General features: G+C 38.4%; 3 protein-coding genes across 3 annotated transcripts in view; all 3 read left to right on the top strand.

Moving 5' to 3' along the window:
• The window catches only part of LOC146135601 (uncharacterized), a 12,290-nt gene extending 2,125 nt beyond the window's left edge, over nt 1–10,165 (top strand). Inside the window, exons 2-8 of the mRNA XM_083395516.1 lie at nt 289–466; nt 1,726–2,053; nt 2,700–2,839; nt 4,790–4,922; nt 5,931–6,107; nt 7,389–7,494; nt 9,505–10,165. Coding sequence (XP_083251642.1) covers nt 289–466; nt 1,726–2,053; nt 2,700–2,839; nt 4,790–4,922; nt 5,931–6,107; nt 7,389–7,494; nt 9,505–9,678 — 1,236 coding nt within the window. The 3' untranslated portion in view covers nt 9,679–10,165. The remainder of the gene's footprint in view (nt 1–288; nt 467–1,725; nt 2,054–2,699; nt 2,840–4,789; nt 4,923–5,930; nt 6,108–7,388; nt 7,495–9,504) is intronic.
• A 31,461-nt stretch (nt 10,166–41,626) lies between these two features.
• Nucleotides 41,627–58,051, top strand: LOC146135600 (uncharacterized). The gene is made up of 6 exons (XM_083395793.1): nt 41,627–41,756; nt 44,640–44,837; nt 47,226–47,438; nt 50,959–51,068; nt 54,028–54,126; nt 57,584–58,051. The coding sequence occupies exons 1-6, from the start codon at nt 41,745–41,747 to the stop codon at nt 57,750–57,752; spliced, it is 801 nt and encodes a 266-aa protein (XP_083251919.1). The 5' UTR covers nt 41,627–41,744; the 3' UTR covers nt 57,753–58,051.
• Nucleotides 58,052–60,673: 2,622 nt separating this feature from the next.
• On the top strand, nt 60,674–69,296 carry LOC146135599 (dolichyl-diphosphooligosaccharide--protein glycosyltransferase subunit 2-like). Its single transcript, XM_083395280.1, has 15 exons — nt 60,674–60,770; nt 61,560–61,660; nt 61,786–61,878; nt 62,404–62,499; nt 62,671–62,782; nt 63,029–63,171; nt 63,426–63,560; nt 64,178–64,357; nt 64,754–64,944; nt 65,442–65,576; nt 65,993–66,104; nt 66,633–66,830; nt 67,842–68,024; nt 68,294–68,369; nt 68,946–69,296. Exons 1-15 carry the CDS (start codon nt 60,758–60,760, stop codon nt 69,077–69,079), a joined length of 1,902 nt encoding a protein of 633 aa, XP_083251406.1. The 5' UTR covers nt 60,674–60,757; the 3' UTR covers nt 69,080–69,296.
• Nucleotides 69,297–72,089: the final 2,793 nt, after the last annotated feature.

Here is a 72,089-nt window from a genome sequence, read left to right as displayed (position 1 = left end):
AACCTATATGCAACAATTACGCGAATCCAACTAGTTTGCAAACACCTTAAGGTTCCATTAAGGTTTAGCTTTAGCGATTTCTAAGAAATATTCCTAATGAATTGTTATAAAATTTATAAAAAAAGTTATGACAAGACTCGGGGAAGATTGATGAGATTTTTCAAAACGTAAAGTTTTTATTCGTGCAGATGTATTCGGCGTAAAAAAATTAAAAAATCCAACTTGCCGTAAACTTTGCCGTTGACGTTTTGTTAACTTTACTCGCCTAAAAATTAAAAATCTTTCCAGACGGTTCCGAATATCGGCGACGTGGACCTGGCAGTGGGACTTTTCAACCGGAGCACCAACGCCATTTCCTTGCTACGAGTCACCGATGTTCGAAACTGGATACACGGCAGAGGCGGGGGAAGAAACGAGAGCATTGCGGAAGGCTTCGGTTGGCCGAATTCCGTCGGCAAAGTCGAAGGTTCGAGAAGTCTTTACCAGTGTTGCGAACAAGTCATTTTGAAATGACTCAAGTTCCAGTCAAGTCATTTAAACAATAACTTAAGTCCAAGTCAAGTCTTTTGCCAAAATAACAAGTCAAGTCCTGTCAAGTCATTATGAAAGCAAGTCAACTTTAAATTATGTCATTGGCCTTAAAGTAAACTATTTACCTATTAAAATTGGGAAACTCGTCCGATTATAAGCAACAATTTAACTAAAAAAAGACACAATATACAGTAATAAAAGTGCTTAATGTACAAAACTTGAGATAAATTTTAATAAAAAAACACCTAATTTAATCCCAAGTTATACGACAATGACTGAAGTCCAAGTCAAGTCATTTTTCCAAAAGACTTCAGTCAAGTCATTTTGGTCAAAGGACTTAAGTCAAGTCAAGTCATTTGAAAACAGTGACTTAAGTGCACTTAAGTCGAGTCGGTGACTTAAGTCATTACAACACTGGTTTTTACACCTTATAAGTTCGTTCAAGTTTTAAAGGAGTTGATCCAGAGCAGAGGTCGCCAAACGTATTTCATAAAGGCCATGTTAATAATAGGACCGGTTATGACGGACAGGATAACTGTAAGGATTAAAGGTCGCGCGCGTAATATAAAATTTTGTGAAGTTATTGGTGTTAAAGACCAGGATGCGTGTTTTGTCATGGAAAGGTGTTCATGTCCATATAAGTCATTTGCGAAAAAAACCAAGCCAAGTCCCAGCAAAAAGTCATTGTCATAGCAAGTGAAGTCCAAGTCAAGTCATTTGCATCAAAATTAAATATTAACTAGAAATACAATATTAAAAAAATGGTTACTCATCCGACCTGAGCGTTAATTTTATCACCAAACAACCCCGAAATATTTTAAAGTCCTGGGTATGTTATCCTATTTCGAACAGTCCCAAGTTCTGCTATGCCGTTGGACATTGCACAGCGCTTAATAACTTTCTCTGCTATTGAACGCACAAAGCTAAAGGAACTTTTTTACGCTGTATACATATTACTTGTAATCAGTGAAATGGTTCCTTATAGTTTTTGCTTGGTCGGTTTGTTTTCCCTTGCGTTTTTTGGTTCTCGTTCAAAAAAGTGGAATTTTTTTCCCTAAATAGTGACACAAAGAAAATGGTGGTAAGACTTACAGAACAACGTTTTTCGCAGGGGATCTTCCAATGGAATGAATTTACTGTTTTATCAGTGTTGCGATAACTTAACTTAAGTGCACTTAACTTACTCCTCTGCAGAGGACCTTCTGGTGGACAGCGAGCAGAAGTACTGGTGGATGACCACGACTTACTACAAGTCGCAGCGCGCCGGCGGTGACATCCTCTTTCTCCCGGTTCGCTCCAACTCCTCCTCACCCGCGTTGCCCCCCGTTACGGTGACGTCACGCAACGCTGACCGACGTCAGAACTGGTACTACTCGATGATCGACTGGGTGGACATGAACCAGGACGGTTGGCCGGACATAGTGACCACTCGATCGCATGTACGCTCCGGCTCGGTCAAGATGTCCGAACTCATCTGGCTGCAGAATCCTGGCTACGGATCGCTGTGGACCAATACGCGCAGGTCGGTGATGAGTCTTTTACATTTGGCGCGGTCAAAGAGTTGGTTTCCGGCTAAGGTGTAAATAAAAGTTGCTCGAAATGGAGATATTTTGGATATATTGATAGCAGGTTGGAAAACCACGACCGTTGACCAATCTCTCACACTGAGCGCGGTCGAAGAGTTCGCATTCCACTGAAGTTTAAGTTAGGGTTTGCTTTTTCGTAAAAATGGCAAAAATCCCTGACACATTGATGGCAGGTTGAAAAACCATCAGCTGTAGAGGCACTACGATAATGCACTATCTTCTTAATAAGAATATCAAAGCCCATACAGAAGTAGGTATTATTTTTAACGGTTACGAATAAAAGAGTTACTCGAAAGGTTTAAAATGCTACTTACTTCTGTATAGGCTTTGATATTCTTATTACGTCTTACTGCAACCTCAAAGCATAATGCTCCAAAATTCCCTAACTGATTAAATTTTTATTCAATTTGGAAAAACACCATAAATGTCTGTTTCAAATATTACACTAAACTGGATTCTTTGAGATAAAATTCACGCACGGGCACAAAGTTTATCACTTAATTTCCGAATGTCTCAAGTCATTAGAGCACTATAATTACCACAGCAACAAAGCAAAGCATTAAACCGCAAAATTTACGCCAGGTGGCGCTCGCACCGCATCACACACGGACCGGATGTGTCGTTTCGCGTACTCCGTATTCCGCTTTCTTCCGGCGAAAGCAGGCTGGTTGTGATCGGAGCAGGTTACTGGGATAACAAGCTTTACGCGGTCTGGACCGACGGTAAGATTTTTCTGGTTAAAGCAGGGTTTTTTAAACTTTTTTTTACCGCGGACTCCTAAAAATTTGTACTGCTTCGCGCGGACAACGTTAGGCAAGAATTTTTTTTAAATGACGTCATAAATTGACTTCAGATGTATGGTTATATTTTCATAAATTCACGTCGCAATCAATAGTATTTAAGATATATGCTGAAATTTTCATAAATTTACGTCACAATACAAAAAGACTTAAAGAAAAATGCTTATGTTTGAAGTAAAATGGAGTCTAAACATATCAGTGCTCAATCGATTTGTTTTTATATAAACTGTTTTCTTTGAAACATTGATTGCTACTTGAATATACACTAATTATTTTAACTTGGCCTTCACGGAACCCCTAAAATTAGTTTACGAAGCCCCAAAGAGGTCCATGGACCCCAGTGTAAGAACCCCTGGGTTAGAGCAAGATGTGTAGCAGGGGTCTAGGCGGCGGACTTGTTTACTTAAAATGTCACTTGCCAAAATTTGCCAACACAAGCCACCAGAAAAATTAGTAGTGTCATTAGAAACTTTGGTGAAATTTCTATTAACATTTAGCTGCAGTAACCGTATTTTGCCCACCTCTGATATATTTTCTTTACTTTTTCTCGCTTCTAACTTTGTAAACAAAAGCGGTTTCAGGGAAAGTTCTTCCAATTTGGGTTATCAATTTCTCTAAAAGAATACCAGAAATTCAAAGAACATTGTGCCCTTATTTCACATTAAATCACTACTGTCCTTATAGTGGCTGTTTTGATCATATCATTCCGCTACCTTTTTCATAAGTCATAATTTGCGGTCTGTGACGTCACTATTGTAGTTAAATCAACAAAGAATCTTTCAAGATAATCGATTGTCTTGGTTAAACTGGATTCTTCAATGTCGCCTGGCATTACTAGTATTAACAAGAACCTGTTCGCATCGCTTATCAAATGACAAGCGCCTACCGGTAAGGGCGACGTGTCCTGATTGTATCTGGCCTCTTTGGGATTCAAAAACTCCACTCGCGAAAAATAGCCGGTATCCAATGACGTCGAATCGATTGTTGCGGCTATTTCGGGAAATTGATTGAACCACAAATCGCGGACACAAGCTATGAAGGCTGTTTGGCAAGGCACTCAGTAAACAACTTGGTCTCAATTCGTATACTCCCTGTAATAGCTGCAGTCAAGCAGAATTAGGCGCAAGAGTCCCACCCAATATTCGACTTTTTAAATGCAAAAGTCATTACTATAATAAAAGTCAAACCCAAACTGAGTTAAACACCCCTTCAATCAAATTCGAGGCAGACAACTAAAAGTATTCGCGGCTAACGCGTTTAAAGGCAAGAAGATGTAAAAAATATTACAAACTTGAAAGGCAACGCGTCTGGGTTTCTCACAAACAAGTCAGTTTGGGTAAACTGCATTCTCCGGCCGCACAGAGGTGACGTAATTCAAAGCCGTTAACAAATTCGTTCATAGGTATTCAAAGGCAATTGGGGCCAAACGTGATCGTGCGAATCAGGGCTTCTAAAACATTTCACCTTGCAACCCCTTTTAATTTTGCAATACTTTACGTTTAAATGTGTTAAATGCAAATACTTTTAGTCTGCTTCTGAATTTGTTTGAAGGGTATCCAACTCAGTTTGGGATTAACTTTTATTAAGTATGACTTTTATTAGTACTCTTGCATTTAGAAAGTCAGGTGGAATTAGATTGTAGACCTTGCGTGGAATTGACGCGACCGCTTACACTAATAGCTCGATCCCCGATTTAGGAAGCCCGGTGTACTTAAAGCAAGGGAAAAATTTCAGCTAATTTAAATAGTCGTTAACTCAACTAAAGTGGCCGACCGTAATTATTTTAATCCAACGCCGAAACAAACTCTCGGGTCAGCAAAATCGCGATGACGTCAATTGAGGCTGTTCTTGTTTTGTTTCGTCACAATGCAGACCCGGAAGAAAACTGGCTGAACGTGGACGCGATCAACGAGCGAGTGATCGACAACCACGGCTGGTTTTACGACCTGCAAATTGCTGACGTGAATGCCGACGGTCGAGATGACGTCATAGTCTCCACATGGGTGTAAGCGTCGTGAACTTTTCTTTAATTTTTTTTTTTTTTTTTTTTTTTTTTTTTTTTTTTTTAAATCCTGCGGTTTTGTATTGCCCCAAACCACCTGCACTGACCATTGGCCATCTGCGACCGGCGCAATTACATCGGTCAGTCCGGTGACTGTGGTGTTTAATGCGTCATTCAGTCTGGTCAAACGGGGCTTATTGCTGCCAAAACCGGGTTTTATTGACTTGTTAGCGATGGGATAGATTAACAGAAGTGCATGTGCGCTGCCAACAACCAAACATCTGTTTTTTGAAATGTCACCAACCGGTGTTTTTATCACCCGTTTGTTTGACTTATTCCAAGCCCGTTCGTTTACGCCTTTACGGCATATTCTTATTTTTTGTATAAGTTAAACGTATAGACTAATCTTCTTTTAGAGGCCAGATGGTAGTGAAACTTTCAAGCGCAACAGCTCCAATTTATTTTACTTAAAATAGCGTAGTAGGTTGGAAAGCGAGAATTTACTTAACAAAAACGACTATAACTGTTTTACGAAGAGAAAACAAAGTGTTTCACCTAATTTTTCGACCTCGGTGCTTAATAAAAAGCGCAACTCAATCTGTTTAGGCCTTCTTATTTTAAATGTTTTTTCTTGATGATGTACATGGCCATTGCTTTATCACCATTAAACACAATTGAACTTAACCAAACTATTTTTCAGCCCCTATATTCGCGTCTGTGAGATTAATTAAAACATGTTTGTCCAATGTAGCATAACGTCTTTAGGGAGATCTTTTGAAATAAAATGTAACAACAGCAGCCGTTTTTTGAGCGATTAGCCTAAATAAACTCAGTAGCTTAACAAGAAGCTGAAACCTGCAGGCATAATGGTTTGAGTTTATAGTAAGACGTAATAAGAATATCAAAGTCCATACAGAAGCAGGTATCATTTTGAACGTTTCGCACAACTCTCAATTTATTTTCAACATAGTAAGAAGGTCTAAGTTGAAACCTATTCGTATTTTTTGTCAGGCATGGGCTGCAGCAAGGCTCAGTGATCGTTTACGAGATCCCGTGCGACTTTATTCGCGACAAGTGGCGGCGTCACACGCTAATAGACGGCGCCGTCGACATGCCGCTGCCCGATCTCGGCTCTGGAGGCAAAATTCGAGTCTTTCATCCAGTGGCGCTCAACAGCGCCGTCTCGAGGTGGGTAAATATTTGATTTTTTGTACGCCAGTTGTCGCTCGAAACTAGGCTGTGAACCTCCGATACGCGTGGACAGTTGCGCAAGCGTAGTATCTTTTTAAATACAAAACCACCTATAGTAGGGCTACTCAATTTGAGCAAAGGACTAGTTGCAAAAATATCCTTTGCTTCAACTGAGAATTATGTAATGTTCGTTAACAAAATGGGTTTTCAATGAACAGCAACAATTGTTTGCCGAAAAAAAACCTCATCAAATCGCTTTGCTAAGTAAATACTGAGACAGATAAGGTCCGGATTGAACACTGAAAAGGTCCGCATTCGAACCGCAGTCGCCAGTTGCGTAGCCCTGAATTATAACTTGCGAAGCTATTTGCGTCAAACTTCTGCTATTGTTTAACATCTTTTACAGCAAAACAAAACGAGATCAGTGACCTTCGTTGCTTAGCATTTGTCATACAAGTGTTTTGTTTTCTGGAGGATTTGTTTTTGCAATAGTAAGTTAATGTCGCGTTTTACGTTACCGCCGGCGCATAGGAGCACGAAAACTAGAATCAATTTTTAATGAGGTCCTGAGTTCTGTTAAAGGGCTGTCAAAAACAGCTGCAACGAATCGGTCATCATTACCGCGCACCCTTTTATCACCTACAAAGGCAAAAATAACATTCAGCGTAATACAAATGCAGAAAGAACAAGTAACTCCCTTGGGCCAGCCTACTCACGTTAAGTTTTCCCATCAAGGTGACAATCTCTGAATCGATACACACTTTGCCATTTTGCGATCCTTAGGGACCAAAGCCTAAAACAACACCTATTAAAGATATAGGCTAACTATTGGTATGTCGTTACACACTAAAAGGCAAAACAGAAACATATCGCGTCAATTGCACCAGCCAACCGTGTCCGGCATGAAGGTTTTACTTGGGTACACTATGCGCGGATCTGTTATGTAGCTTGACAATAAATTTCAAAGCCAAAAAGGTCGAGTAGATCGACATCACCTTGATTATTAAAGCGTTTCGATACGAGCTTTTATCATCTTCAGTTAATGTCACTGAGAAGTTTTCAAGCATCACTTCCAACTTTCGAAACTCAGACTGATAACAGTTGCGTCCCATCTCTTAAAGTGATGCTTGAATTGCTTCTTAGTCACATTAACTTAAGATGATACAAGCTCGTATCGAAACGTCCTAATAATCAAGATGCTGTCGATCTACTCGACCTTTTTGGCTTTGCAATTTATTATCAAGGTATCACTTTGTCGTTAATTTCTAATCGCTTTAGGAAGAAGAAGCCCTTTATTCTGGTCTCGGGAGACAACGACGGTCGAGTGTACGTGCTCATTCCAAACTCGCGCAAGACAAACGACTGGGTCTACATTAGTCACAACGTGAGTATGTCTATTTACGGCAGGGGTTTCCAACCGGGGTACTCGCACCCCTTGGTGGTGCGAGATTGGACATCAAGGGGTACGAAGATCCTTGGGACACAGAGCAGCTTTTCAAACAGACTTTACAGTACAGTTTTATTTTGGAATTGTTAATGATATTATGACATTTACAGTCTTTGCTTTAAGAACAAAACATGTATCTTGAAATACGAGCAGCAAAAAAGGTTGGGAACCCTTGATTTATGGAGTTTACAGAACCAAGTAGTGGATTAAAGAAGTCGGTCAGTTTTTAAATATCTGCATTAAAGTTTTTTCAATAACATATGGGAGTTTAAAGTTTACTGGTTGACTTAGAGTCTTTACATGTTCAAAGAAACAACTTATTCGCAGCGTTGGTAGGCTACATTTTCCAACACGTCAAACACGTTTTAACGCCCACGTTTTTTAGCAGCGTTAACTTAGTTCGTTAAACCCTGGTGCCGTCTGATGTCACTTAGATTTCTGTCACGTGTATTTACGCTCTATTGCTTCTTTAAAGGGAGGATTTTCGCTTTTCCATCAAATTTATCGACGCGCAAGTATTGACTAAGGAGTAGTGCGGATCGATTTAAAAGCAAACGTGGTTATGACATTAAAGTTGACCTTTTTAGGGACACAGTATGCGTTTGAGATTTGAATACACTAACGCGCACGGCAACGTCGTACAAATAAATGTAAACAAATATAGTACCTTTCCTTATACCTGTTTGTATTACGAACTATGTATAAACATATGCCATTGGAACTCAACACGGGTATGAGAAAAAATACAGTTTTGGAAACAAGTCGTTTTTAAATAACCTTAAGTCCCAGTTAAGTAAATTATAAAAGAATAAGTAAGGTGCCAATCAGGTCGTTTGCGAATAATAGCAAGTCAAGTCACAGTTTAAGTCATTGAAATATTAAGTCAAATTCAAGTTAAGTCATTGGCGTGCAAAATAAATGTTGAATATTACAATTAGTAAAGTCGAACTTATCCTAAACGATATTGTGGTGCGTAAACGACAAAACTGTACCATTTACTGAGTTACTGACGAAAATTGCTTAACAAGCGGAAATTGGGGTGGAAGACTAACCAAGTTCCACCAAAAATATCTATTGATAATACTTAGCACTCAGTCAAGTCAAGTAATTTTTTATTTTTTTATTTTTATTTTTTTAGTTAATATTCTTGGGCAGCCCAGCGATTTCAAATCATTTAAAAACAGTCAGTCAGTTCAGTGCACGTGCTAGTTATTGCTTGAACCCATTACAACACTGAGTAGCGTTTCCCTTTCACTACTTTTGAATATTTTCATCGTTCTAATAACGTTATGTTTGAGTTAAAATTATATACACCTAACCCTGGGCGCAAAAATCAATTAGCCTACCAAGGACACCAAAATTTGGACTTTTGCTGCCATGCAACGACATTCAAACGCGTTGAAAGGCTTTTAGAAACAAAAATCTTAGCTACTGGTTTAGCTTAACCCCTTAGCTTTAGCGCATCGATCAACTGCAATCACGGACCGAGGAATCTATAGCCTTCACTAAATGGTTTTGTACGCGATTGAAAACTATATAGTTTTGTTATGTGTTTTCCAGTGTGGTAATGACTTAAATTGACTTCAGTGCGCTTAAGTCACTAATTTTAAAGGTCTTGATTGTCTTAAGTCTTTTCGACAAAATGACGTGACATGACTTTAGTCTTTTAGACATATGGCCTGTGTGAAATAAAATGTTTTCTTTGAGCAATTTTTTTATTAATTTTGGTTATTTATCTTAATGTTTGCACATAAAACAATTTGATTGCTGATACTGCGTTTTTGGTATTTTTAGTTCGGGTATTGCTCATAAATAATCGGACTGAAACGTAACTTGACTTTTTCTAATTATGATTTGACTGGGACTTGACTTGTTATTTTACAAATGACTTGACTGGAACGTAAGTCATTTCAAAATTACTTGTTTACAACACTGGTGTTATCACAGATCTACAGAACACGCGGTCCGGTTGGTCCAGTGGCGATCGACGACCTGAACCACGACGGATACATGGAGATTGTGATTCCGGTGATGGACAGCAACAAGTTGGTGGTGTTCAGCTACGAACCGGGTCAGATCGGTCCGGAGTACTTTGTGGACGAAACGAGGCTTGACTTTTAAACTGACTCACTCCAAAACTCTGACGTTTTCGCCAGCCGTTGCGGGTGCGAAACTATACGCACTGTTGTTTTTTTGGTAATATAACGGGTTCAAAGCCTTTGCGCTTTATTTGACGTTACGTTTTAATATGGTCTGCAAACGATTTTAAGAAACGGCTGCTTGTAGCTTTGGCCACTTTGTTGTACAGAATGGCAAGAGCTAACTAAAACTGTCCTAAATCGTTTGCGACTTACTCAAAATATTTTTAAATATGGCCAAAGCCTAAACTTAAATGAACAAACTGCTATGGATATATTGAAACGAAACCAGTGAAAAACTAACCAACGTAGAAATATAATTTTTGTGTTTTTAACTTCTTTTTTGTGTGTTTCATTATATTTTAACGCTTTTTATCAGTATTTAAATTCTTTAACGTCGGCTGACAGTATTTTCTTTACTTTTCTAATTGCCGCCACCCAGTGTAGAATATTGACAACAAGGTTACTTTCGCTCATTATATTGTGGTTTGATAAAAGTTTAGTTTGGCTGTCAGAATTATATTTTACTTTAGACAGGTTTTTTGCCACTGTACAAACCTAGGCCTATCATATGTCCTCTTTTAGGAGGATTTGTCCTCTTTTCTTGAGAAAAGTGAATGTTCCTCGGAGGACGCTCAAAAATGCCTAAATGTCCTCTCTTTTGCATTTCGAGTTAGTTGCTATACTTTTAACAAAACTTTTCGGCCAGACGTTGTATTTATTTTCAAAAAATTACTGTAGCCATGAAACATGCTGCTGGTTTAAAAAAGGTTTTCTAACAAATTGGCCTACCACCTTCTTGATTGTTATTGCAAACATCCTACGCCAAAAAAATTGCAACCGACCTTCACATGTAAAACGGCCCATTAATAAAGCAAAGGTGTGTGATCATTCACTTTATAACGTAGGATTTTTAATCGTCACTTATAACTTACTTCGTAGCCGCCAACAGCAAAACCATCGCGCTCGCAACAAATATAACAATATTTGCGTTCGAATCGGCCAGCAACACCGAATTTCCTATCGAAAAATTAATCCGAGAATCCCAAAACAACCAAACATATTAAATTCATTACTCGAACGTAACAATTCTACTTTCGTTTTACTTGCCGGCAAAAAATGTCATCTTTCTGGGTGCTGAAAATATTCTAGCCCCATATAACACCCTTGGTGTTAATTTCAGCGAAGAGCGCCAGGGGGCAAAAGGCCCGGGAAAGGGGGTGGCGGAATATTACCCACTGACCCAGGGGGCGCCTGGCCGAGGTGGGTGGCCGAAAGGGGTGGTGGGGGTGGCGGAAAATTGGGAAAAATATGCTAGCCCCAGCATATAAACCCTAAATACAATTTTAATGTTTGTAGTGCAATCTTTAACAAGTATAGTTTCACTTTGTAAAAAGTTAAAACAAACCAATTTTAACACACATTTCAAGACTCTACACAACCTTCTTTAAACCAAATCCTTAATTTTTCTCATATTTTTGCTTTGTAACCAAACTCAAACGTCAAAAACACATTCACAAAATTTAATAGGACTGTTCTTGCTATGGTATTCATTGCGCAGCCACCAAGCGCAAATGCGGATTTAGGACTTTTGTTTGAATAGCAGGAAAAATTTCAAAGAAGACGCCACAAAGTTACGTCATAAGATGACATCATGATACAAGCAGCCCCAAGAAACTTTCTGTAGAACTTGTGTGTATACGTGCACCAGGAAAATTGAAACGCTAGTTAGCAAAAATTATATTGTGCGACTGTGTGCGACATTCGTGGTTTTATTTTTGTATTGGCGCTTTGGGCGGGCCAATTCAGATAAACAAATGCCAATTAGATTAATACAGGACCTGACGGCAAGAAATCTGTATTGCACTGCGCAATCGCTTTGGGTATTTCGTTCCCAAGCAGGACTTAATCTGTCTCAAGTACCTTCGTGCGTCAGAAACTTAAAGGTTCTGCGACAGGCGCGGTCGCAAAGACGCTGCAAGTGGTTTTGTGACATTTCACGGCAAATTCAAACTACCGTGTAAATTGCTGCGCTAGCGCATTAAAACAGTAACGGAGATTTTTGTGGCAGTGTTCTGCAGGTACATTACTTTGTTTCTGTGGACCACGATTTAGAACAGGTTGGTCCAATCCAGGAAATTCCCGGGTTGACGTCACAAATTTCGTCACAACGTGACGTCATAACACAACTAAAACTTAAAAATCACCTGTTGTTATGGAACTCGTGCGCAAATATACAGCTGAAATCCAGTCTTACAGAAAAAATAATGAAAAAAGTGCATTATTTTGGGTTTAAATTTGTAAAAATAGGGCACGTAAAATAGATTCGCATATATCTCAAAATAACGCCATTTATATCTTAATTTACCTATAGACTTCTCCTATATGTTTTTGTGGATGTTGAAGTTTTTTTTTTGGGGACTGTTGTCTAAACTTGACAGAGCTGCTGATATGTGATATCGTATTCGAAATAATAGTGTTTTCTTCTTAGCCCAGTTTACCCGCGCCGTGATTAAACATGATAGTTTGACTGCATAAACTAACCAAACCATATTAATGCTTGGCTGTTACAATGGTTTTAAAGGGCACCATATGTTAAAATATTATAATACCCCAAATTTGCGACCACGTTCATTAAAAAAACTCTTTGTTGTGGCCCTTACAACAGATTACTCGCGCGTACTCGGTGCAAAAATTTTCTCGACGTTTATCCACTCTGTGCAGGCTCACACTCATCGTGCTTTTGTAACGAAATTATACAAGGATCTTAAATTATTACATGAACGAGCTTACACTCTGCGAAACACTTGTTTTGGGCTTATATATTTATAAGGCATAATTCATATCCTAGGCTTACTCGTGCGGTACTCGACATAAGTTATTTTCCATTTGCGGTCAAAATTATCTTTAAGTGCGTCTTATTCTTTGTCTATTAAAAGAGCACATTGCTGTAATATTTCTCAACATGCGGGATACCAATACCTAGCATTTGTCGAAACAGAACAGCTTGTCAGTTGCGATACTAAATGGAATCATATATGGTCAAACAAGCAATTTAATAATTTTTAAACTAAAAACCTAACAAAATTAGATTTGTTTAATCCCATTTTTTCTAACAAAATATATTTTAAAGTGAAAAACGCTGAGTTATAGTTTGCAAAGCATGACGAAAATGTACAAATTAATTTGGATAGATACTTATCGTTGGTTAACTATTTAAAACTTTGCTGTCATCGGTAAAAAAGTTTTTACCAAAACCAAATTGGCTAATAAAATTTTTTAGCACATGACCTACAAAAGGACTCCAAGATTAGAACAATATCAACCTAAATTAGAACAATATCATCGTGATAATGAAACACAGTTCGGAATAGAACAAAAATAGGACTAATACATAAAAGTCGCACAACCGTCTAAATCGGAGTAAGTCCTAAAACCGACAGAATAAGACCTAAATGGTCAAAATCAGGCCTAAACAACACGTTACCTAACACCAAACCTCCCTCCAAAGTACACTAATAACTCCCCTAATAATTTCAACCCTAACCCACTTTCCAACCCCATCCTTTACCCACCAATAACCCCAAACAGGGCCAAAAACCCGGTGCCAAAACAGCGGCGCCCTAACGACGCCGGTCAAACTAGGGCATCTCAATGTCGACAACAAAACGGCCAATTCCAGACCGACGGCACACGATCGTTCCATACCGTCTACCTTCAGGTACCCGGCGTTTTTTTGGCCATTTAGGCCTTTTTCAGATGAATTTAGGCCTTATTCCGACGAATTTAAGACTTATTCCGATAAATTTAGGCCTTATTACGACAGATTTCGGTCTTATTCAGACGATTTAGATCTTATTCTGTACTGGATGTTTCTGCGTATTTGGCTTTAATATGTCGTTGGTCTTAATACTAATTTTTTAATAGATTTTTAGGTATTATTACTTTTTAGTTCTTATTGTGTGTTTCCCTAGAAAACACTGACTAGCGCATTTTTTAAATGGGCGTTTGTGTAAACCTGTGCGAAAACATAAACCCGCGAGATGGTTAATGTAAAGCGTGACATCGTGGTATATATAATAAATAATGTATAGCAAGGCTGATACTGTGAATCGGCTTATGAGCCATTTGTTTTAACTGAGCCTATATCGCGTCTAGAATTCAGTCCAGTGTGTATCATTTGCTTAAGATTAAATCCGTTTACGCTAAGCGTAACTTTTCGAGGGCAAACTAAATATTTGGGTAAACCTTCGTGTTTTAAGTGTGTTATACTTGGCGGGCGGGCTTTTAAACCTAAGTGCAACATTTACAATATTTTAAAAGGCGGGTGTAAAAAATCAAAAAATTGTAACGTATAAATTGATTATTTTCCACTATAAGTTTTATGCATCGATAGGCCTATAATTCAATAGTCTTGGCCAGGCACTCTTATTCCTTTGTCTGTGTGACTACTATAGGTACCTATAGCCTATACATTGCAAGTAATAAAACTTTATTAACGGATTTAAAATGGAGACTGTCAGATTGCAGATGGCGACCAGTATATGTTTCGATCGCTGCCCTAAATATATTTATATAAGTGCAGTTTAGCATGAAAGTAATCACTTGTTGGTCATTAAGGATTAAGCAGGCCTAATAACTACATTTCTTCATTATAGAAAACGTTCTTCACTTAACTTTTAGTCTCACCAAACCATCAACTATTCTGCGCAGGTTGGACAAGACTTTTTAGTTTTCACTAAAAAGTCGAATTACCGTAGTTATTGTGTTGTTGTCAGGAGTCGATGACACAAAAACGAGAAAATGCCCTCAAAAATGTTAGCCTTTCGATAATCAGCCATTCTTTTGTTGTACCTGGACTGGTATTATGCGTCACACAAAGAGACGAAAGACTTTGAATTCATCCCGATTTCGACATAGCAGTGGGCTTCTTGTTACGTAACAAGAGCGCTTTCACCAATAGAAGGTTTTTCCGCCAATAGAAAATGCGAGATTAGGCATCTACCAGTCGTGTGCAAGCTGCTCCAATTGGTTTGCCTGGACTGTTTGTACTGAAGGCTAAAACTGACCGCCTAGTGCACGTCGTAACAGAATCTTTTGCGTTACAGGATTACCAGATTTAGTTGAAATAAAATCAGCAATGTATCTGATCGTTAAGCTGAGTTATGTAGTTGATTATTTTAGTGTCTGTCCATCGGGTAAATATAGCATAAACATGACATTGTAGTTCAATATTAAAGATGGCGGCGCTGGTCTAGAAGTTTCTTACCTTTACCAGCGGACAGCAACCTCCGTTCTGACAGGCTAATCCTTTTCATGTGCGTGATTGATAGATTTACTGAGGGATCACGATAGGCTTTAATCGGAAGTGTATGGAAAAGCGTGTATGGGTAACTGCTTACATTGGTAGCCCAAACTATATAGGTCGTCAATATTAATAAGGCGTATTTTAAGGGATGTGAAATCTTGAGTGTATTTACGTTTCACAATTAGTTTTCTCTGTAATGTTTTGACAACAAAACATTAGTATATATTTGAAATAGGTTCGTCTGGCATATATTTCTTTCTTTTTTCTTTGTGTCATTTTATTTTGCGTCTTGTTGGCTATGTGTGTCAGTCCCTGACGAAGGCTTGCCGTATAGTAAGCCGAAACGTTGGTTGACGAAATACATGACGAACCTATTTGAAATATACTATGCCTGGTAGCAACAGCATATTTATTAAAACATTTGTATCTAGCATAAACTCGATCGTTATTTAGGATAGTTGTGAGGTTGTTTAAAACTAAAGCTAAGCCAATTGAATCAAATGTTAGCTGTAACCAGGGGTGGAATTAAAATAATTTTACCATCAGAACGCTAGAATTTTTTTATGGATGACGTCACAAAGTTACGTCGTACCGGGACGTTTAAAACAAGTAACCTTTGGAAACCTGAAGTTTTCGTTCGATTTCGTGCAGATATGCAACTGGAAATAGGCTAAATACATTTAATGAGGTGTTGAGGTGGACAGGTGAAAATAACCTTTTTCTTACGGGTACCGGGCCGCTGCAAAATTATTTTACCGAAACGCTATACTAGGGCTTATATTTTGACACTAATTACACAACATATACATTACTTTTATGGTTCCCAGATTGTAATTACTAATTACACAACCTACATTATTTTTATGGTCCCCAGCTTGTAAAGTAAACTCACATTTTTTTTGTATAACTCTCAGTTCTGAGTTCTGACCCCAAAACTTGTAATGTGTCCAAACAAAGACACCGAATTTAGGCAACTCACGTTGTAAAGCAGCATTAAGTCAGCTATAATGTTTGCAGGCTTTCAACACAGGTGCTCTTGGCGCGATTTCAAAAGACCGGATTGCGATATGTGTTGCGCGATAACTTGCCATTTTCAGTTAGCAACGCCTTCCATCAGTTCCAGGCAAATTGGCACGATAAAAAATGCATAAGCGAGCAAGTGTAACGGCGTATAGCAGCCAGATTGCGCGCGCTAGACTCCTGCAAGGGGCGAAGTTAATTAGCCGTCGTGAGAGTTTCCCACAGAAACCGCGGCGTAATTGAACTGCACAGCGCTGTACGGGATTGTGCCTGTGTGGTCTTACTTCGCCTCACGAGCATTATAATTACGACGACTTGCTTGCCAGAAAGCTTAGAGTAAATAAACCAGACGGTGCAAATCCTGAGCAAGCGATGACTTTGCAGAAAAATAGTTGATGCAAGGCACTGATTTTAGTAAGAAGTAGGAAAAGCACTGATTTAAAAAAAAGAAAAGCACTGATTGATAAAAGAGGAAAGCACTTATTTATAAAAATGGTAGGGGCGCTGGTTTAGAATCCTACCACATTTATTTTAACAGTAACTAAACGAGTTGTCCAAGTTGAAATAGCAAGGAAGGCATAAATATGTAAGAATAAATGTAATAATAATACTTTACCCACCCAAACCCAAACGCTAACTCTCACCCGAACCCCAATATTGTTAGAAATACAAACCCCGCGCGAAAATGTGGTAGGATTCTAGACCATCGCCGGAAATCTTTGGCTTTCAATGACTTTTTGACCCTTTTGTTGTTAAACAGATTTTTTTAATGGGTGCGCAAATTTTAAACTTTCGCACAATATAAATGCTAAGGTTAACTTAAAGTTTGCATTCGATCAATGGGAGGGATCTCTCTGTCGGATATTGATCATTCCTCAGCTTCACTATTGTATACTTCCCATTCGCCTGAGACAATCGGCGATGAATAGTCGGAAAAAAAAACTCTCTATAGTGACGCGAGGGCCAATATTGGAGGAGTGTTGCTTCTGCAATTCAAACAGCCGCACCGCCTTCCATCATAAGTGGTAAGGCTTAAGGGCGAATCATAAACTTGAGAGGGGGAGGTGTTGTTTGAGTCGAGTGGGGCTTGAGCCACGATTAGACTGAGGCTTTGGTCAGGTCGAGAGGCCGTAAAGATATCACGCGCAAGGAAATATTTATTGACGGGCGCTTCTGTGGCCAGGCTTTGGAATGGCAGTCGAGTTGAGGCTCTTAGATGGTGAACGCAGTCGTTTTCTGCGGAATTCCGACGTTCTTCGATTGTCAAGTGCTTAGCGCTATATCGCACCGGTGGCTTCCGTTACGAGAGCAGTATGATTATGTTGGGAGGCCGCTATTTGTACTGCCTTAACTGTGACCTTGCTTAGATACCTTTTCTTGCAGTAATTTTGGAACACTGCAAAAAACGAAAATGTAGTATGTTGAGCGGTCGCTTTTTATACTGGTTCAACTGTAACTGCCGTTTCCTTAGATACCTTTTCTTACAGTAATTTTGGAAAGTAGCAAATTAACATAATGCAGCACATTTTGTTATTAATTGGCGTTTTGCAGGTGGTTAAGGCAGCTTGTTAACTATAACAAGATAGTGGATCACTTCGCGCTGCTCACCTCAGGTATAAAGATTGACCGATATATATTTTACCGTCACCGACAATCGATTTTTTATGATTTTGCCAACCAATCAATAACCGATGTTTTATACCTAAGATACAGCAATAAGCCTAATGAATTGAAAATTATTTTGTAGATTACATACAGTTTATTTACCTATTTAATTAGACAACTTTTGTTTTGCATATAAACTTTGACAGAAAGTTCTCGTACCGATATGTGCATTTTTTTTTACCGTGAATTAGTTTATTATTACGTTTATTTGAGTGTTTGTTCCTGATTTTTTAATTACGCGAAAAATTGATCTCATTGGGTAAAGTTATAAGACAGCTTGAAAATAAGAAACGTATAACGATTGTAGTGAATGATCAGAACCCCAATCGGTTACCATACACTAAAAAACGAAATGGATTTGCTGAATCTTTTTATGGCAAACTCGCGTATGTATTAGAATGCGCTTTGGACGCGTGTTTTTAACGATTCATTTTTGGTTGCAAATCGATTTTATCGACCGGCGTGGATATGATTTTGTTGTTCGTCCGCGTCTATTAGCCGGAATGAAAAAGCATAAATGGAGATATATGGCGGCAAATCGAAAATCGAAGGCAATCGAGTTAAATAAGGGCGCATGTCGAATAGTGCGATAACCGCTAAAGCGACAAGCAGCCTTGATTGCCTTTCAAATGCGTGTCTTTTCTCCATTCAGTTTGACTCACGATGTCCGGAATGTCTTTTTCAATTTCAACGGACGCGCTAAAGGGCCATGGCTATATGACCGTGTTATATGTATACCATCAATTGGCCAGGCGCTCGTATATACGCCTCGTTTGTCTCGGTTCCGGGGACGCGCAACACGAATGAATAAAACATGACAACGTCGTGTCCGACGACCGGCCGTGAAACCGGTCCAAAACGCAACAAAGAAAAAAGAGAAGGCCGTCTCGCTTTTTTCACCCCTCTTATGACAGGCCGTCGATCATTTTCGCCCCGTTCGCCTTTCCCCGCGCCCCTATTTTCTATCGTCAATTATTAAGAGCGGCAGGACCGATCCGGTGTGAAAAACTGTCGACAGGAACTCGCAATTTTCGCGAGAAGCGGCAACCGAATGGCACGCTTCCGCGATGACAAATCGATTCGGAGCGAATTCGCGGCAGACCGAAGCATAGGAATTATTTTGTCGTTTTGCCGGTGTTTCTCTTAGCGGTTAAGCCCAAGATTTTGTCAGGCGTGGTGGCCCATTGATTTCGACACGCTCGAGTACTCAAAAGTGGCGTTTTGCAGGTATACATACGAGAGCGATATACTATGGGCGATGTGTTGCTCTTATGCCGATTTTGCGTTAAAAGTTTTGCGTTTAAAAATATACGTTTTATTAAATAACGTATTAAATTTATGGTGGAAATTTATGTGTGTGCGTCCGATCAAATCTAAGGGAAGCAAGCAGCTCGAAAGTTCATCTTTTAATATCTCCAAAGTATTGAATGTAAGATCAGAAATTGAATGATAACGAGAGTAAACCTTAAAATGCTTTCGTAGCGGCATCTGTAGGTTTACTATGAAAGAGAACACAGGTTTTGTTTTGCCAGGCGAAATCCTGCTTAGGTGATAAGGAAGCTGAAAGACCAATACGAGTACAAGTATACTAAAAACTGGTATTAGCTTTTTTTCTGTATGCGTCGATCACTCTCAAGAGTTTCTAGTTTACAATTTTTAGAAAGGTTGTTTCGTCGAAAGTGTGCTAATTCGCAACAAACTCTTTTTGACTACAAAAAAGTTGGACATACAATTGAAAAAAATTAGTTAGTAAAAGTATAGATTTACGTAATTAACGGAGAAGACAGACAGCAGCCACGACCAAATATTTTTTGTAAAAAAAAGTCTAAAGGTAATTGAAGATCTGAGTTTAAAAACTGCTTAATTCACAAAATACAACTTCGGAGATAATCGACTATAAAGATTTGTAAAGCTGCCACAAATCATGTTTTGAGCAAGATTGTTCTGTTATATTCTCATGTGCTATATCACTAATGTTAGCCTATAAATATTAAAACAAACTCACTAATCTTGACCTATTATTGTTTTTGTTTATAAAAAAAAATAATTACAAAATTAATATGGACTGAAGTAGTTTTTTAACTAAGTATTTGACTTAAGAAGCCATTTTTCCTTAAATTGGCGTAGTAAATGGAATTTGGTGCTAATATAGCGTAATACAGTACAGTTTTTCAGATAAATATTTGCACGAAGACGTACAACAACAAAAACAACTCTTTTCTGACCATTTTAAAACGACTTAAGTCAAAGTCAAGTCATTTGTAAAATAACTTAAGTCAATGTCAAGTCTTTTTGAATAAATAGCAAGTCAAGTCCCAGTAAGTCATCGGTAGTCCAAGTCAAGTCTTAATTTGAACAAGTCAATTTCAAGTCACGTCGTTGTTATAAAAAAGAAACGTTAAACAATTGGAATGATTAAAGCCGTACGATTATAAACAGTAACTAAATTAAAAAACACAAAAAATGGCAAGATATAGCAGGCAAATTGTTTTAGATGCAAAAATTTGGATAGATAGCTTAGTTTTTTACCCAAAATGCTTAAAGAAAATACATCATTTTTACCCAAGTCATTTGTCCCAAAGATTTAAGTCAAGTCATTAGTCGGAAGGACTTAAGTCAAGTCAAGTCATTTTGCCCAAAAGACTGAAGTAAAGTCAAGTCATTTGAAAAAGTGACTTAAGTGCATTTAAGACTTCAGTCTTACAACACAGATATACAGTACACGTGAGGACCCAAGGGATACAGGCGATTGTGTCTAATAGCACCGGCCCGCTGTTTGCACACAGATTAGTTTGCAATTTTGGGCCGAGTCACAGGGCTGCTGCGAAGGTAAAGCTTCGTACATTAGAGAGACAAAATCGAAATATCCCAGAGCGATGGTCGATGCGCAAAGACAACACCAGATTTGCTCGCTTTTGATGGAGCGGTGATTTTGACACGCGACGGAGCTTTTTATAAAGCCCCTCCTTCGGGTTTCGTTTCGGCAATTTGTATTTGCACGCCATGGAGCAGGCTCTAAAAAAACTTGGCCTTTTTATTTTTCGTACCCCTGTTTAAGCCATTTCGGCTGCGGTTAACTGTTTCTCAGTAAATTATTGAAATTATTCAGCAATGATGAACTATTAATTGTGTTATAAAAGCATTTATTTAAGAACTCATACTCTAACTAACCTGATGAAGCACGATTGTGCGAAAGCTTGTCAAATATACAACACTATTTGTCGTTCAACAGTGCCACCTGATTTTCATATTTAGAATTAGACGAATACAGCTATCAACAGAAATCACCAAATTATGTCGCCCACCAAAAAAAAAATAATCTTCACACAATGTGGCTGACATATTTTTTTCTCAGTAATCTACTCGTTAAAAGCATTCAATTTTTCCATATCGGATTCCACAAGAAATGTGAACTCGTACAGTATTACACTGCCCATGATGAAAACAACGAAAACAGAAACCCCATTCTTTTGCGACGTTTTTCAGCCGCGAATTCCTGGGACTCAATAAGGTTTCAAAACCGAAAATCAACCTCCACAATCGAGTCTCGCATTTAGGCACCACACAACCAACAGCAAATCAAATTTCATCCGGTTCTTTGTAGGTGTTGCGGCTCGACAGTCCGGCGGCGAAGCAATGAATAATTCAAAACGATTCTTTTTTCGATAAAATTTCGCTCAAGACAGCAGCAGTACAGGGGCGTCGAAGCATTGGCGATAACACACGTTTACTTGGTTTCCCTGCCGATGCAAGTACCAGGTCCAGTTAGTGCCGTGTTCGAGACGATAATCCGGTGCCGAAAGCCGACACATGGTAGTCCGTGCATTATTCACGACGACCTTTGTTTTCGAAACGCGTTATCGAATTTGGGCCCGAAATTGACTTGGATTTTTACAGCGATTGGCCAGATTTGCCCGCGACCTATATGGACGCTGTGGCTTCGAACAAATTTTCTCCCGTACTAATCCAAAAATGATTGAATATCAATGTTGTATTGACTAAAGTCATTGACTTACTTAAGTCACTGTTTTCAAATTACTTGACGTGACTTAAGCCTTTGACCAAAATAACAATATTATTTGGACAAATTAACTTGACTTTAAAAAACACCTTTATTGCTGTATATTACATTTGTGTCATTTTTTAGTTGAATTCTTGCTCATAATCGAACGAGTTTGCCAATTTTAATAGTTTAACAGTTTACTTTTATGTCAATGAAATAACTTGAAATTGACTTGCTCTCACACTAACTTCTGGGACTTAACTTGGGCGACCGATGACTTGGACTGGGTCTTGACTTTATTTTTCCAAAAGACTTCACTTGGACCTAAGTTATTTTTCAAGTGACTTGACTGGGACTCGAGTAATTTAAAAATGACTTGTTTACAACACTTTAAATCATAAAAACTGCCACCGGTTGTGTTTTTGCAAAGCCATTGTGTTTCGCTCCCGTAAAATTTTCCATTGTAAAACAACGTTTAATTTTGGGAGATTGACTCCCTTGTCTTTTTATGCGAAAGCGTTTAGCAATAGTTACAATATTACAGCGTTAGCGTTGTACAAATTGGTTATAACTTTACCTGTCTTGACCATCATTATCTAGTACTCTATAGGTAAAGATATCGCCAGTATAATCCTGAGCCATAACATACAACCAGACTTGGACAACTAAATAATTCTAGTTTTCTAAATCATTGAATTAGAGCAAAATGCGGCTAATTCTAATTCTAATCTAATTTATGAATTGCCTGTGTGCTCTAATTCTAGTTCTAATCTAATTCGGATTTTTCGAAAACTGCTACTTTGTCCAACGGCATTTTTAGTCACTCAGTTGAAACACAGAATTTCAATTAAAACTCTTTGGTTGGAACGAGTTGTATGTAATTTTTACTGTCTAAATAGAATCAAAAGGCTTAAAAATTAGCACACACATATTTACCATTCCCATTCTTATAAGAATGCTTTGCGATTCAATTAAATTGGTTGTATGTGATTCTAGTTCAAATTTTAGTTGAAATTTGTTTTTTTAGGAATTCTAATTCTAATCTAATTTGAAAAAACTTAAAACAATCTAATTCTTATCTAATTTAGAAAAACTAAAATGCTCTAATTTTAATTCTAATCTAATTTTAAAAAGCTAAAATAAATCTAGTTGTCCAATTCTGCATACAACCCCGTTATCACAATTTAATGAATACGTATGCGTGCGTAAGCCTCTTAATTCTCAATCAAGTCAATGTTGAATTGCGCAAACAAATGGGTAATCTCTGTATTATTCAGGGATAAAATTGCGTGGAATGGCAGTGTTGTAAACAAGTAAGTTTGAAATGACGAAGTCCCAGTCTAGTCCCAGTCAAGTTATAATGAGAGCAAGTCAATTTGAAATTATATCATTGGTATAAAAATATACTGTTGAACTATTAAACTTGGAAAACTCGTCCGATTAATTATGGGCAACAACTAAAAATAGCATAAACGCTACCATCTATAAAAGTGTTTAATGTGCAACCTTGAGATAAATTTTAATAAAAAAACACTTAATTTAATCCATTTATCCAAATTCCAAAGGACTTAAGTTAAGTTAAGTCAAGTCATTTAAAACAGTGACTTAAGTGCACTTAAATCAAGTAAATGACTTAAATAATTACAACACTATGGAATGGTTTTAGGATTGTTTTTCAATTCTATATTTAAAACAAATGGAGCCAGCCCCATAATTCATCGTTGCTACGAGTGCTGCAGCCATGAGCAAATTGCGATTCAGGCCATACGATACGGACGGTCGATACACGGGTACACCGCAATTTGAACCGCCCCAGCATTTGACTGGTGTCTCATTCTCGTATAGTTTTCGCCGCAAACTCCACGCTGCGTCGCCTGTTGCATTATTCAAGTAAAGCTTAGCAGAGAGTGACAGTCACCAAAACATGATTCTAACGAACATATACAATCATTTATAACAGCGGTTTACAAACCGGGGTCCTCGGACCAACTGGGGTCCGTATAGCAGTTTCAGAGGGTCCGCAGGGAAAATTAGTTTTGTTTTTCAACAGTAGTCCTCAGCGAATGTTTTTAAAGATGAGTCTATCTATGTTTTAAGCATTGTATTTCATCATTATTGTCTTTAGTTATGCTTTATTATTCGACCCTATAGCGTGTTTTATGATGTCTCTTGTGACATCATAAAGTATCTATTATGCTGTACTACCTGCTATTAGCGAATCGTTCGCATTTATTAGTTAGGAAGTTGCTACATTAGAAAGAATAGTGACTGCACTAGTGTACTACAAGAAACATGGGTCAAAAAGTTTGGAAACCGCTGGTTTATAAAAAGGACCGGCACTTTTTTATTCATCTCCATAATTGAAACGATGGTTTAAATAGGGCTCTATTTTTTATAACAGCGTCTGTGTTAAAAGTGAAAGCAAAGGGCTGAAAAGCACAATATCCAACGCCGACTATATGATAGTGGCCAATATACCCATTACCCACTATGTTCGTGCAAGTTTGTACGCTGCCTGATTATAACTGTCCAGCGCTGTAAATTCGCTCGTTGCTAGCTATGCCTGATGATTTTTCGCCTTTTAGGTCAATGTAAAAGCCATATTTTTCATCGACGGTTGGTGTTTGCTGTGTGGTGTCGCATTTTGCGCGTACGTCTGCCTAATTAATACCTCAGTAGTTATTTATTCATTTTCGAGCTGCGTTTGAATGAAAAATAGCGGAACTGGCCACAATCGATGTCTGTGTGCGAGAAAGTAAAAGAAACCGGCCGAAAAATGGAAGCTATGGTGATTTCTAATGTACCCTATAATGAACAGCAGATTGTTGTTGACGTGCATTTCGCTACAATACCCTGAAAGTGCGCTACTAATGCCGAATCTGCGGTTTTAGAGTGCATCACCGGATGACATGCGCTGGCTAAATAATCGGTTTCGTTAGGAAAGGAGCATAATTTGGTTAAGCTTCGAGAGATTGCAACCGTCCAGCTCTTTGCAGTACAATTTTGTAACCGCATACGTTTATTACCACGTAGGAAATTGCAGTGAAAAAAATCTTTCCGGTGTGCGCAGTTGCACAGGCTAGGACGTTCATGATGAAATGCGATTTCTATGCTGTAAGTTATAGTTCAACTGAATGACAAAAATATAAAATAATCTATTTCCCTTTTTGTTGCGACCACAAATGCAAAAGCAAATACCAATAGGCAATAAAATATTCAACACTTATAGAGATATCATTTTTCTTAGGATCGCATTTTTTTACCTCTATAATCGTATTTATTTTATTTATACACGTAAAACTATTGCTTACCGAAATATTTCCATTGGTCTACAATAAGTTTACGATTTTCAATATTATTTTAAACATGGATGACACTAAATTATCTTCGACTTATTATTATGTACTGCAAATAACTTGACCTTATAGCCTTGTGCCATTTCCAACTAATTTGTTTACAAGTGCTTGCGAGTCACCGTCCCATATGCGCTGCAGGGTTTTTAGCGAGTAGCACGGCCAAAAAATTTCAATGCAGCAGTCTGTTTTAACCCTATATTGGTGCCCATTTAACAATTGGTGTGCACCTGGTGACCAGTGTTGAAATGACTTAAGCCAATGACTCCGTTTAAGTGCACTAAATTCACCGTTTTTAAATGACCAGCTTTGGACTGAAATCATTCGGCCAGTTTTTTGGTTAAAATAAGTGTTTTTTAAAGTTTTTTTATAAAAATGGGGTGTTTATCTCAATATTTCTACGTTTAAATCTAATTTTTGTACATAAAACCATCTTTCTATTTGTGTTTTTGTTATTTTTTAGTTAGGTTTTTACCCATAATCGGTTTAGTTTATTAATTTTAATAGTTCAACGTTTTATTTTTATATTAATGTCTTGACTTGACTGGCTCTAATAATGACTTTACTTGATTTGGGCAACTGGTACTTGGGTTTGGACTTAACTTTTTGAAAAGACTCGACTTTGATTCAAGTTATTTTACAAATGACTTGACCGGTGCTGAAGTCATTTCAAAACGAATTGTCAACAATAGTGCTGGTAACTGTTAGTTTGATTTGTCGTCTAGTCTGTGCTTATTTTAAACAAATGCGGCCGAAACGCGTTTCAAATTGCGCCATGGGTGTTGAGGATGGACCGAGTAATATTTCAATTGCATTTTTGTTTTCCTTTATTAAGTCTTAATGTTGACTCGAACAGTGGCTATGGATTTTTAGGCTAAAAAGTATTCTGTCCGGATCCCGAAGCTGGTAAATCCCCCGCGATGTGAACCAATGTTGGTGAAAGATAAAATCAATATATCCAAAGCTATCGGAATTATATCATTTCGCTCTCTTTATGACTCATTGGGGACTTAAGTTGCTAGGTTCTGTGTAATAGCTTTAAAACCCAATATGAGGTTTCTTACTTTAAAAAAGTCAGTCAGTCAAAAAATGTATTGATTATTATCTTTGTGAGATTAAGTGCGACTATTTAACTGAAAATTGTTAGGGCGTTAAGGTTTTTAAAAGTGGAAGCACCTCTCTGTTATTAAAACCGATGTGGTCAATGATAAAGTCACGGAAGCTAAACCAATTACCAGTATTGCAAACAAGTCATTTTGAAATGACTAAAGTCCAAGTCAAGTCATTTAAAAAATAACTTCAGTCCCAGTCAAGTCTTTTGCAATACTACCAAGTCAAGCCCCAGTCAAGTCATTATGAGAGAAAGTCAATTTCAAGTCATGATTGACACAAAAGTAAACTGTAAAATATGTAAAATTGGCATGAACTTGTATGATTATGGGCAATAATACATCTAAAAAAAACAAAAAATAAACAAATGCAATATACAGCAAATAAAAAAAAAGCAATAAAAAAAAAGTTTCATTTGTCCAAAATACTTGGCCATTTGTCCAAAAGTCTTAAGTCAATTCAAGTCATTTTGCTTAACAGATTTAAGTCAAGTCATTTTGCTTAACAGATTTAAGTCAATTCAAGTCATTTTGCTTAACAGATTTAAGTTAATTCAAGTCATTTTGCTTAACAGATTTAAGTCAGGTCAAGTCATTTGAAAACAGTGACTTAAGTGTACACAAGTCAAGTCAATGACTTAGATCCTTACAACACTGTCAATTACATTATCCAGTTACGGCTACCTCTTGAAGCTAAAGCTTCCGTTGTTCATATGTTTATACCATATTCTTTTTATCGGTGCATCAAAGTCAACTGACACAAAAGGACGAAAAATAATAGAGCGTCGGCTGTTTTTGAAGCGGCAATGAAAACTTGCCCTCTGTGACTGTATTGTATACATTTGTCGATTTTGAGCCTCTTTCTTTCGGCGCTTTGTGTCGATATTCGTTTGATGGACAGCTGTCGGCGTTCGAGACTACAACAGTTATGTATGTGGTAGTTCGATGAACGACTGTAATATTAATACACTCATGTCAATTTGTTTTTTATTTTTTGAATAATTTACATTGGATAAAAGTGCAAACAAAACGAGTTGAATCGTAATGCGTTTTGTCGAAGCCTTGAAGTGGATATTAGGCTATAATCTTATCGTGCTAGAGTTATAATCTTATAGTGTCGTTTGAACACAGTGTGATATTGAAACCATCGTGGGTCAATGAGACAGGAGACAGAGTTCATTTCCTTTTGCAGCAGGCCGCTTAAGCTTAGTAAGAAGTTGCATGATGGAAACTTGTTTCGATCCTTTAACAAAGGTCTTTCAAAACTTTTCACTTCCTCGTCCCTATTGCTTATTAAACCTGTCCGCGACCCTATACATGTATGGGACTTATAAACAGAACATAATGCGTTTTTTGCCTCTGTACGTGATTCCTCAAATAATGTGCGCAGTTCAGTTCTTAGTCTTGTTTTAGTTTTAACATGTGTGTATCCAAAGGAGCAAGAAGTACAACATTTTTAGATGCATCCCTTCTTTCGGAAAGCATTGCTTTATTACACTCAATACGAGCAAGCAGCCTTATGCAGCATTTTAATCGAGATAAATAGCCCACTTTGTTAAAACCCACAGATGTCTTTCGGTTTTAGCAGTGGCGAATTTCAGCGCTTTGTCATAATACGTTTTGCACGCTTTTTCTGTATACAGGGGTAGCCAACACGTCGATCGCCACATTTCACCTGGTCGATCGCGTCGAATATGTGTTACGTCATTACAGTAGCTGTCGCTCACAAGCGGAACATTAAAATGACCAACTGTTGTCTACACAGGCCAAATAAGCGTTTGTTGACGTAACAAATTAACCTCCATCGCTGGCTTGGAATGCAATTAACGCTCAAAATGTTTAGTAAGTGTTCTTGTGACTTTTTTACGGAACCAGTCGATCGCGAGTCTCCAAAAATATTTCAGTCGATCGCAGTCAAACATAAGTTGGGCTGGATGTAAGAACTCGGCAACTAACGTATATAGCTAGAGATTTTTTTTTCAGTTCTTCATTGATCGCCGCTAGCGAGAGTTGAGGTTAAAAAGGCATCCATTTTGCGTATTAATGGTGTTCATGGCTCGCATACCAGCCTCTGAAATGAAATTTGCGACACATAATCGATTCGGGCCGCACCGAACGGCATTTAGACGACCGAAAAAAAATAACAGGAACTTTCTGCCGCGAACGCCTGTTTATTTTAACTGCAGCGTTTGTTTTTTTTGTCTTGCCGTAGGCGAGAGGAGAATTGTCAGGCTGGCTTTTGAATTTTCAATCAGCAAAACTGTTCGTTTTTTGTTTTTAAAGGTATTTACAGGCTAGCTGGACTTTAATCTTACTGTCACACCTGTTATGTTTTGTGTCTGGTAAGTATAGTACAGTACAAAAAATGCGGTAAGTAGTAGTACAAAAAAATGCGCTTCGGCCAGTTATTGTGGAGAAAACCTTCACTCGCCTCGGGTCTATAATTGTTCTAATTAGGCGGTTTGGTTTTTGAAGGATTCAGACAAATAAAGGGTTGTGTTCTGTTTCGTTTTGGCGATATTTCGTTCTTATTAAATAAGTTTATTTAACAGTGATACCCACTTGAGCGCTAATTTACTGTTTAAAAACAGCAAGGTGTAATTAACAGAATCCCGAAAACGTTTAATTTTAATTAATGTAGCGTTATTTGTTCTGAAGACTATGTCCACAATACAGTGTGTGCATTATTAGCAAATATTCAGAATTTTGGATTGAGACTTTATTCTATTGGTAAACAAACTTATTAGTGACATCAACGTAAGTGTTTTTTTCACTTTTTTGTAGCCGTGTCCCGTTTCAATGTGTTTTAAGACAGTTGCGTTCCAAAAAAAAATATAAAATATATGTATTTTTCTGTCATCAGGACGTTCTTCCAACGCTGTTTTTGAAGCCGGTCTAACTGTTTTGAGTGGCATCGCGCCAAGAAATATCCGTGACGTTATATCGGATAATGTGTATTGTATTTCAATACTGATATAGTCGATATTTCAGAAAAAGTGTTAGTGTCAGTGTCAAAACCAAACTACCACATCCCAACATAAGGTCAAATATTCAAACTCAGTTGCACTGAAACTTGCTAAGGCAGACCTGGGCAAAATACAGCCCGCTTGCCCCCAGCAATTTAATTCTGCCCGCGGTCGAGTTTTCGTAAAGTACAAAACCAGGGCGACTTTCTATGTTTGGTGGTAACAAATATATACACCCTTCCAGGTACGGATGTATGAGCCCGCCAAACTCCGTTGTTGACCTGTTTGAAAGACAAAGTGTAAACTATTTTCGCGTTTCGCGCGACTTTTTTTGCAATTCCAAACGTTAATAATAGTTTTTTTAACTTACGTTTTATAGCGCCACAGTATGACATCATATTGCGTGAATTGGAGATCCTATTTTTCACCTGACCCGCCGCAATATTTTTATGTCCCTCATGCGGCCCGCGGTAAAAAAATTATTTCCTACCCCTGTGCAAAGGTATCTTTTCAGCTTATTCGGCCCAACATTACATTAGCGCTAGGATTCCTTCTGTTGAATTTTCTAAGAAATTTATATTTTTTATATAATAAACGCTCCGTTTAAATACCAAAGTACGGCTAAAACGCTAATGCAAGGTAAATATCGGATATTGAGGCCTATTTACATCAGTTGGCATCGGGTATGAGCTCCCATCGGATTACGTCGGACACCCACAATCCGTAATCCCCTCAACGTGTTGCTCCTTCAAGCGCACTCGTGTTTTTCTGTTTGGGCCAGTCAGCTTTCAACTGCTAATCCATAGAGAAGCTCGTCACCATTTTAATCCGTTAGTTCCTGCGCTTTGGCTTTTTGGCTTTAGATTGCGCAGGGTATAGGGGCGCCCGACCATTTTGCCGTATGTGCATTTTTTATCGCTTGTAGTTGAGATGCGCCACACAAACTGTTCCTTTTGTCAGTCATGCGAAGGTTTATAATTTGGGTTTCAATCTTCTTGTTTTGCTTTTTTTATCTTTGTTAAGCCGTATTTGTCTAATTCTAAATCGGGAAATTAGGTGACATCCTTTTAACGACAAATTGTATTGAATCAACCGTGCATAAAAAATTTTGTTTGTGGAGGACCACGTAACTTTGTAAGTTTTTTCAGATATAAAACGTGATGTTATAATACAAGTAAACATAAAACCTGCTATTATCGGTCGAACTTGTGCGCAAGGTCAACCAAAATCGAGTCAAAATGAACTTGTACAATGAAGGACGAAAAACAAAAATTTATGTTTGTTCAATTTGTATAAGTTTTAAAAACTTATAATTTAAGATGCGCATTGCATACACAAAAGCGTATTTTGCCCGACGTAAGGTTATATTATTAGGATGATTTTAACAAAGCATTAACATGATATTCGCACATATGTTTTGAGGACTATGGTCCTTAAATGTTTATACAGAAACCACAGCAACATAAAAAACACGTCAAATCTGCGCGTTTAGGGCAAAAAAATCATTCAGTAAGGCTATTCTGGTAAAATTTTGCGTTGGATAGGTGCTATGTACATTTGTAACATTATAAAGACAATCATTGTAATTTAAAAAGAGTCGTTATTTTAATGATGTAACTAAAACGATCGAGAACATTGGCGTACAGCGCGTAAAACCGGCAGTTTTATCGATTAAATTGGCAGGGCTGAATAATTCTCTCAACATGGACGAAAACATACATGAAAATGTGTTTTAATTGCATTTACGTAGTTAAAATAGTCGAAAAATAAGTTTTGAAGGGTTATTGCCTTGTGGATCCACCCCGGTTGAGTAATCACAAGGTGGGGGATTATTGTTTAAAGAAAATGACTTATAGATTCACGCGAAACAACAAAACTAATAAAAGTATTGTTATGTTCAGATTTAATCTCAGTAAATCTCATTTTTAGCTATAAATTACTGATATTCGAGTAATATTTGTGTCGTAACTTCTTGTTATTTAGTGTTGTTTATTTACCAACGGACGTTTTTCTTTGTTTATCTTCGGGGTATAGTGCGCAACTTTGAATCGTAGACTATACTGCATCATAGGTTAACCACGCTTGGTGTAGGCCGTAAATAAGGGGATTCGCGCTTAAGGCCAGCTCAGGTTGAACGCCTTAGCTTAAAAAAACAAATATATCGTATCTTGTCACGCTCTTCATTTCTTGCCAAGTTTAAACAACCTTTACGAAAGTGACCGGCTGCTTGTTTGGTCCGGTTTTCGAGCCAGTAAAAAAAATAAGGTAGCTATGCAAACTATAGGGTAGAAAAAAAATCAAGTTTCAATTTTCCTTGTTTGCCGCAAAAACCAACCCGTGCCAGGCATATTTGTGTGGTTAAATAGGATACGGTCGAGAAGCAGTGTTTACCAATTTTTAAATTGCATCACACAATCACATAACATCAAATAAATATTTTTGGTTTTATTCACGTTCTCATTTGGCCAATAGGCCTACTGAACAAGCTATAACCAACAAAAGCAACGGTGTAGGTTTCGAGTTCGCACAGAAACGTTGAAAATTTAATGGAATCTGTTGTTTCTGTGGCACAAACTTTTATGAATAGCAATAATACCTCAAATCACGTTAAATTTGGGTAAACAAACACTTTTTTAAGTTGTCTATTTGTTTTTTTAAAGGCTATGCTTGCTTCCACTAATTATAGTTCTATGAAACAACATTTCACTGCAACTTTGTGTAAGATTTAAACTTTAGGATTGTGCAATTTTATGGCGAATCTTGTTATTGGGAGTTACTCTCGGTTTTCGTCGCTGGTATTTCGAAAAAGTGCAAAACGGGCTAAAACAGCGAAAACGCGTATGCGAAGCTGTCAGAAAAAAACGCCGAATCGCAAAAACTTCAGCGTTCGCCCGCCCGAAGTGGCTCGTCGTTTGGGTATCGGAAAAAAAACGCGCAATCGGCGGGATTTTCGCGCTTGATTTGCCGCGACCGCAACGACCAAAGGCGGTGTTTTATGCGTGGTCAGCGAAACGACCGAAAGTGAATCACGCACGTCGCGGGCCTTTGGATCGCGTCCGTCCGTCAGTCGCGTGTGAAAAGGGGCCGAAAAACTCGGAGACAGTAAACAACTGACGCGGGGCATCTACGGCGCGATTTTGCAAGTTAATCGGCGTTACCTACATAATGCCGCTTTCACGATTTTGAGTCACTGCCGCGCGATTTTGTGTGGGCAGTCATGTATGGCGACCTTGATTGTTAAAGGATTTGCGCAATGAATCACGGCTATATTCCCGATTTTTTTGTTTCGTGGAGAGAGTTTTTGCAGGATAAGAGACGATTTTGGTGTCAAGTTTGGGTAGTTAAATCGTCTGCACCGCTGTATCTTTAAAAGCGCCGTTTGTCGCATTTTTTGAGCTTTTAAACACGAAAGTAAAGTGTTTTTAACAGATTGTTATGCTGCCAGCCGTTTAAGTGGCGGCTATGTTTACTATAACCTGGTATAAACGAAGTTGCTCTTTGTGTATATTTTTTATTCCAACTTTATTCAGTTACTTTGTGTGCTTATTGAAAAAGCCTGTTTAATCTTGAGGAGCTTTCTGTAGGTTATCCCATACCTTATATTCCGGAATAAGTGCAACCGCCAGATTTAGTACTAAATTGCAGTAAAAACAATCGTCGAATAAGCAAAATGTTAAATAAATTAAGTCATGCAAATGTTATAATGTTATGTTTTACAGATTGTCAAGGCACAATTTGATTTTAGGATTTTGGACGCTGGGCTGCCTTGGATTTAAATTTGCCTCCTAGCCAAGTGGTATCGAGTTATCGGTTGAGATCCGATAATATCGGACAACCGCGATGTCTTTTCTCAACATAACGAGAAAAAAGTTTCAAGGCACCTCGCGTTGTTTCGCACGCCCGCCTCAAAAACAAATTTGCGTCTTTTATCACAAGTCGATCTTGTGCGACGGTGATGTCATGGCGATTATGACAGGAGCTGCGACAGATCGCGGCATTGATTTTCATTTCGGACCAGTCTATTTGGTTAGAGCGCGCCTCTAGCAGAAAGCCGGTGCCTTTAATTTGGTCGCTTTCATACTCTTTTTCTGTTTTTTCACACCAATGGACTTAACCTTAAAGGAAAGTAAAAGTAAAAATAATTGTAAGGGTTGTGGATGTGTTTTTCCCATTGGCAATACAGTAGGCCGGGACTGCGTGAACAAATCTGAAAGTGGTCTCAAGGCCAGCCCTCGTGGAAAACTGTTTCCACTATGGAGGCAGGTGTCGCCACGGGGTAGGGCCTGAGTTTGAACTAAGCTCGACAGAAGCTTAGCATTTTAGCATTTTTGCTTGTGATGGATGTAATGGTTTAATATGTCGGTCAGATAATGATTAAGGATCGTTTCTGTTGTATTTTACAGCCCACGAAAAAAACTGTTTTCTCCAGAAAAAATGCGGGAATCTACTCTAACCCACACAAGATAAACTTACTTTTTTTCAATTAGAATGCTCGTTCCAGCAGCAGAATAGTAGCTTTTGCGCGTTTGTTTTTATGCGAGATCACTTTTCCGAGTCGCAGTTCGGCTAGCGGAAAGGCGGCCTCCTGCGATAACAAACAGAGAGGCGCCGACGCGTTTGTTGTTAAATATGCATCTTGCAGACAGATGTCGCTCTGAACCAGTTGAGAAAAGTACAGCTTACGTCGCACGAGGAGTTCCTTGGGTATCTTTGCCGATAAATGTGCATGTTTCGAGCCCGGTGTTATATAGAAACCGGTTAAATTATGTCGTCTCTATTTTTTTCAACACAACATCGGCGCCTTTTTTCAGGGATAAGTCCGTTGAAGTTGGCTTTATCGTGTTGCTGCCTGCTGGTGAAGAATATGCCTTCTGCTCTTTCTTTAAGTTTGCAAACTGACCTTAAGAGTTTAATGCTTTCAAGCGTAGCCCGGTTAAGAAAATAAACGATACACGGCGTCATTTAGAAAAAGCACCATCAGTACAGAATCGCGTGCATTTACCGACACATTACTAATTTATATATCAGCATGTGTCCGCAAACGCATCTTACCCGCCAAATGACCTGTACAGCTTTTGCGTATGTGTGTAAGTATCACTAACTGTTAAATGTCAACCGATGGGCAGTTTGTGTCTTTAAACCAGTGATTCCCAAACTGTGTGCCAGTGTTCCTCGAGAGATTGCCAAGTGTGCCGCAAATTTTTTTGTATGTTCGGAAAAGAGAGTATTCGTATTACCATACACGCAAGCATTTTAGACTTAATTGTACACTATCTATTACATGTTAATAATATTGAGACATTTACATATAGTTTGTCGTGTGCTAAGGGCGCTATGAAAATTACTCTAACTTGTCCTGTTAAAAGTGTGCCGCAAATTAGTTAAAATTTTTTTAGTGTGTCGTAAGCCAAAAAGTTTGGCAACCGCTGCTTTAAACAGAAAAGTGAGAGACTGTAAACAGGAATGATTTTAATTACGTTTGCGTGCAATGATGACCCCGACTGATAACTTAATCTAAAGATTTGGGCTTAATCGACGCGGTTTTAATCAGATGTATTAAAAAAAATCGATTTTGCCGTGGCGTGTTGTCTTCGATAGTCTCTTGGGGCCAATGAAAGACGGTTAATTCAACTTGGGACCTTTATTGGTATTGGATCAGTTTCTGATGATAGAATTTGTCATTCAAAAGAACGTTGTTCGTAGCTTAGAATGCAATCCTATGAGAAGCTCAATATTCTCGAGTATAGTGCCTCAGAGAATCTGTTTTGGAAACTTCAATCTTATATCAAGGATTTGTAAAAAACAACTGTGGTGCCGTATGCCAAATTTTGTCTTGACGAATTTACAATGGTCGTCTTTATTTTGTCAAGATATACGGTTTCACAAATCTGCGGAGTTAAGTAACAGCAAGTAGCCCATGTCGCAGGATTTGGTAAAATAGTTATTCCGGCTTGACAGTCGTACATACGACTAAAGAGAGTTTTTGAGGCAATATAAGGTAAAAAATCGTTAAATGAATTTACAACACAAGGCGGCTCAAATATTTAGCGCTAGTAGTCTATAATCTAAAGTGCATATGCTGGTTGTTTTTATAGTCAGCGTATGCAACCCGTAAGAACGTGTCTTATACTTCCGGGTTTAATGCAAGGAAACATGAGCTGTTTGTTAATTTTTGATTGCTAATTTTGGTATATCAACAGCGCCCCTTCAAAGCACACTCCGTCGTGTACAAACTGTTTTGGGCTAGAATAAAATATGGTAGTATTTACTGCTTGAAGGTTTGGCTTGTATTATACGCTATAAGATTTTTTTTTTGTGTTTTCTGTGCGCATTGCCACGGTTGTGTAACTATTTAAAATATTTGTGTGTTGCAAGTAGATAAGTGTTTATTCATATCGGTTGTATGTTTATAGTCGATACAAGAAGTTCTTGATTGTTTTCAAGGAATCTGACCCACCCAGATCCAATCGCATATTTTACGGATTTTGTTACATGGGCAAACAGCTATATCTAAAGGCATCGTGTTATAAAAAAACTATCGTAAAACAACGATTTGTTTCAGTGTAACAAGTGTTGTCACTATACTTTCCTACAGTTGATTTAAAGAAAATATAAGTGTACATGATATTTAAGTAGCACAACCTGGAGGTAAAATAAGTGGTTATGATAAAAAGGCACAATTTTAAAGACTGTCTGCTAATAGTTTCAGCTTTCATTTGATCACAGCTATACCGTTATTTGGTGTATTTAGGATATAGCTGGACAATACATGTTCTGTTGTGAGTTAGAATATATGTTCTCTTTGTAAGGCGAAAAGTGTCTCGTTTCGCTTGAGGTATATTAGATAAAAAAACAGTGAAAATACATCGAAAACATATAAAAGACAACGCTGTAAACACTGACGATACATACAGGCCTTGGTAAATTCGGTTAGTGACAGGTTTGAGGCTGTTTTTTATTGAAAACGGTCTCTGGTATTCGATTAAGGCAAAACCAAACGCGCGCTATCATTTCGCAGAATCAACCGATTTATCTTTTATCTGTGTGGTACGACCTAAAATAATCTGCCAACCTTTGAAAGGGTAACAAACAAACCGCAGGTCGAAAGATCTGGTGCCAATGCGTTCAAGGCCTTAAACCAGTGATTCTTAACCTTTCATGGCTTACGGCACCCCTCAAATATAATAAATAGATTTTTGGCACCCCGACTAGAATTTTTGTTGAATGTTTTACTGAAATGTCACTATAAATGGATGTGGAACAACACACCCAACATAAAACATACAGAAAGACGTCATTTGATATAACGTTCTCAAATCGTACACAAATAGTTGTATCAAGAAGGTTGTCAATTGAGCAAAAATCATATTCTTAAAAATTCTCAAATACCTATCGGCACCCTTGAGCATTAGAAATGGCACGCCAGGTCGCCGGGGCACCCTTGTTGAGAACCACTGCCATAAACAGTTTTACTGAAATGCAAGGCACAGATATCTACAGTATATCGCTTCACGCAAACATAGGTTCTTGGTACTATTTACAGCACCTTGTAGTCCTAGCCCACGTATACATGCCTTCATCACGCCAGGCTAATAACCAGGCAGCGGATACGCCTGTGGTCCGTGGGTCGTACATCAAGACAACAACGCCCTATACATAGCGTGTCAGGTCAGTGTTTATAGCTTCTATACACAGCTCCGTATAGAGGCACTATTTTTTGCAGGTCATACCAGGTGCACAGGTGCGAGTATCTATCGGGTTTTTCCGAAGAGTATTTTGCATGACCTCTAAACGCCGCTTAGAGGATTAGAAAGAAACTTTTCGCGAACGATTTGCGGGCATTTCGTTTAACTTTGGAGACCAAATTAAGTAAGGCTTAGAACAGTGTTTCTCAAACCTTTTGTGTCGCCTATACCATTCATTTAATTCGAATTTAAATAAAGTAGGCTGTGTTTTTTTTTTTTTTTTTAGACATCTTGCTCAGAACCATAATCTCAAATTTAACAAACTTAATCATGCGATATACAGCAGTGACTCAACAATAAGCATCTGGTAAATACGTGCTGTATTCAGGTGAGATAGGTGAAGAGGGAGGATCAAGCGTCCATATTTATAGTGTGGAAAGTGTCACATTCGCTTTCGCGTAGCGGCAAAACTAAGTGAGAAAAAAACAACGCTGAACGGCGGCGCGACAGACAATGGCCTCCTTGTCGCGTATATCGTCGGTGGTGGTCGGAGCAGTTTAGCGGCAGATAAGGATGCTCGCGTGTTGTCACGAACTGATACCGCGTCTTGCGTTATTTCGCCATTCAGTGTATCTGGTTGCTCAGCAAGCGTGAGTCACCGTTGATCTCTTGGGGGTCAACGGACCTTAAATTAACCACACACCCCACTCTACCCAAGTTAGGTTTTCGCAGCTGGCCAACAAAGGCCGTTTGCAAGTAAATGTCCTTGTCTTAAATCAGTGTTTTTTAGTCTTTTATGGCGGGCGGCACCCCTCAAAAATAATAAATATATTGCGGCACCCTTACAAGAGTTTTCAGTAGGTAATTCATTAAAATGTCGCAATAAATGGAACAACACACATCAACTATGCACAACGTAAGTTATAATTGGATTTATTCCACTCTAATCTTACACAAAAAAGTTGTAAGAGTCGAGCAAAAATCAGATTCTTAAAGATTGTCAAATATCCTTCGGCACCCTTCAGGACTGTAAATGGCACCCAAGAGTGCCGCGGCACCCCGGTTGAGAACCACTGTTTTAAATGAACAATGTGCAGAATGCAAAAAACTAAACCCTCGTCATCTATAGTATTTCTAAAGAATATACAATGACCTTTTACCACTCAATAATACAAGAAAAAAGCCAGTATTAAAACCCAAACTAAATGGTTATTACAAACCCAATATAATTGCGTGTCGTAAAGTTAAACAGATTTACAGGACAGTTGCTCTTTGGTCGTATCCAAATTAAGCCAACAAACTATTGACTATAAATGTGCTGTTTATCAAGCCAATATAAGACAGTTCGCGTACTGTTTGGCTTTGGATATAGGCGCCTTTTAATTGCTTTGAACCTTTGGCTTTCTATCGACAAACAGCTTGAGAGTGTTGGTTTTGAGATGTGCCGACAACAACGGCCCACTTTAGTCGCGCGACCAAGCGACAGTTAAGGGTTTAATGCGCAAAACGTGCCCAATTGCCCGAAATTGCGTCAAGTGCACACAGGCATGGTGTGTGTGTGTGACCGGTGGTTAATGCGCCCGCCCTATATATAGGATCCCACTTGGTAGAACCGGTGCATAAGGGCGACTTGTCTGTATATGAAAAGACGAACGCAGTCGCGAAAATAACGTTTCGTCGGGGTCAGGCTAAACTGGAAAGAATATTCGCTAGAAAAAATAAAGTGCGTTGCGTGCTCTTTCTCATAAGCGCACATTATGTATCAGATGATGGCCGATTATAGCGGCTTCCCTTCGACAAAACGGACGCATTTCGGCACAAGACGAATGGGAGGTTGAGGTTCCTGCGAAGCGTATATAACGGGATGATAAACGCGTCTTTTAGCTGATTAGGAAGTGGTCTAGAAAGATGGCGGACTGTATCTGCGTATTTTTTCACGCATACAAGCGCAGATTGCAGGGGAACGATACAAAAGGGATTGGCTAAAAAAGCGCGCGTTTCTAGAGTTGGGCGTAGTAAAAGTGTTGGGGCTCTTTCAATTTGGTACGCAAAAAATCAAAAATCTACAAAATTAAGAGATAACGCACAATATTAGGTTAGAGTTAGTGTTCGGGTGTGGGTGGGTCAAGTAATATTGTATTTGATATTGATAATTATGCTTGAACTATACCTAAACGTTAACCAGCACCCTAACCCAATTAATGTGCGTTGCGATATTTGTAGACCGTACCTTTTTATTTTTTTTGCGTTACTTTCTACTTATCAAAACCAAAGAGCACCAAGTGTTGTTTTTTAATGCTGAATTGTTTACGGTGGCCTAGACTTGTGTCTTTGGGTCATTGTTCTACGGACAATTGCCGGGGGCAGGAAATGACGACATTGCTATGAGGTTCAGGTCCGCTATCATTGTCAGCTTACGGCCGCTTTTTGTAGTTGTGTGGCAAACACAACTTACTATGTGATTATTAAATATGCTGTTGCTACTAGTCAAATTATATACTGAAAATAACTTCTTCTGGTATTTATTGGTTTGTCCAACGTTTCGGCTAACTATCCAGAAAGCCTTTATCAGGAATCGTCACATTCCCTAATGAAGGTTTTTTGGATAGATAGCCGAAACGTTCGACAAACAAATATATACCAGAAGAAATTATTTTTAGTATTACTACGTGATTGTATGTAGTATTTTGGAGTGAAAAAAAAAACTTCTTCGTGTTTTGCACTAAAAAAACATAAAGGAAATTGCAAAACCATGCTTTAAAACGGCAGAGCGGTTATTCTGTTTCGTATGCATACTCTTTCGTGTTACTGATACCGCATAAGGAAGGGTACAGTCAGAATAAACAAAAAATAATAAACTTATATTAAGTTAACTATACGATCGTTTCCATAAGATGCGATGTACGCATCTGAACCCCGAAAGGTCTCGCAAACGTCACGTTTTGTCCCAAAACAGCACGCCTTCCAGCCAAAAGGTCTGCAAAAAGCAGCGGACACTTTTTTGCGACACACAGAACCATGCTGACGTCAAATCGCTCACCGTATGCCTTGGTCGCGAATTGACGGCGGCCAATCAGCAAGCAGGGTTCGCTAGTACGGGTTTATTTTAGCACTTTGATTGCTTCCTTCGCGAAAGCGTCTCACCATTTGATTGGCCTCGGCATAACGCGAAGGGGCCGAGCGCGCGCTCGTTTTAATAAAAACGCATTTGCAGAGTCGGCGACACAGGTCCGTGTTTTGCGAGGCGAAGCGCTTTATTTGGAGCCCGGGCGGATTTTTGTGGATTGCGCGAAAAACGCAACGCTGTGAATTAGTCGCTGCTTTGGTCCGGTCCAGTCGGTTTATTGTTATCTATATTCAGATTGATTTAAAATGTCTTCCATTGAACTGGAGTTCCTGGTGTAGAAAGGTAAGATTAGGCTGACCGAAGAAGGTATTTTTTTTGCTTAGTTATGTGTAAGAAAGCAGTCTTATTGCAGATAACCTTTTTTGTGCGCTGAACTTTTAGCTTGTTAAAATCTGCCGAGGTTAACATTTGTTTTTTAGATATTTGGTTTATTCGTGTATAAAAGCAAACTTTTGCAATGCGTTCAACATCTTAGCTTATCAGGCAGAATTCCCAAACGAACGACAGTATTGCCGTAAAATGCCCTGTAAATGGAAGTAGACTGTTCAGGAACACTGTAAAGTTTTAAGCGTTTTAGGCCAGTGTGCCGGTGGTACTAGGTCGCTCGCGCTTACGAACAAATGACCGAGATTACAGGCACCACGAGGCATAGCGGAGATACACTTTGTTATGGGTTTAAATTATGATTTTTAACTATTTTGTTCATTCGTATCTGAAGGCAAATTTCGCAATACGTCTTTCTGTTGTGTTATTCGCAACACACACATTTACATTTTTTTCGACGGTTTATTCACAAGTGTTTTTTAAGTGCGTTTATTGTTCCATATAGCTCGGCTTTTTGCAATGCGTCTTTCTGTTGTCTTATCAGACATAATTCCTAAAGGAAGCGATACCGTGAAACGGCCTGTAAATGGAATTAGTATTCTCATGTTCAGGGACACAGTAAAGTTCTAAGCGACGCATGCCAGTGTGCCAAGAGGCGCTATAGCGCTAACAAACAAACGGCGGAGATTACAGGCACCACGAGGCCAATCCGCTTTTCGCCTTGCCCGGGATAGCGCCGAGAGCTTTCACGCTGTAATCTCTACCAAGAAGTGCGCGCCCAAATCTCCTGTGTGCGGCTTAAATACGATCGTGAGCGTCGGCCCCTGATGTCAACAGGCACCGGTGCGTTTTTTGGCGTTTCGCGTTTCAAGGCGCCGCCGCATCTTGGCCTAACGTTACTCGGAAAAGCTGATTTTCAGGCGAGGAGAGGCTTTATCACGCGAGCGTGCGCGTGGCTACGGTATTTTACATCAGTGTTTACTAATCAGGTGAATGGTTCATCACAGGAAGGATAACATTTTTGTAGGGGTCAACCAATTGAAAGAGGTGAATAAGGGTGAACCGTCAGAAATGGTTGATAGCTTGCGAGCAGGGCGGATATTCCGGGTGTTCAACCTGTTTCAGTATATATAGACGAGATAGTCTTATCACATCATGAAACAGGGGTGAAGGAAATCTGGAGATAGATGCTAGGGGTGAACAAAACGAAAAAAGTTTAAGAAGCACTGCTTTACAACCATTCCGTGTCTTGTAAACGACCTGACCCGACTCACTCCTTTTCTTGTTTGTTTTGAACAGGAATGTGCGGTAAGCAAAGGCTCGTGTAGAAATTGGGAAAAAATCTGCTGCTGCAGCTGCAATAACTTCTGTACAGCACACGCCGTCTTACAAAACTGCCGTATAAGCACAAGTGGCGTGATTTGGAACCGTACCGTTGTTGGCTTTTCGCTGAATAATCGCCCCAAAGATTCGTCGGCGTTTGGAAATCATGGAAACCCAGGTGAGGTGGAGACGAAAGTTCGATTTCTCGATTTTTATGCAGCGCAAGACCGCTGGTCGATATAATTTGAAAGGATTTAAAATAGGAGTCCATGGGTTCGAAACCTTCCCCCAAAAGAGCCACTAGTAGTGGTGACTTGCTTGTCTACGACAGCTGTACCACTGACGAGGCCTTGCTTTTTTCAGAAATATTTTGTTTTCAATTTGTGTTATTAGTCAACCGCCGGTCAGTTTTTGCGACCATTTGAAAAACAATCGTTTTTTTTTGGGAAGCAGTAAAACGGGAAAACGGGATGTGGATGCCATATTAAATGTCAAGACACAGCCGAGAAATATATAAGTGGAACTATATATAATGTAATCAAAGCGGGATAAAAAAAATCGCTTAATAACCGCATTAGAATTAAAGCAAAACTTAAAAAATCGACGAAAATATACATTACCGTACATTTAAAACAAAAAGGGTTCAACGTTAGAATACAAAGGGATTTAGAAAACGGAGGGTCGACCTAATTGCTTAAAATCTAAAGTAATATTCTGAGAAAGGTGTTCCCGGTCAGATCCGTGAGGGCCAAGTGTATTAGATTGCAATATGTTGCCTATTACGACTGCGTACCGTTGTTATTGATCTTGGTCCACAGAGCTCGCGTATTGCTGTCCGGGCAATTAAAGCCGACGTGGAAAAAGCGGTTTGGCCGGCACGGCTGTACGCAATTGCGTTTGCGGAGGCAATATGTCGTGCGCCAATCGGCAACGAATCGCATTTTATAATTGGCTGCTGAGGCCTAAAACCGCGCAATCAATAACTATCTGCCTTGTCAAGTTGTTGACCAACCAATCCGATTCCCGAAATTCGTCTTTGCTTTGTCGCAAACAACTGCTGAAAAACCGCTCCGAGCAAGCGCTATTGTTGCTGCTCCGCGTGACCGGAGATTCAGTCGAAAAGCGAATAATTAAATCATTTAATTAAGCCCTCCTTTCATAACGAGACGAGTTTTTGTGCGGTGCGAAATCGGCCAGCCGGCGACGTGGAAACAAGAATAGAACGCTAAAGGTTTTTTCTTCGTGAACCCACTTGTATAGAGCTGTGTGATGCCAAGTATAGGAACACACAGTAAGATTTATAAAGCAACAATACCCAAAGTAGTATTATGTAATACCCAACATTATGACCAACAACATAATGAAAACGAAACACGCCGTAGTCCAAACATTTCGGAATAAGTCTGAATCGAAATAAAATCTAAATAGCCCAAATAACATTTAAAGCCGTAGAGAGAGAATCTATTATCATGGGTCTTTCTAACGTCGGTCGTTCTGGTATCGACAGGTGAGCGCCGCTGTTTTGGCACCGGTTTGCCCTTATGGGTTAGCGTTGGGTAATGGGTGGTAAGAGGTGTTGACGGCTAACGATGATTTTTTGAAAGTACGTGGCTGGCGGAGATTAGAACATGGTAATTTTGCTTGACCCACGCGCACGGCACTTTACGACGTTTTAAAATGTCGTGAGAAATGGACTGTTTTGTGAAATGATTTTCATTTTACAATGTAGCGTTAAAAGATGCTAAAAATTGTACGCTACAGTTATTAACGATGATTTAATTATAATGCCTTATTCCTGGGGTTCGCCGTGTAAGCAGGGGCTGTGCCCTGTTTTAAATTAAAAGAACAGGTAACAAACGTCAAGGTTTGAAAACAGCACGTCTCTTTGAAATCCCGACTGATTTTCTTGGAAGGCGCTGCATCAAAATGTTTAGCAACACACGACGCCCTTTTTATAAACCGGAGCACTGAAGGTAAACATACGGCGGCGGTTGGCGCGTTTAAACAAATCGAAGCACCGTGATCGCTGCGCACTTTCTCCGCTGGCAAAATCCCCGGGCGAATCTCGGTATAAGCTCCTTAAACGGCCGCTCAACGTGACGGCCAAAGTTTGGGTGTCAATAAACACGCCAGAGCCGCGAGCGATAACCGCCGTTATGAAACTCGGCAGTTTGTTGGGAGCCTTACATCGACAGCATTACGGAAGGGAGAAACTGTAGGCCTTGAGCGCCAGTAAAGCGGTGCAATCTGGATGGGATCGCATGTAGGAAGCCGTAATCCCCTGGTTTTGGTTTGCTTTATCGTGTTTCATTGACGGGCCACCTCCGTGCACCTGTACGCCTGACGATTTCCTACATTCTGTTGGTATAAGCAACTTCACATTGAAGGGGATCTACAGTACCTTATGATTATTTAATTAAACATGCACACACAATAACACATATGTGTATGTCAACAACTGTGATCTAACCCTTCTGAAGCTGCTTTTTGACCAAATGATACGTAAGCTGTTTTTCCGGACCTTTTTCCAGATAACAGAAATATAGGGATGTCTTAAAATATCGAAGCCGGTGCCTGATATTAAGTGATAGTGTCCTAATCATGCAATACTCGGGTAGAATCGCTGCCAATTCGACACCAAATGAAATTGTGAAGTTTTTAGCCTTGGTTGGCGAACGTATTTTTTGTTTTGTTTTTGAAAGGTGAATTTTCAATCAAAAAAATTTAAGGCAAAATTTTCCTAATGAAACAGCAAATTCGAGTTTACTAACCTTAAGAATGCATATAATTACCATTGCACTTTACAAGTAGACAAATTTTGCCTATATATAGTCATAGTAATGACGTAACTTTTTATTAGATCAGACTGTTGTATACTTTTCTCTGGAATTATAAACTATGGGGTATCAGATTAAAATAAAAGTATTGACATCCCTCTCGCATTTATATAACCATCGAAACAATTGACTAGATCATGGTCGTGTCTTCTTCGTTATTGAACCTTACTTTTAGGGGCTTATGAACATGAAGGCCTAATTGAAATATTTTCTTTTCCCGACAGCTCGCCTCCACTATTTGGCTGCCTGCCTTCTACCCGCCAGCCTTGACGTATCATCACGACGTTTCGTCAGTGGGAAAGCCCCAGCAACAGCTGCTTCACCCCGTCCTGTCGGGACAGCCCCACCAGCCCCAGATGATCGTGTCACCCACCGGCGCCGCTGGCCACGTGATGTTGCACCCCGCTGCCGCCCCCCAGCAGGTGAGCGCCGAAATCGCTGTAGCGAAATTTGGCCTGTTCGAAAAATACAGTATTGCAAATTATACCTGAAAACAATTAAACTAAATGTTTAAAATTCCCGAGTTAAAAATTAGGATCAGACATTTATTTATTTTTTTCGACAAGTAGTGGACTTCATTAAGATACGCCCTTTTATATAAACTAAAAAATAATGCAGTGCTTCTCAAACTCTTTCATAATTTAACCCCTGATATAAAACTAAAGTTTATTTAAAAAGGTCGCCTGTTAAAAAGTAGCGACTGTGCGCGGGAGACGGGACTATTGATTATTACCGATCAAGCTTTTCATTTAAATATAATTTATTGTTTTTTGAGTTTTAAAGCAGTTACCCAGTGGTTTTAAAAATAGGATATTATGACTTAAGCGTGTCGTGTGGTGAAATACTTGTAGGCTTGCCCAAACGAAAAGCTGTCGTCCCAAAAATCACACCCTCAAAACTATATTGGCCTGCAGATTTCTCTAAAAAGGTTGTGATATAGGACTTGCGGTAGTTGTATATAAAACGTGACCTTTATAGCCATCCTGAATGTTTTTCCGTTGCTCTTTGAAACACCTTTTTGTATCAAGTTGCATTTGCATATTGCTATACTTGATTAGCGTAGGTTGAATTTGGTTTAAAAGTAGACACGACAAACGATGTTCACATTTACATAGTAGCTTTAGATTGCGCAAGACTTTAATCGCATACCATATTCTTTAGCCCTTTTTTCGCGGTCTTCGGGTTAGCCGCTTTAAACGTAAAAATACCCACAAAAATTCAAGCAGCACAACGTACAAAAATAGCACCCAAACAAGGTAGGAAAAATGGAGGAACGCACAACAAGACTTGAAAAGCAACAATATCTAAAGCAAAGAAATCTATAAAAAGTATACTTTAATACCAACGACATAATAAAGCCAAATACGCACTAATATCCACGACAGATTAAGAACTTAATCGATCGAATAAGACATAAACCTGTGGGAATAAGTCTTAAATTTATTTAGATAAGGCCTAAATGACCAAAATGGGTTTAGGACTTTCCGATTTAGACAATATTACGACTATAAGGTTTTGGTTTTGGGCTGATCTTTTTCTTATTTCGAACTGTGTTGTATTCCGACGTTAATGCCTATAGAGTCCAGGAAAAGGTTGCCGATTGTAAAGGGGCTTATGCAAACTGGCCGACTGTTGTCTGTCCTGATGAGCATATACGAGGCTCTCGATTCAAAATAGCGCGACCACGAGCTATTTAAATATCGCAGGAAGACCGGAGCATTTACGTAGGATGATACTGAGACGCTTCGGGCCAGCATAATGGCCACTGTAATAACAACGAACAGTTATAAATACGCCTGGGAGCTGATCCGTTGCTCTTTGTCCTATATCCGTATGTTATGCAAATGTTGAACTTAAGATATTGTTTTCAAAGATTTTGTTTTTCGAGACTTTTGTGGTAAGAAAGGCAGAACTATCGAAATCTGTCTACCGCACGAGTTAACCACTTTACTTTAAAACTAAAAAAAAGGAAATATAAACACACGAGTAAACATCTGAAACACAAACCAGGATTTAATTAAAGCGTTACCACAATATCTTTTCATGACGTTCGCTATTTCTCCCAGATATACATATATATGTTTTCCCTATCATTTTTACCTGGAGCTTACGGCGCAAGGACCTAGTTTAAAATTCTATATACGTGTCACCTCAGTCCGCACAGTTAAAATGGCTGCTGGTAAATAATTCAAACCGCCCACGGTCACTATTTTAGGGCCTCTTACCAATGTGTGTGAGCCACAGTACAAAACAAACAACTCAATTCCATCGGTCGTTTGGCACCAGGTCTATGGATAGAATCTTATAATTAAACAAAAACAAATAGTAAGTTCTGATTTAGAACAGAACCTAAAGGAAATATGTTTATAAGATAGAATTTTGTCCGTAAATCTAAACACGGTTTTTGCCTACACTGCATGGAGCCTTGTAATAGAATGTCTGAATAAAATTAAGGATGTTTCTGCAGCCAAGCCAGCAGTAAGATTCGACCACTTGACTCGGTCACACCAGTTCTACATTCAACTAAACTATATGCCATCACTGTAAAATTTAGAGATTGTAATAATCTACCTTGGGTTGCAAATTGGTAAAAAATTAAATTCCACCAACATAAGATTTACAGCGTGGAAATCTCCAGCCTGTGATCCTAAAAGCGTGGTAAAAGCCACCTAAACCAAACTTATTAAATAGAATTTTCCACCACTACCGTATGAGATTATTAGCGTGGAAATCTCCATCCTGTGATCGAAGTCCCCCTAAGCGGCAAAACAAATCGAGACACTAATCATTTTTTCACGTTCTCCCTTTAGATTCTTCCCGTTTTACCTCAAGAAGCCCAGGCGCATCTGCTGCCCTCCGGTGGCGACTACTTGTCGCCCAACCTCCTGCTACGCCACCTCCACTACGTGGCGCCCCATCACGCCGCCACCCCCAGCCCTGCACCCCCGGCGCCAACGACCACCCTATTCGACCCCAACTGCCAGCACGGCCTTACGACGCTCCAGCACATTTCCCAGATCACGGTAAGTCGCTTGTTTGTCTGCGTTTTGCACAGTAGCCGATGAATATTTAACTAATATCCTGGTGCATTGTGATTTCGGTTACAACACGTAACGTGCTGAATATAAACCACGTCAGGTTAACAGTATATAAAAAAATAATAATGTACAAGACATGGTATTTTACATTTTTTCTAGATTTTTTTAACAAATTTTGTTTTTCCTGTTCAAGCCATCATGTTTGCAAACGACCCACTTAAAGTCTTTTTAAATATCAGTCAAGTCTTTAGCCGTACATTTGTTACACTATTTTATTACCTACCCAATTGATTTAAGGCAATTTTGCATGGCAAACCCCCAAAACTAAACCTACAGTTTTTTTACTTATTATTTAATGTATTAGAAATCAAGGCAACCAATTTTTTTTCAATGTTATTTTGAATAAGTAACCTAATTCCGAGTTAGATAATAATTATTTAAACGACGGGCCGTTTTAACGAATTCAGACCAAATTTTTAGTCCAACAAATTATTTTAGAAACACAGAATTATTATGATTTTTTTTTAATTTGTGGAGGAACTCGATTTAATAAGTCCAATTTTTTTTTTCCAATTTGTGAAGAAACTTGGATTAAAATAAGTCCAGTTTTAGTTTCTTTGAGATTCGGCAACTATAACTAATTTGCAAAAAATATTTGCTTTTATTATTCCCAGCCGCCCAAATCTACATTCTGACCAGGTTCTTAAAATAACACCTGATCGTAGCCACAGCAGCTGTGTATTACGCTGATTAAACGTGAATTTACGCCCAAAGAGACGACGATAATCCCGCCGATAAAAACGACGGACACGTAGAAAATATTGGCCACGTTTGACCGGCCACCCGACCTTGCCACAACCAGCTTATTGTTCAGTCCGTTGGGATAACAGCCACGCATACACAGCGGCCGTTCTCTGTATATTTGTGTTTACGCTGTTCTTTTCGTACGAGACGCTTCGGGCCTTGGTTACTTTTCTGCATCCAGGTAGATTTAAATGCTTACACGCGCACCCGCATATTTATACACAGGGGCCCGCGTCATACGCTATTCCTGGCGCTTGCGTTTCGGTCCGAGTAATTTCGCGGACACTTGCCTGGTCGGCGACCTGCGCCCCCGGCAGTTGTGACGTCACCGCATACGTCATTCACATCCAAAACCTCTAAGATTTTTTATGTATTTTGCATTTGTATTTTACGCTCGTACTGTATAAACCTCAAAAGGAGTATTGCTGGAAAATATGGTTCAAATTCGATTGCCATCCTTGTTTTTGGCCGTTCGTTAAATATTGATTTGAATCTCATTTTTTCCACGTTTTGGTCAAAATTAAAACTGAACTCGACTTCGCCAAAACGGAATTCCTCTCAGTCAGTGGTTCTCAGTCTTTTCTAAATCGTTTTTATGGCGGACCCCTTTGCACTTTTTTATCGACCTACGGCCCCTTCTGTAAAATAATTTAAACTACCATAAAAATGATATTTTGCGCAATGAAAGAAATCATAAGATAAACAAATAGATAGAAAATTTTAAAAGATAGGTTCACTTGTTTTATTTATTCAGTTATTTAACTTGGGAAAAAAATTTTAGACAAAGATCGTTTAAATCGGAGACCACCTGATAACACTTACCGAATCCCACTTTGGGAACCAATGACCTGAGCGGTGGCAACAAGCTTGACATTTGATTAAAACGCGTGTCCTATCAGCCGGTCGCAGAAATTAACCCCGGGTCGGTTGGTTTTAAATTAGCGAGTGACGAAGCTCCATCTAAAGCAGATAAGCCTTATATCGCGTGCTGATCTGTATATTTGCGTTAAGGCGTTGCGTATACAAAGCCGCCGGTCGCATGCCGTGATTTCGAGAACCAGAAGATTGCGAAAGTTTTCGTTTTCGGTCGACAAATAAACACACCTGCGGAAAAATAATATGCACGTTGTCTGGAATCCGGTGATTATACACGCACGTCGCACGCGCACACGATACTTAATCTGTTTTTTTTTTACCTTCAAATTTTGCGAAGACCTATTCAAATCGCTTCATCAGTGTTACTGGCAATGCAAATGGTCTTATAAACATACAGGAATTACTTAATCTGTCAGAACATCTGACTATTGTCGTGTACCTCCAACTTTTTGACGACGTATCCATTATCCGGGTTTTTTTCTTTATCAGTATTGCTAACATTAAGAATTTAGGCCTTATAAACACACAGTAAATGTTCAGGATTGCTAACACTATGAATTTAGGCCTTATAAACATACAGTAAATATTCAGGATTGCTAACACTATGAATTTAGGCCTTATAAACACACAGTAAATGTTCAGGATTGCTAAGACTAAGAATTTAGGCCTTATGAACAAACATACAGTAAATACTTACTCTATAGTCGTTTAAAATCCGTAAAACGCAATCGCGAAAGTTTTCGTTTTGGTCGGCGAATAAACACACGTGCGGGAAAATATGCACGCTGTCCCAAATTCGAAGATTATACACGCACAGGACGCACGCACACACAGTCATATACTTAATCAGTGAGTTTAAACAGCTCTATTAGCTTTTGCGTATTTTCCTCCCAACTTTTCGAAGACGCATCCCATATCAAGGCGGTCTTTATCAGGTTTACTGCCAATGCAATTGGCCTAATAAACATACAGGGAATACTTACTGTACAGAACATTGTTGAAAATCTGTAAAACGCCATTGCTTTGTACGGGTTGTGCGAGCAACAACAAAACAGAACGAATCCACTTCGAAATCAACAGAATCAATCGCCGTTCTGTATTAAAAGGCAAGACACTTCAATTAATTCGTAAAAAGACTGTTTGTGTTAAACCAGCGTATTGAGGTTTGCTCGGAACGAATTGCATCCGTTTCAAAAATGCCACCCGCCGCCGCAGCGCCCTTGACTGCTGCCAAAACCCTCCCCTACCCCCTACGCATGTTTGTTGCGCCTGTCAGAACTGTCAAGGCGGTTTGACTAACGCCCACCGCAAATGCCTTGCAGATGGCACCCGACCATTTAGCAGCAGGAATACGCGGACTATATACGGCAAAAGTACCAAATCTGCTAATAGTTTTTGTGATGTAACCCTTTTTATTGTTGGCTTTTGTTTTTTATTTGCTTTTGCGTCTTGTTTTAATAAACTTTGCTTAAAATCCTACCTACTGTTTTTTTTATAAATAGTTTAAATTAGTGATTTTCAACCTTAAAAGAACCTTTCGCACTTTGTTATTTCGGAAAATTTTAATCCGCACGAAACACGCACAGTAAGTTGCAACTTTAGTTTTTCTTATTTGTGAAATAATAACGAAAGGCTTTGTGTATCAAAACCGAGCCTTAACCGATATAAAGCAGAAAACTTAAACTGTAATGAACCACTGTTAGACTAAATTTCACCCCCTTATATGATTACTGTGTTACTGTGGCACACGTAAGTTTTTGTGAAAATTAGGACAAGAGCGTTTCGTCGTGCTTCGCAATTTCACACCTTTTCTTTCGCTTTCCAGATGCAAAGCAAGTTGGCAGGCGACCCCGCCTCTGTAGCCTTCGCTCTGCACAAAACCCAGCAGCAGCAGCGACGGAAAAAAGTCTCCCCGTCTGCCAAGCGTAGAAGCAGGTGCGGAAACGTCTGTTTTTTATAGTAATTTTTTACGGGAATTGTAATTTTGTAGGCCGTATGTGGGACCAAATATATATTCACAGTACAAGAGAACCTACAAAAACAAATTGAGCAATCCCTAATTGCATTTACTGTTCCCAAAAATTTTATGTTTTTATAGAAATAAATTGTGGTATTAAAAAAAAAACTCGGAAAAAAGTCTCCCCGTCAGCCAAACGTCGAAGCAGGTGCGAAAACATCTGTTTTCGATAGTAGTTTTTTAGGTGGATCGTTATTTGGCCAAAAATTTATGGGACCAAATATCATTCACAAAAACAAGAAAAATAAAACAAAAAAAATTGTTTACATTTACTGTTCCAAAATTCATTTTATTTTTATGAAAATAAATTATGATTTAAAGAAAAAACTCGTTCTTTTACTCAATAAACGCGCTACATAAGAAAAAGTGAGAAATCCATTTATTAGATTTTTTTACTTTTTTTAACTCGATATTCTTTGTGTTGCATTACAACTGATCCCAAAATAAATCGCATCTTCTAAAAAGGCAGTCTAAAAATAATCTTGTCTCGTCATGGATGGATAAAAAATAAAATGTGATCTTTCCAAACAAAAGCGCTTGCTCCGACAAGCTGCAAAAAGATCGGAAGTCCGATACAGTGCTCGTTATCGCGGCCGATCTCAACGCGTTTGCGTCACTTTTGCCCATTTCCGAAGCGTTTTTGCGGTCGAAGTTCGCGGGTCGATCAAATTCGCCGTAATCGCCCGTCTTAATGCCCTTCGCGGTTTTCGAGCCGGTTTTGGAAGCGGCCGGCTCCTTTTGTAGACCACCCCAGCGGTTCGAAAACCAGGCCGGCCGATTTTGCGACCGCAATGTTGATTAAAAAATTATTAGTTCATAAGAGGGGTAAAACCATGATAATCACTTGCTTACAGACTAGAGGCTGTAGGTTGTTTTTTATCGTGTTTTTGCTCGCACTTTATCTTTTATGTTTTTCCATTTATATTCTACGAGCATTGGGTGTCATTCACCATCCCAAGGGAGATTTAAATAGGTCGCCCAAAAATTGGTTAACAGTTGCAGATACCAGAAAAGCTGCTTTTAATTATTAGAAAGTGATAAGGTTTTACAACCGAAAGCATTGGTAAATATACACGCGTGACCCTTTCTGAAATATCGTAATGTACACTATAGTAAGTGTTGGGCAGGTAGGAGGTTACTTTTTACCAATCATTTTCAATTTTAGGTAGAGATATAGATGCTATAAATTGTTCGGCTATAATTAATTATATGTATTAAGGTGATTAGAGATAAATCACTTTTCGCTTATGTTTGCATACCAGAAGCACTGCTAGTGTTAAGAGTATGCCAGTTTGGCAATAGGCCCCCTTTGGCAATTTTTAGTTTCCTGAATTAAAACACTATACACTAAAGAATATGTTAAAAAAAAACGGACCCGGCGCTTTTCTCTAATGGCCTTGTAAACTGGCCCTACTATTACCGACTTGCGACGCTTATCGACATAAACGGTTTTGCCGATCGCGCCATTATGCCGACTTTTGTGAGGTCAACGTTTTTTTAGAAAAAGTATGGCGGCAAATCTTTGAGCCGAAAATAAAAAATCCGCTCATTTTTTTTGACTGGGCAAATTGTTCGCGACAGCTTTCAACGCAGATTCCTCGTTTTGCGTTAAACAACACTATTTACAATATACGTAAACAAACGGATTCTTTCGATAGCGCATCTATGCGGGCTGTTTTACGGTAAAAAAAAAGTTGTCGATAATTCGATACAATTTGTCTTTGTATAGTGCCACCTTATTACCATATTTACAATTAGACAGATACGGCTATTTACAAAGAACAGAAACTTCAAGTAACCGTTTGGACAAGTAAACATGACTCAAATGCTCTCAACAAAGTTCCTTGAAATTTTACACGCAAAAAAGGTGATATGTCAGCCAAACGGGTAAAACGATAACACAATTAATGAAAAGCGAAAACGTGCGAGTGTGCCAATACAAAATGCAGTCCATCTAAAATTTAAAAATGAATGCTGCATTCAATTGCTCGTTTAATAATTAATGTTGATGTTGTCAAGTGATTAATAATACCGACGTATTGCATTACGAAGCGACTCATTTATGGTGCCCATACGTCTGAAATGCAACTCTCTCTATATGATGGCGTTAAAATTCACGACAGAATTTTTTGCAACCCCATAAACCAGGAACCTAAAACGTTCCCTTCTTTTTAAAAAAAAATGTAAACATTTGAAAACCCCACCTTTGTACTTGTAAAAGTCACTTTTTGTACATACCTTGCATCGGCGATCATTTTCTTTTTTTTAATAAGGCGCGGCATAATTTTGCAAACAAAGCTGCTTCACCCAAACTGTGGTAAGGCAGTGTGTAAATATCTTTTTATGATCAGAGTATGAATAGCATGCATTAAAGTCTCGAACATACCTACTTGACTGTATTTCCAGTTGTAATATGAAATGACAATTTTACAAGTTACAAAAGTTCAGCGGCACACTTAAAGGTCCTTCTAGACCAGGGGTTCTTAACCTTTTTATGGTCGTGACCCACTTTTGTTTTGAAAATATTCCGTGGCTTACTTCTCAGATTTCTGCCTAAATCGGTTTTAATCCACTAAAATGTGTAAGAAATCAATAATAACTTCAAAATGTGAGAAGAAGGACATTTTATTATAACCCACCAATAACGCCACTGTTAATGCGAAGCTTGAGAATGTACTGTAAAATCATTAAGCAAATAAACTAAAAGCTTCTCAGACTTAACAATTTCCAAATGTTCCTGTGGCCCACCGGTTTAAGAACACGCTCTGGGCAGACTGGTATGCCGCGGAATAAAGTTTAAGAACCACTGCATTACATCGTCGCCACTCAACCGCTGCTTAAAAAGCATCATTCAAATTCCCGCCATTGTCTTTGCAGGTTACGCTTGATCGCCTTCCTTGAAGCGAAAAAGGAAAAATGCAGGATGACGTCGACCGGTGGCGACCTGGATAAGTCAGACAGCCGGATATCCGAAAGGTAAGCTTAGCGTTTAACCAATTTGCATTCAGGCGCTTGCCGCTATATGCTTAATAGCGCTATGCGTTAATCATTGAATGGCGTGATGGCCTCTCTAAGGTCCGTGCGCTGCAACAGCAAGCCATTTTGCGTAAAAGCATTTACTTATACCCATTTTACGCAGAAGTATTTACTGCTCCCTAATACCAATTTGCGCAGTAGCATTTTACTGTAGCAACAACTGAATGTGACATTTTCCTTGCACTTTGTGAAAAAAGACACTTGCTTTGAAAGTGACCATTTTTTACTATCATGTCCGTTTAAAAACGTACAATGTGAGTAAAAACGAGGTTTAATTTATAAATTGCCTAATAAGAAGAATTATATATGACACAGGGATGTATTACTTTTCTTATCTGGTATTACAGTTCTTATCAAGGTTATTTGCGCAATTTTAGGGTAAATATTTGTTCCGCATCCTTTGGTCAACACTCTATCCAAGCTTTACCAATATTAATGTCAATTGGCCATAGGGGCGTGACAAATTAAATAATTTGTTAACGAGTAAAATGTTAATCCACACTATACCAAATGAAAAGAAAATCATTTGCAATACGATAAAATACATTTGTGCATTAGAAATTTAGCAAGTATGTGTGTAAGTGCACACTTTGGAAAAAATAACTTTTACTAATAAAGCATAATAGCTATTGTTTGGCGTGCAGTAAGACAGTTGCGCAATGCAACAGTATAGAACTGTATTGTATGGTTGCAATAGTGAAGGACAATGGTGTGCCGTAAATATTTGATATTGGTGTGCCACTAGCTGAAAAAATTAACTCACTGCATACCTGAGCGTTGAGCTCAATTAAAAACGTATACTTAAAGTAACTACCACGCCTCAAAAGTTGACTTAACTTCGACAGGGAGAAAGTCGCTCAATTACTGACGAAAACTTTGCGGCGGCGGCTCAAAAAGCGGTATCTTTTCCAACCGCGTTCAGTGCCATTCCGTGGCTTTTGTAAGCAGACTTAGACAACTAGATTTATTTTAGCTTTTTAAAATTAGATTAGAATTAGATCGTTTTGAGTTTTCTCAAATTAGAGTAGAATTACCGAATTCTTAAAAAAACAAATTTCAACTAGAATTTGAACTAGAATAACATTTAATTATTTACATTCAATTTAATTTAATCGCAAATTATTCTTATAAGAACGCGTAAGTTAACTATGCTATATGTCTTTGCTAATTTTATGCTGTTTTATGCTTTTTAGACTGTAATATTTACGTAAGTCGGTCTAACCAAAGAGTTTTAATTGAAATTCTGTGTTTGTTAACTGAAAGACTAAAATGCCTTTGGACAAACTAGAACTTTTTGACACATCCGAGTTAGATTAGAACTAGAATAAGAGCACACAGGCAATTCACAAATTAGATTAGAACTAGAATCAGTCGCATTTTGCTATAATTCAATGAATTAGAAAACTAGAATTATTTAGCTGTCCAAGTCTGTTTGTAAGTGGTTTTGTAAACGGGCCAAGTGCATCCTGTCCGTACAGCAACCGTCTGCTAAACGAGCTTTGCCAGCAAAACGACAGCCGGCGTTAATTCTGTTGCCGTTGTTGTTGCTGCTTTCGAGTTCCCAATTTTGCGTCGCCCGCAAATTGCTTTGCGGCGGCAGTAGCGACCCGCCAGGTGCACTTAATTTCGTTTAGCCTTGAACTGCGACTTGCTACCTGTTTTTCTCCCCCTCCCCACAAAAGGGTCGTCTGTTGATTGAAAGTCTGCTTCGCTTTGATTTGCCCCTTAAGCACTGAGTTTTTCATTTTCACGAAAGAAACGTTGACTGCAGTCATTGGGACAAAGGAACTTGAAAGTTTGGCTTTAAATTTGATAAATTTGACTTGGGATTGAAATTTAATTTTGCGTGTATTAATTCGATTGTCTGAAGTTATTAGAATTTCAGCCATTTGTTTGTTTATTTAGTCTCCAACAAAATAATTATATTGTCTAATTTGGCTCCATTCACCTATATTGTAATCCATATATTCAGTTTTTTTTTTTGAACAACTCATTATACTGCTCTTAATCTAAATTATAAAATATTTCTAAATTGGTTTTAAAGTTGTGGATTAGGTTTTTAATTTTCAGCTAAACTTGTTCTTATATACTGAGGCAGAACATATAGAGCAGTGGTTCCCAAACTGTGGTACGCGTACCACCGGTGGTACGCGAGAGTCTTTTAGGTGGTACGCGACTACGTATAAATTTTGCGAAAACTTTTCAAGGCATACGTATAAATTTGCGAAAACTTTCAGATTGGGTAATTAGCAATGTTGTGTTTCAGTTACCTTTAATTTGAGGTTTTGCACGTTTATGACGTAACACTTAACTGGTTCCACATAATAAAACGTTAATTGCTAGCTGGTTTGTAGTAATGAACTAATAGCAGCAGTGTAGTATGCCGTATGTATAATGATATTTCAATCATATTGAACTACTGTAATTTCTTTTAAAATAGAGGGTCAGTGCGAGAACTAAAGGAACATGTCTAAAACGAAAGTACAGTCATCTACATCGATCGCATTAAAACTATTGGTTGGGTTTTGCTTAATTTATGGCTTTTATGTCTTCTTGGAATGACACTTGCTAAACTTTAATACAGCTACATGCTCATTTTCCTATATATATGCTAAAATAGTTATAGTTTGGTTCCAGTCAGATGTAACTTGGCTAGGTGGTACATGAACACTGTACACAAGCTTAAAATGGTACGTGAGAAAAAAAGTTTGGGAATCACTGATATAGAGCCTAAAACTTTTTTGAACTAGCAATGATCCTACTGGTTTTGATCTGCGATGTTAAAGGGCCATGGCGTTGCCTTTCTGATCGATAGACAGTCCGTTAAGGGGCCGCTTTGCAAAACCTTCTTAAGTCAGTTAATGCCAGGGCCGTAAACTCGTGGTAATTCTAAAACACGAGAAAACAGTAAATGTTCAGTAAACGTACAGCCACATGTTAACGACCCCGTGTAAACATTTAATTCCCGAAAATTTTCAAGGGGACGCAACATGATTCAGTAAGCGAAAACAAGCCTTGAAATAATACGAAAAAATGTGACGTGGACCAAAACGTTGTAGTAGCTAACACAGAAATAAAGTAGAGCCTATAGTTCCGCCACTATCTTACATTTACTGTTTTTTTAATGTTTGAAATAAAACCTTGCCTTAATTTACCTTTGACTGCCGACTTTTTTCGTGTGTAATAAGTCTTTACGTTTTTATCTCAATTGTAAAATATTTTAATGAATAAACGAGGGCACCTCACCTATTCCTTCACTTCCCAGTTTGTCAAAACAAGGATAATTACAGTTTTCTCAAGTCTTCTAATTATGTGGATTTAATATTGTTATTATTTTGACAGCGCCTTTCATTCCAGACGTTGCTTTTTTTTTTCATGCGTCTCTTTTTCCTTTCAGTTTCACCGAAAGCGGCGAGGTCAGTCCGAAGTCGTTCGCGCCCTCCGACACGTCAATATGCGGTGACGAAACGCTGACGTCACGCGTCCAGGCCACCCCGAGCCCCGATTGCGGCGACCCCTTTGCTCTACCCTTTTCCGCCACCCAGCGGTTGGTGGCAGGGCTATGAAGTGTTTTTTTTTATAACCACTCATAGGCGATTTTTGTCGACTTTGCAAAAATGCTGTAAGTCTTTTGTTTTTTGGCTTTAATAAGAGAAAATGTGACACGTACTGGCAAGGCCTATTGGGAAAGAGTCCTTTGAATGACACTTGTGCGAACAATCCCCGCTATATAGTCAATAACTTGGAAGTTCAATACATTGGAATTTAAATCACAAACTCCTTTCCGAGTCGTATGTTAAAGTGATTACCGTCGCACCCAATTTGGTGGTTTACTAAGTCGGCACTTTTGGGCACTCACTCCGGTCGTTTTGCAGAAACTGGATGTACGCTTTATAAAGCGAGACCTTTCCGTAGCTCCAAAAAGTGCTGCCTAAAATCATGGATAGTAATTTTAAAAGGACCATGCTTGCGTAATTATTATGCTAACTTAAGCGTTCCACGCCAAAATTCATTTTTCTATTAGGCAATTTCATACAATAGACATCATTTCATTTCTCATACGCAGACCCAATTCGTCAACCGCGAACGGCAATCTTACAACAAACGTTTTTGCCGTCAACTGCCGAACTTTGTTAAAGACTAGATAATTAGACAACGACAGTTTCAATTTTTTAAGAGTTGCACTGCTTTCTGTTTGTTTTTACACCGCCTGATGACAGCGCAATAAAAAGTTTGTTTTTCTTGCCATCCGGCCCCTTCAAAACCTATAAACTGTTGATAAATGTCAGGAACGTGTACTTCGTAAGAAAATCATCGGATGTTTATAATTATTCAGTCGCTATATGTTGACCAATTGCGGAAACTAGCAGGTTGTTGCTGTAAGACCTAAACCTTTTGGAAATTTTACTATTTAAGCACTTTTGGTCGATAAAAGTTCAATTTGGCGAAACGATTTAGCAACTGCAGTTTACATGCGGGTACAAAACTGTTTACACACTTCTTTGAAATTTTGAGCTATTTTTTATCCGCAACAGTTTCACCTTATTTTTTTTTATGTATTATGATTTTCGGTTGTTCAGCAAAATGTGTAACGTCGCACTCGCAAAAACTGAACTCTATTCCTCTTTCTACTGTATTTTATCACAATTTTTTCCGAATCGATTTTTGTGTTTTTGTCCGTAATTTTTTCGGTGTTGCCGTTTGATATTTTGTTTCAATTTTTCGCTTTGCGCAATACTTAACCGAAAAGTAAACAGATCAATCTAAAACAGTTCCTTTCGCTGTGAGTTTTTATTTTTAACGTGCGATTTCGTTGTTATTTTTAAGTAAGAGGCCTGTCCCCAAAACGCCACAATTGTTTTGCGTTTTTTAGTCCTACGTTTAAGTCTTTTCTGAGCAAATTTGCTGCCTACAATGGTTTGCACTGTTCTTTGTACTGCAGAAAGTCCGAATGGCGTGTGTTTGAATGCAAACGATATTTTTTGTGAATTGGTTCTACGTTTTACTGTCCTTTCTCGATATTTCTTTTATTTCGGTTTTGCTATAACGTCCTATTTGTATATTCTTCATTAAAGAATAAACTCGCGCACAGATTATTAAATATATTTGTTTTGATTTTCGAGTTAGTTTACCTCAGCAAAGTTATTTTTCAGGATTTAGAGCTGTAAGCAAAAATTGCAGGATGGCATTCACGCTAACCTTTGCCGCCACCCAGCGATTGGAGTCAGGGCTATCAACTTGAATTAGTTTGTTTCACACGCATTGTTGTTCAACTGCGCGTAATTATTTTTTTAATTGTGTTTTTCCCTAAAAAATGAGGAAAATATAACTGTACTTTATAAAGTAGGCTACTACTCTCAAGGAAAGAAACGTCTAAACAAAACTTGTGTGGCTTAAAAACGTGCTGTTCGACAATGCATCACGGCTTAGTGTAAAAAAGCAAAGTTATTCATGAGCATTACGCTCTACGGTCTACGCGATAATAACTGTACCAGGTCATATAGTTTTAGAGATAGGCCTATACAGGATTAGGAAATTTTTTCTTTATGGGACTTTTAAATGCAAACGTTATTTGAAATATGGGATACGTTATGGCGGATACGTTTTTTGGATTCTATTTTTATCTGTTTTAAATATTACAGGTAAACTAGCATAGTATTGTAAACTTCTGTAATACGGGAACACTACCAAACGGTGTTCCGGGAAAATTAATACCCCAAAAATTAAATTGGTAGTCTTGTGTTAATGATTATAAAACGCAATATTGATACCGATATTTCTAAAAGGAGTTATTAGTTAAATGACTTCTAAAAGATTTATTATTTAAATGACTTATGTTGTATTGTATATAGCAGTGTTGTAATGACTAAAGTCAATGACTTGACCTAAGTGCACTTAAGTCACTGTTTTTAAATGACTTGACTTGACTTAAGTCTTTTGGGCAAAATGACTTGACTTGAGTCTTTTGGGCAAATGACTTGACTTGACTTAAGTCATTTGGACAAATGACTTGGGTTAAAATAAATTGTTTTAATTAAGCAATTAGGCTATTTATAAAATTGCGTTATTTATCCCAATCTTTGCACATAAAAAAATTTGCTTGTAATATGCTGCTTTTATGTTATTTTTTACTTGAGTTGCTCATAATAATCGGAGGAGTTTGCCGGTTTTCATAATTTAAAGTTTTATTTTTTTGACAAGGGCTGGACTTGAAGTTGACTTGCTCTAATTGTGACTTGACTGGGACTTGACTTGGGCAACCGATGACTTGGACTGGGACTTGACTTGTTATTTATTCAAAAAGACTTGACTTGGACTTAAGTTATTTTACGAATGACTTGACTGGGACTTAAGTTATTTCAAAATGACTTGCTTACAACACTGGTATATAGTATAATTAAACTTTTTGCACGACCCTTACACAAAAAAAAACACAGAAATTATTCCAGCGCGCCGGTAAAATTTCGCTCCAGCGAACTCGTTTGCACACGTTGAGAAACTGCGAGTAAAGTCCTTACGTGTTTAATTCTGGATAACTCAAAAACATTGTTTTCAACACGAAGAAAAAAACATGAAGTTATTAGGTAAGTATTTTTAATATTTCGTGCATATAAGCGATTTCCATATTAGCTATAATCAAATAAATTTATTGTGTATGCATGCCTAATATACAGTGTTCGTTCAAAAATTAAAGTGATAGACGTTTTAGTAGGGTAACACTAATTTACGGAATGATAAATGGTCGGAACGAACACAGTATTATTATTAAATATAATACCACTTGACGCACCCACACCCGAACGCTAACCCCCACCCTAACTCAAATGTTGTGCGTTGGTTTAATAATTGTTTTAACGGGGTAACACTTAAATTAGTGAGCGTTCCGATCATTCCGACCATTCATTATTCCGTAAACTAGTATTACCCTTTTAGTAGCATTTCATAAATACAAACTATAGAGTGCCATGATAGGCGCCAGCGTAAATTTTTACATTTTCAAGTGATGAAAATAAACCAATTTAGGAAAACGTTAGTCATTGGTCTAAAATCTTACCAAATTTATATTGCTAACATTGTTTTGAGGTTTATATTGCTAACTTTATTTTGGTTAGGGTGTGGGTTAGCGTTTTGAGTGGGTCCAGTATTATTGTATTTATTCTCCCATATTTATTTTTTTTTTGCAATTTTAATTTCGACAACTTGTTGCACTGTCTAAACTGTCTAAACAGTCCTGCCGCTGGTCTAGAATCTCACCAACATTATTTAAGTTATTAAATGTTGGACACCTCTGTTGTATGGAAAAACTGTTAATTCTAATTTCACTTTCAACTTTGTACCTACTTTAATTTTCTAACCAAGTGATTTCATTGCAGGGATTGTTGTTTGTGTCTGTCTTATTGGTGCCTCCTTCTCAGCACAATTAAGTTCAGTTTTGACGCCAACTGAGGGAAAAAAGCTTTTAGAACACTTTAAGGTAATTTGTTATCCAAAAAATAGCATATTAATAGGACAAAATAATTACTACTGGCATCTATTAATTCATACCCTGTAAGTTTTTGTGAATGGCCTAAGCTTTATTCTATTGTGTTTATTTTCAAGGCTCCTTTTCAAGATCTTGAGTCGGCATATTATGGAATTACTTCTCTGAAAGCCTACACACAGGGTGGTGCAATTGGCCAAGCCGAACAGCAGGTAAGGATAAGGGTAGTTAGCCGTTTCTCCGTTGTAGTGCCATGCTTGTGTCTAGTAGTCTGCATTCTGTGGCAGGTGCACAACCAAGATTTTGTTAAAAGGAATGTGTGCATGCCTGAATTACTGATTGTACATATCAATTTCAATAGAAGGTTTAGTTGTTGTAGAATTCCAAACCTTGGTGTGCATTAAACCTGCACTGCCCACCTGCTAATTTGGCACTGCAGACCTCTGAGAAAGTGTCTTGAAATGATTGTCGTTAGACTCATCATGTCACTTAGTTAGGACTTAGGGACTAATTATGCATCTTCTAGATTGCAGAAGTGTATCATAATTTATTGCGTTAGTTTAACCTTTGCTATTTGTACTAATATCTAGCTATATATTTATAATATTTATGTCATATGGTTGTAAAACATTATTAACAATTAGTGTATGTAAATGTAGAACACATTCAATTTGTAGTACACTTTTAAAAAATTTTATTTTAATCCAAGTAATGTTTATTTGTTTTTTTCCTTACAGTCTGCTTGCAAGTTGGTCAAGGAAGTTGATGCCAAATCACTGTCATCAATTTTCTTTGCAGCTTCAACCCTTTCCAAACTTGGCACTTCTTGCAAGGTAAGTGGTATCTAAAGAAATAAATACCTATTGTTTTTATACATTAACACAATGTTTTTTTTAATTTGTATTGTTCAGCAGCTTTTGTATATTTAATATATTTATTTAATGCTCTACATTGATTGTTGAATTTTTCAGCAAATATAATAAAGTTGGATTTTTACATTGCAGTTTCAGTTACCCAAAGAAGCTGTTGACTTTGCCAAGAGCAAAATAAATGAGGGATCCGATACAAAGACCATCTACTATGCCGTGTCTGCCCTAAGATGTCTTGGAAAACCAGGTAATGTGGTTTTGTTTAAAATTTCAAAATTTTATTTTGAACTTATTTTATTTACAAATTATCAAGTGTGTATCCCTGTCTTTTGGACCTCTGACTTGTACGTACTCATTCAGCATTTTTTGTCCTCCACTAACTGTTTAGATTATTTAGAATTTCACTTTTCTATTTATTCCTCAACAGGCATTAAATGAAAATAAGTAGAGCAGTCATATCACATATCTTTTACCTGAAACTCTCTACTTGCAGTTGACAATGATGAGGTGATTGGAGCCCTTCTTAGTGCAGTGAAGAATGAAAACAGTGTTCTCAGCGCCTCCTTTGCTCTCTTGGCTGCTTCAAAACTTGACAAGCCAAAGCTGGCTTCTCTCCTAAAGTCAGTGGATGTTGAGGTACTATAGTGTTTTTTTTTTCTTTTTATTTCAACCAGTTTTTTAACTACATAAGGAAAGACATATAGTTTGTCATCATCTTGCGTTTAAAATTGTACAACATTTTTTTTTAAATGCTAGGCTTACTTTTTTATCATTTCACGATGCAGTGAAATAAATTGTAATCACTAACAAGCATTACATTTTCTTGTCTTGTTTTTCATGCAAGCAATAAGCTTAAAACCATGTACATAAATAATATTTGAATCCTGCAGGACATGGCTGCTCAAGCTGATGAAGTTGACGAACGCTATCTCCATTTCGAGAACGATCTTCAGACCACTTCCAACTTTTTGTCGGCTGTCTTTGCACTAAGTGATCTGCAGAAATCTCCATTGGGCATCTCAACAGTAAGATTGTTGTCTATCTTTCTTGCAATGTATTTGTTCTGAAAGTTATCCTGTAGTTTACATTTTGCACAATCAAACGTCAGGTTACCCATTCTGTATTACTCCATTGCTGATTAGTATGTAGCAACTGAAAAGTAAAAAAGCGGTGATATCACAAAAATCACACCTTTAGGGTATCAACCTGCAATTATACTCTTGGGGAGATCTCTGCAAATCTAATAATTAATTTATAGCAATTTATTTTGTTGTCATTTGGCAACAATGTGTAAAAAAAAACACATTTCGAAAGCAGTTTTTACAAAATCCATTGCCCAACAACTAATTTTTTTGCTACTTAACAGTGGCAAGACTTTTACTGTAAAATATACCGCGATTTACCGCCGTAAAACAATAAAGAAAAAAGTACTTTTAACGTACAATAATTCTCTTGGGAGATGATACCGTCTGCAAAATCTAATAATTGAACAGCATGTTATTTTGCTGTCCTTTAGTAACAATTTATAAAAAAAAAACATTTCCAAAGCCGTTTTTACAAGACCCATGTAAAAGTGTCCCAATTTTAGCTCCTTTAAAATATTCCGTCAAAGACAATAAACATGTTATCAATTTGTGTTCAGGATCAGAGTCTTCTCTTTGCCAACTTCCTCCTGAAGAGCAAGTCGGTTGCTAGGAGCAGCAAGCAGGCCGCTCTGGTCATCATACCACTCTCACAGATGGCCGCCTCCAGCCAAGTATCGGCTGCCAAGGCACAACTGGTGTCAAGCAACTCTGTGTCGGAGGACAGTCCATACTTGGAGGTAAAATTTGCTTTTGTTTTGTTAAAATTTAAGTTCTTGTCGCGTAATTTTGTCACAATTATTTGGCTGGTGAATTAATTGCTAAATGTGTCGCCATATTTGAACTCTTTGTTTCATCCTTTTTTGTTTTACAAAATACCGCCTTCAAAAAAAGGCAAATTTAACCGTGGCTCAGACTTTTATACCTTGTGCTGTAGTGCTGTATTTTCTTCCAAAGCATATTGAGTTTTTCTCCCTAATTCTTACCTTATTGCGTGCTTTCAAGCAACCTTTCAATTTCATTCCAAAACTCTTAAAAACCCATTCGCATAAATTTCTTCCACGATTTTCAAACCACTCCCAACAACTACACTTCCACTTTTAAGGCCATAAAGCCCAATCCCTTTTTTTGCGCAGGTTTCTGTGCTCAACGTGCTCGGACAACCGATGCCAAAGCTGAGCGTGAAAATCGACTCAGTGGTCCGAGGCAGTGACAACGAAGTGGTGCTAAGCAACGTGCCGTTCCAGTTCGACGCACAGCGCGCCGTTTACAAGGTCCTCTTCTGGAAGGACAAGCCCGCCAGCGGCTTCTATGACGTCACACTCGGGTGGGTTCTTGCTTGTGACGTAATCTGGGGGTGTTTTGAGTGCGTGTTGCACCTAGCAGACTGCCTCATTGTGTAGATGACTATGCGCTTCGTGGGGCCATTTTTCGGCAAGAATTGCCGTTTATTTTATTAAAGAATGTTTATTTGTAGTTCTGTTCCCCCATGAAATGTTGTCCAATGAACATTTCAACATAGTTGACCATCCCCTTTTTTGAAGGGGCCGCGTAAACTTTAGTAACATTGCGCTAAACTTGAGCACAAGGACACACATAAATTACTTTTAGGCCAATACTGCCATGCAAACTGAAGAGATGTTAAATCTAGGGAGTGAAATATCCTACAATCCCTCGCTGGAACCGTACATTGTACACTTAAAAAAAATCTTTGTAGGGTTCACATTAAAAACGATCTTATCAATTCTAACTTGGTAACCCAATCTACATACCTAATGTTAATGAGCAACAGGATAAGCAACACGTTGTTGTTCTTTTTCTCAGCATTACGTCTCCGTCCAAAAACCTGGTGGGCGTGTCCGACCTTGAGTACCGCGTGAAGGTCACCACCAAGATTGCGATCGTGGACATTCAGCTCGGCACCGGAGAAAAAGACCACGCAGGCTCCGACCTTAAGAGGTGAGTTTGATTGATTTGGTTGTTGGTGCAATTGAAGTGTGTGGTTGTTTGGTTGTTTTAATAAAATATTTTGTAAAATTGAAGCGGAGTGGTTGGTATATGTGTTTGGTTGATAAGTTAGGTGGATTTTCAAGCTTACGTTTGCGATTTTAGATTTGCTATTATTATAATAAAGAGGCGTTGGTTAGTAGTGTGTTTAATGGTTTACTGTTCGGCTTGTATGGGTTGTTTACTTGGTTGGGTTAATGTTTTCTTATTCGTTTAATTCGTTATTTGTTTCATTGCGGATAGCTGAAGTGACTACATGCGCAAAGTAAATATAGCAGTTTTCAACACCTTGAAACAACAATCACTCCAAGCTTCCAAAACGAAGGACTCCTGTGCATTTGTGGTAAAGTGGTTATTTATTTTTCCAGTGTTACTTACCCTAAACAAGCTGACGCCCTAAAGGCAGACACCCAGCAGCGAATCGTGATGAAGTTCCAGGTCAAGGACGTCAACGCAGGAACGCCAATGCTCCCGCACCAGGTGAACTTTTTGCTGCAAACTTGCAATTAATCGGCAGCAAGCTCTAAAACTTTTGAGTTTTTTCTAACAACAATGAAAACTTGAAATCCATGTGCCTAGCTATGGATCACCATTCGCCATTCTGATGTTATGCCTAATACCCTACTCGTGTATAAATACTAACTACCACTAGTCCTTCAGTTCAAAATAAATCCCATAACTGAATTACTACACCACACAACACAGAATGCCTAAAAACATTTTTTTTTACCTTTTTTATCATTTTTTTTAAAAATCATTTTTCACATGGCGCCGTTAAGTTACCACACCACACGTCACAGAATGGTTGGTCATATTTTTTACCGTGTTTCGCCACTTTAAAAAAAAATCATTTTTCACCCGGTGCTTTTTTTACTAATTTATGTTTTACTACGCTATTCCTATTAATTGCCTTTTTCGCCGAACACTATAGTGTTTGTTATAGCTTACCTTGTTTAACGTCTTCTCTTGTTATTTATCCTACTCTTAACCTATTCCATTCACGGCCAGGTCTTTGTCCGCTTCGTCCACGAGACTAGCGGTCAGGAGGTGATTTTCGTGGCCGAGCCGGACAAGTCTTCCACCTACAAGTTCGAGGTCGAACTGGCCAGCGCCGGTTCCGACCAGTTTGCTTCCATCTCGGGCAAGTACTCCATGTCGCTGATCGTCGGCGATGCGGCCATCTCCAACCCAGTCTTCTGGCAGTTCGTAAGTGCTAGCGTTTTTTTACGTATTTTTCCTTATTTTGTTTAAATATGAGAGTTTAACACTTGGGTGAAAATTCGTCACTAGGGGTTGGATTTTAATTAGTATGCATTTAGTATAATCGGAACCCTAATTTCTCTACAACCAAGAGTATACCGGAGAAGGTTATTGTCATAAATAAAAACGTCCCATCATAAATGAACCTTTATTTTTCAAACTTTATGGTTTCGCTTTTTGACATTTGCATCAGTGTAGCAGTGATCGACATTAAAAAAATGCTTGCCGTAAATTTGTGCATTTCGCTATGCCTTGTTTATGTATGTTTTCGACTATTTGGCTTTACTGAGGGATGTAGACTCGACTTGGGCCGGGTAACAACAGTTACTTATCCCAGCTCTCTTTAACCTAATTTTGTTTGGTGAAAAACAATATGAAAAATCATTATGCATATCAATATCATGTCAATTAAACCGAGCGGAGCTGCCGAAGTTTTACACACTGTCGGTGAGAGTTCGATTATGGCTGCAGGCTGCTTACGAGTACAATTGCATGTCATGAAACCGCAGTCAAACAAACTTGAGGTGAAAATAATAATGGTTCATTAAAGTTTGTGATGCACCCTTGTCCCTTGTATAGCTTTTCGTACTGGTGCACCACATGCATATTTTGGTGCACCGTGCACACTGGTTGAAGAGCATTGAATTATCCGACTTAATGCTTTCTTCGTTTTTGATACGTTTTTTAGAATGATCATTGATATGTGACCTTTACACGATTTTTTCTGGCATATTTGCGTGATTGTTACACCCCTTAAATATTAAAAAAATGCCAGAAAATACCTATGAAATTTAGCATATGTCCAGGCGTTTAGGCCTTTTTTTAGTCGATACATAAAACCATCCTCATACCAAGCAATAAACGACATTGTACTAACCAAAACATTATGACTTACATTACACTGCGGTTTGCTGTCAGCGAGCATTTCATAACTTTTCCGATCGTTTAAAACCACAGGGCAGCGTCACTTTGAAGTTGGGCGAATCAACCAAGAAACCAAAGGCGGCATTCGAAGAGCAGTACGCCCCCAAGCCCGAGATACGTCACGTGTTTAGGTTGCCAGAGGAGCGCCCCCCAGCGGTTATTTCACAAGCTTTCACAGTGGCCTGTCTGCTTCCAATCGTCCTGCTGTTCATCATGGTGTGTGATTGCTAATGGTTATTTTGCTGCTTTGAAAAGGCATTCGACTAGTTTTTTCTAAAAAAGCGAGGTTCTTTGAAAAAAATGTAATCCAATTAAAAAAGTTTTTTTACTACTGTTTTAATACAAATGTAAAAATATTCTCTTAAAACGAAATCAAGCCCTTTTAGTACTTAGCGAATCTAATATTTTGACCCATATTTTACTTGTTCTTTCCCCCAACTTGAACAAAAAAGCAAATTGAAGTAAATATTTATTTTATTTAACAGTGGATTCGTGTTGGAGCAAACCTCGGAAACCTGCGTTTGGCGCCCAAGAACCTCATCTTCCATCTTGGAATTGCTGGTAAGACACCTGTTTTACCGATTTCTTGATGGCTCTAATTTAATTCTACGTTCGCATTTTGCAAACGCTGACCTGGAAATTTATTAACCCAGAAAAACAATATTATATGACATCCTGATGGCATATCTGAAAAATTTCTTTATCTTCTTTGCTGTTTAGGGGTGGGGTACCTGTAGCCCGTGGTATTTTGGTAAAGGTATAAAGTAAACACAGCATGATAGAGTTTAATGTTTCGCACGAATAATCCCTTCGACCTAAAAATAAACCTAAACAAGGCATCTCGCCAAAACAAACAGCCTTATGATCCAACAAAAAAATTCGAAAGAAAATTGGGCGCTGGTCTTGGACCCTACCACATTTACGTCTAGGGGTTTATTGTGCAAACATTATTTGTGGTAAGCTGCGAGTTATAGCGTTTGGGTTTGGGTGGGTCAAGTAGTAAATCCTACCACATTTTCGTTCGGGGTTTATATTGCAAACATTATTTGGGTTAGGGTGCGGGTTTTAGTTTGGTGGGTCAAGTATTATTGATACAATATTAGGCTCAAACCAAAACCAAAAATACTTCTTTTCCAGGCATCTTCGTCTTGTACTTCTTCTTCTGGCTCAAGCTCGACATGTTCACAACGATTCAGTACCTGTCCGGCGTAGGCGCCGTAACCTTCGTCTTCGGCAACTCGGTCCTGTCCGAGATGGCCCAGAACCGCTGACGTCACGTTCCCGGGTGGTTTCCCTCACTAGCGAACGCCACCCCCCTCGTCGTGAACCGTGAAGCATTTTGATTTTATTTCGGCTCTTTTCTCGTTTTGAATTTTGGGCCAAAGGCGAAACAAATTTTTTCTCCCGGCTAAATTCTTTCAAAGTTCTCTTGTTTTCTGAATCTTCCCAGGTTGAAGCCCTTTCGAAATAAAATTATGTTAAATTGTAGAGATGATGCTTTTTATATAACCCAATTTTCCTATGTATTTGAAGTTACTAGTCCACCTGAATGGGATTTGATTTCACGACAAACACGCGGGTAACAATTTTTTAAAAAGAGTGACTTCAGTCATTCAAAAATTCCGGATAGACGTTTGCTTAGGCAAAGAATATAGTATTTTTGCAATACAATGGCATTTATGTGGCTAAACCTGTTACCAAGCAGCATTCGAAGGGCACCAAATTAGAAAGAATATCACTGACATCTGTATGTCACGTCACTTATTAGTTCAACTGGAAGCACAGCCGTCTCGCTCTCCGAGAAGTGAAAACGCATTATGTCGCTATCGAACGAATTGAACAGTGGTCGAACTGTAAAATACATTTGTGACCAACCAGTGATGGGATTTAACCGGTTCCCGCACCGTTTCAAAAAAAAAAAAAGTTTGCGTAACTAGTAGGCCATTTTCCTTATGGCAGACTTAATGATCCAATATGTACGAATGTACGTGGTTATCAAATGTGATATAGGCGAAGGAATAATCTGCATGCTGTGCGGTTAAATAAATCATTTATAATTTTGATATAAATCCCCTACAACGAATAAGTGGGTGCTTTGTCATGCCTCCCCCCGTAAATATATATTTTGGGCCTATTTAAACTTTCTATCGATGTTCAGTTGGCAAATTCGAATAGGTCCATTACATTTTCGATGTTTTGTTGATATTTAACAAACGGCAAACATTCGCGCAAAGTGCGAAATAAAATATTTGTTAAGCTTTAAAACTTGACGGTTTTTCTGTTTCGATCGATCGAATCGGCAAAAAATGTTATTTTATGCTGGTCCATGCCCGTGATTTTTGGCTTTTTTGTTTCCTTTATGAAGTATCACTCAAAGCAAGCAATTACTACACGTAAAGTATGTTTGATCCCACAAAATAAATATATTTGCTCTCGAAGAATGCTTGCAGTTACGCTAAAAACGTACATGTTGCACAAATTGCATTATGTTATGGAAATTACTTCGCCGAAACATTGCAAAGCCTGAAAATTATAATGGAAGTACACGATGGTTTGAAACGGCGCTAGTTTTACTTTATTTTTTTTTAATTAAATCATTTTTTATAAACAAACAAAAATCGGAGCGCCTTGTTCTGCAGCGCACAAACTGCACTGATGGTAGTAAAAATAAATCAACTGTGTGGTGTTCTTAAGGTTACTTATTGACGTCACGTTTTGACGTAACGGTTACTTCTTGACGTCACGTTTTTAATAACTCTGTAACGTCACTTTATAAGTACCTTTGTGACGGCATTTTTATTTTTTTTTATTCTCACTGTCAATCCTAGATACGCGCCTAATAAGCGAACCATTTGTTAAATATAGATTAAATCTCTCCTGTATTTCTAAAAATATACGCCCTCACAAAAGGAGCTAAAGCACATAACCTGCACAGCTTGAAAGTGCTGTTTTCTGTGGTACAAGAGAAAAAAATATAGAAAAGCTCTTAAAAAATGATTTTTTTTACATTTCTGTCTAAACAAAAACTTAATATCTACAACGATATATGAATAATATGTACAACGATATATGCTGGTTGTTGCATTACAAAAATTGCTTATTACCCAAGTGGATCCCATAAACATTTTAATTTCACACGCTTTCCGTCAAAAATGGAACTACCTTCAATTAAAATTATCAGCCATCTATCTGGTTTCAATACAAAGAAGTCAGTAGATAAGAATGATTGCTTCTTGTTTCGATCGATTTTTAATTTTAACATTTCAGGATTGTGCGTTAAGGTTTTTTTTGATGAATATACCGATCGATTTCGTAAAAATCCGTCGTGTCTTTTGATAGGACATTGGAAATAATCACTTGATCTTTAAAACACTGGGCTAGTTAAATAGAACTGCATTTACGTTTTAATATTTATTTCATTCTCTGTACATTTAGTTTTTCTACAGTTACTGCTTCATCCGTAAATTAAAAACGGCCGGCAAGCTCATCATACTCATTTCAGCTGAAACAAATACCAATTGCCAAATATAGGTTTGTCCCGATTGTGTTCTTGCATGCAGCTTAAGAAAATAGCTTTGCCGAAAAGTGGAATTCGGCACATAGCTTTGTTTTTTAAATTGTCATGTGTCCACTCCAAGGCCGCTTAATTTCCGTGCGTGGCAAACATAACCAACCACTGGCCATTGGTTAGTCGGAAGAGAACAAAGCGGGCTCTTTAAAGCAGGGGTTCTTAAAAAAATAGTTCACAGAACCCCAAGTGGTCCATGGACCCCATTTTAAGAACCCCCGCTTTAAAGCAATCTTAAAACCACGGCTGATTGCAGAGGGTCACTCTTAAAAAGGCGAAAAAAAACTTTTCGTTACGATGTGTTACGTTTTAAAATTGCCAATTTTACTTGTTGTGTGTTTAGTCAAGGGCCGCTTAATTTGCGTGTGTGGGGAAGATAATGAACTACTGGTCATTAACAAGTCGAAAGACCACCAACTCTTCCCAGCAATGTTAAAACCGAGGCCGGTTGCAGAGGCCCACTGTTTAAAAAGGCGTTTAAAAAGGAATTGTTTTATTTCATTCTCTGTACATTTTTTTACAGTTTGCCGAACGCTAGCGCTTCATCCGAAAATAAAACGCACGTCAGGCCCGTCATATTTTTTCATTGGAAACAGATGTCAATTGACACATATGTAGGTTTGCTGCGCTTGTGTTGTTTGTAAGCATCTCAAGGAAACATTTTTTTACTGGTTGTGTGTTTAGTCCAGGACCGCTTAATTTCCGTGCGTGGG

The sequence above is a fragment of the Ascidiella aspersa genome, chromosome 8, assembly GCF_963924565.1.
Source record: "Ascidiella aspersa chromosome 8, kaAscAspe10.2, whole genome shotgun sequence".
In the NCBI taxonomy this organism is placed as follows: domain Eukaryota; kingdom Metazoa; phylum Chordata; class Ascidiacea; order Phlebobranchia; family Ascidiidae; genus Ascidiella; species Ascidiella aspersa.
Note: the sequence above shows the minus strand (reverse complement) of the source record. Positions and strands in the feature narration are given on the sequence as shown.

Excerpts from the sequence above, each read along its gene's own strand:
- LOC146135600 (XM_083395793.1), top strand. Across the intron at positions 44,838-47,225 it reads CCGCTGCCGCCCCCCAGCAG|ATTCTTCCCGTTTTACCTCA; the intron begins GTGAGCGCCGAA and ends TTCTCCCTTTAG. Across the intron at positions 47,439-50,958 it reads AGCACATTTCCCAGATCACG|ATGCAAAGCAAGTTGGCAGG; the intron begins GTAAGTCGCTTG and ends TTCGCTTTCCAG.
- LOC146135599 (XM_083395280.1), top strand. Across the intron at positions 61,879-62,403 it reads TTGGCCAAGCCGAACAGCAG|TCTGCTTGCAAGTTGGTCAA; the intron begins GTAAGGATAAGG and ends TTTTCCTTACAG. Across the intron at positions 68,025-68,293 it reads TCGTCCTGCTGTTCATCATG|TGGATTCGTGTTGGAGCAAA; the intron begins GTGTGTGATTGC and ends TTTATTTAACAG.